The sequence below is a fragment of the Beta vulgaris genome, chromosome 7 (assembly GCF_026745355.1).
Source record: "Beta vulgaris subsp. vulgaris cultivar EL10 chromosome 7, EL10.2, whole genome shotgun sequence".
NCBI classification, from domain to species: Eukaryota; Viridiplantae; Streptophyta; class Magnoliopsida; order Caryophyllales; family Amaranthaceae; genus Beta; species Beta vulgaris.
The window spans coordinates 42239099-42311187 of NC_079208.1; the positions used below are offsets into that span (position 1 = coordinate 42239099).

The window sequence follows — 72089 nt, forward strand, 5'->3', positions numbered from 1 at the left end:
CCTCGCAGACGGATTCTCCTTTGAAGGAATGGATCATCTCATGGATTCTAAAGTTTCGCAAGGAAGATTGATACGACGACTTGCGCATGCCAATCTTCCTTGCTACTCTATGGACAATATGGGAAAGTCGAAACAACAAGGTTTTCCGAGATCGACTTACTATTAACATTATCTATACTTAGGACTATCACCACTTCATCTACATCACCATAATCTATATTCATCTATCAAATTAACATAAATCCAAAACAAGCATCACCTAATACGAAAATATAATACTCAACGCAAACAAATAAAATTTCTAAGGCTCGTTCGATATTTTATCCAAGATCCATACAATTTAACGACGTAACCCAGACAAAGCTATAAATTTCTAAGGGTCAATCAAATCAAAAAAAATTATTTTCTTTATTATATTATTTTTATTGAAGTTATTAACATTTTATTCGTGATTTAGAATATTAACATATTTCTGCGACTGTAAGTATTGCATATTGTACTAACTTCATGCTATATTTTTATTTCTTTTTAATGAACATTATTTTTTTATGTTTGATTGCAATATTTATCACCTTGTATATTATTACTCATTCTGTCCCAGAATAGCTTGAATAATTTCCTTTTATGCTTGTCCCAAATTAGTTTGAGCACTTCTATTTTTGACATGGTCTCACTATTACTATATTATTTGTTTTACCCTCCTTTGGCCCACTCTACCTTCATTAATAAAAAATTACCTAACTTTCTTTCCCCTCCAATAAAAAATACCCCAATAACTACTATTATATCTACTTTTTAGTAAAATAATATTTGATAACCATACTACAACTCATCACTTTAAACTACGTGTCCCAACAAGTGTTCAGATGTTTCTGGGATGACCTAAATAAATGTTCTAACGCTTAAATCAGATAATATGGACAACCTTCTAGGAACCTATTAATCTTGATTGTTTAATAACTTATATTGAAAAAAAGTAGTCTTTTATGGATCAGGAACTGACCTAGACTAATCTTTTTCTAGGGTACTTAGAATAATTATTTGGTTTTTTCCTTTTTCATAATTTTTTTTATGAATCATATTAAGTAGAGGCGAGCAATGGGCGAACATGGTTCATGACCGTATTCATACCCTCACCCCCGAACTCAATTTTTGGTTCCTTGACCATTATTTATGGAGTCATGATGGGGAATTTACATTGGATAAGTCCCAAAAATATGCTTAAGTTTCATAAATATCCAATTAGGTTTATAAAATTTCCTCTAAAGATTTGTTGGTGACTTCTAAAACATTTTTTAATAAAATCCTTCAATGAAGTAGTCAAATACGCACTCACACCGCGTAGGCGAATAAAATCACGCCTACAGACCACGCGGTATTTATGTGATCCTGAAATGCCCCAGGATTGAAAGGAAAATTTTACCTCACAGTAATTAAACCTGCGTTTTTGTATCATACGAAATACTGAGTAGTTAAACATAGTCAAATTCATAAGATGAATGTGGCAGAGATGCTTATATTACATTGGATGTATGGGCATATAAGAAATAAAGGACTGGTAAGGAATGAGATAATCAGGAAGTAGGGATTAGATCTACTGAGAACAAGATGGAAGAGAATCGTCTAAAGGGGTTTGGACATGCTAGAGGGAGGCTAAGTGATGCAACGGTTAGAAGGCTTGAAGAGTGACAAGGTAATGACATTATTAGGGGCGGAGGATGACCTAAGAAAACTTGGATGAGGGTGATTGAGAGTGGTATGAGTCGATGTAAGATACAAAAAAATATGGTATTGGATAGGCCAAATTGGAGGGAGATAATTTATATTGATGACATCACTTGACTATCTGTTTAGTCATTTTGATTCCCTTTACTTTACTCCTTGGGTTCCGCAAACTTTTAAATTCATTTTCCTCTTATGGTTTCTCAAATCTTTTCAATTTTTTTTATCTCTTTACCTCTTTTGTGGAACATTCTCAAGATATATATATTTTTATATCCTCATTTTTTTTTTATCATATAACACTTTATTTGATTTTGGGTTATTTATGCTTTCTATATATTGTCTTACTCCTCTCACTTTCACTATCTTATTTTTCTTTGTTTAGACTCTTCTTCTTTTACTGTTATTGTCATATAATGATTTCTTACAACGATTCATATTTGTCATCCTCAAATCATTCAGGATGACTAAGATTATTATCGTTTTTGTTCTTGTAATAGTTTTTCTACATATGACATAGGGGTATTGATAGGCTGTCGTACACCTGTTTAAAAATAATTCCTGCAAACCTTCTAACAATGTAGTAGGGTAAGTAGGGTTGAATCGACAGAGAAATGGTCATTTCAAATCTAGCTTCTAATGTTTGGAAAAACTAAACAAGACCAAAGATATTTGAATTAAAGTTCTAAAATAATCAAATTACGAAAATCAAACTAAAAAGATCTAGGGTTATGGTTCACCATGTTCATATATATAATTTATCAAAATATTCTCAATAGTTCAACTAATCATATATCTAGAGCACATATTTATCCTACGGTCTGGTCTTAATGCTCTCAAATCAACATATGTAGTACGGTCGCTAACATAATCATATTTGCTAATTGTAGGCAAGCCTATAAAAAGTATTATCTCTCGATTTATGACTCTTTATTAGCAAGATTTAATCAGATAATTGATCGGGATGCAAGATTAACAATATAGACGCTAATCAATTAGAGATATCAATGACTAATCAAACCATGAACAACATCAATCAAGATTCATCACATATAAACATGGATCCTCAAACCCTAGAAATAAAAATTACTCTATCATGAAACAACACAATCTTCCAAAAGACATAACTTCTTGAGAAATAACGCAATCTTCCGAAAGGCATAACTCCTTGACTATAAGTCTACTTGGGACGTGCCACCTATCATTGGAAATATCTTCAAATCTAGTTTTCATATATGATGCAATTATTCGATTTCCAAGAGGAATATAAAACATTATTGTCAAAAGAGTAGGCATAACTCTTTTTTCACATTTCTTCTAATGATTTCCCACTTTGCTTTCGCTCAAAACTCGTACTATGACATATCCAAACGTGCTTATCATTGTAGCTTCCTTTCAAATGCTGATAATCCTCAAATTTAGCTAATCATACTCCAAATACGTTCTCAATAGCTGAAATTAATCAAAAATAAGAAAATATACCGAATAGGAGTAGAAAAGCATAACCTAAGAATACAATGCAATATGAACCTAAATATGAACTAAATGCTCTAAAATGCAACCTAAATACACCTAAAAATTATATATAAATATGATATATCATGCATTTTTTAATGAGTTTGGATAAACTTGATGGATTAACATTTTTCTCGGACAATAGCACAAAATAAAATGCCTTAATTAATTTAGGTTTCTCTTCTTAAGATAACTATTTTTTTCTTAATAATAAGAGCTTATTTTTGTGTGTGTCCCTCTTCTTTTTTTCTCGTTCTCAAGATCCCTATCTTCCTTAATCAATTCAGGGGATACCACCACTTCTTTTTTGAATGAAGTCCTAATGGACATACTTTTATATATATAATTCATATGACATAATAGAAATAATATCTAATAACAATATAAATCTTTTTTTCTCTTTTATCTTACTAGTTTCCAAAATTTTGTTCATAATATAACTATTTTATCTTTATATTTAAGAGTTACTCTACTCATATATTGAGTTTCATCCCTCTCCTTGTGAGAGATTGGACAAACTCTTCTTCTTCTTCTTCTTCTTCTTCTTCTTCTTCTTCTTCTTCTTCTTCTTCTTCTTCTTCTTCTTCTAATTATCCTGCTACAAAATTTATCAACTGATATATTTTTGTTGAATATTGATTTCTATTGTAACTTTCGTATAACTTTAAATTAATGAATTAACTTACTAATTTTAGGAAAATGTGGGCTTAACTTTTTCCATATTCATATGTTTTTCTTAGTTGAGGTTAGTGAAAATCACTCTATAATATTAAGAAGTAATTATTTTTTGATTTAAGGAGAAATTATATAGATCAAATTGAATATACCACACATAATAACACTAATGGTGAAATATAATCCCATAGTGAGTCGGTTAACATTTAATAAGTGTATCATGTTATCAAGCTAAGATATATAGTTAATTTTAGTACAATATCTTTACTATTGTTTTTGTTGCTAAAATATTAGTAACTATTGCGCATAACGATACTGATACTTTGGACTTGTGTGATGCATGAATTTACTATTTATAACATTTTAGATCTATATCATGAGCTTTCAGTTATAAGATTTTGTTCGCATTAGAAATTTAATGCTTGTAAGGTAGCTAGAAAAAATTTCCAAAGAGAGAGAGAGTTAACATTTCTTAGCGGGTGAAACTTGAAAGCGGAAAAAACGTGTTGTGAGTAATGCAGTTCACGAGAGCGAATTTATAAATTTTGGTAGGATACGCTACCTTTGAAGTCTTAGATAGAGACCGTTTTCTTCCTTAACTTTTGTTTTTGTTACTAAAATACTAATTACTATTGCATAAAATAATACCAATATTTTGGACTCATGTGATGCATGAATTTACTATATATTACATTTTAGATCTATATCACGAGCTTTACTTAAAAGAATTTGTTCGCATTATTGTGGATAATGACGTTGAAATTTAATGCTCATAATATAGTAGCCAAACAAAATTTGCAAAGAGAGAGTTACCATTTCATAGCGGGTGTAAGCGCATTAGACATATTGTGAGTGATGGAGTTCACGAGGGTGAAGCTATAAAATTTGGAAATTGTAGGATATATTACCTTTCAACTCTTTTGCCCCATTTTCTTGTAATCCGCGCATTATCTTTTATTCATGCTACCTTTAGAAAAGACACCATTAGGAAATGAACCCATACTATGAGCCAAAAAGTTTATTCAATCAAATATTTATAGATTTTTCTTTGTCTTTTTTGTTTATGAAATAAATATAAGTTATGTGTTTCATATATAAAATATAGGCATGTGTGAAGTAAAGTACCCCCACATTCTAATTCAAACAATTATAGGTGAACCTTGATGCTAACACACTGTTGAGGGAAACAAAATCCAATAATCTTACCAAGTTGGTATCTTGGTACCCGCATCATCAACTATTTTATTGATATAGTATAGTAAATATTTAATTTGGTTCAGACATTTGTTTTGTTCAAAATATTATTTCAGGTAATTACTAACAATAATTTTCTTAAGATATTTCTTTTGATAAAAATATATTTAATTGTTAGTATCAAACAAATCGAGCTACTACTCACATATGTTTAATTAAAGTCAATTTCAATTTCTTTAATCTATTTAGAGTCTAACATCAAATATTTCAAATTGCGTAAGTTATCAAGTCACTCTTGAGTCTTGAGTCTTGAGTCTTGAACTACAATGCATGTTTTCGGAAGAAAAATGTAAAAATACATGTTTTGTTTTCCTAAGAGTTTTTTGCGGGGATATATACTAGGATAATAGGGAATTTTGTGGGGATATAACTCACTAATTTTTTTTTTTTTGGGATATACCAACTTAAATTTAAGTTTTGTTAAAAGGTACCAAAAACATGATATTCGGCGAAAAAGTCAAATTTTCGACCTTTGACTTGGTAGGAACTTGCGAGTGAGCCTTAAGTGACAGTGATGAAGTTGGAGGAAAATGAATGTAATAGGAGTAATTAAATATCACACACTATACAAAGAGTAATGGGAATTTTTGTCAGAAACCACCTTTTAAAAACATTTTTTTGTCACAAACCACCTTTTAAAATTTTTTGGGTAAACAACCACCCTTTTGGAATATTTTTTTGTGAGAAACCACCAGTCGCCGGAATACGATAGTTGACTTAATATTTTTCGGTTGACTAACACGTGCAACTCACGTGTAATATTAAAAACCCAAAATAAACCCTTCCCACCCAATTCTTCAACAACAACAAACCCTCACCTTGGATTGTTCTTCAGCAGCGACTTTCAGCAACAAAATTTCAGCCACTTCAATCAATTTCAGCAGCGAATTTCAGCCACAATCAATCTTCATTCTTTCCCTTCTTTAATTTTTTGTCAGAATTATTAACAACACAAAAAAAAAAATTCCTGCAGCTGTTATTGTACAGGTAACAAAGTGCGAATTTGCCATAACATCAGATGAGAGAACAAGCAGCAAATTGCATGTTCAACAGCAAGTTACTTTCGTCACTAAACCCATAACATCAATTAATAGAGGGGAAATTCACAAATAATTTGCCAACAATAATTTTCATTTCATTCATCAATTTGCCAATAGGCTTTGAAAAGTTTACATATTGCATAGCATATCATTCATTGATTTGCATAGCTTTTACTTTACTCAAAGAACATACATTAGTTAAACAACTAACTTCACTACAATAAGCTAACAATGGCAGATAACATCACAGATCCACCTATTATTAAGCTTAATCCTATGTGCTTAACCTTCCTATTTTGTTGCTGAAACCCACTGCTACAACCCACTTTCTTCTCAACCTTTCTCTTCTCTAGCTCATCAGTTAACACTTTAGCTTCTTCATCATCACACCTGCACAATTGGGGAAAGCAGATTTAAACCCTAATTGTAGAAATTAAAATTTATGTTCGAAGAGGGAATTCGCTGCTCAAGTAGAAGGAATTCGAGGAGGGGAAATTCGCTGCTCAAGAAGGAATTCGAAGGACATGAACGAATTTAAACCATAGTTGAGATGTTATATGAACCTTTGATTGAGTGAATGAGAAACAAGTAGAAGGGGATTTTAGGGATTGATGTGTAGATGATGTGCGAAAATTTGAAGGGAGAAGAGTGAGTGAGAAATTTTCATTGAGTGCGAAAATCAGATAATGCGCAGATGAGGAAGAAGATTAATGTGCAGATTGATTGTGGCAGAAGAATTCGAAGAGGGGAAATTTCGTTGCTCAAATTCGCTGCTGAAGAACAATCGAAGGTGAGGGTTTGTTGTTGTTGAAGAATTGTGTGGGAAGGGTTTATTTTGGGTTTTTAATATTACACGTGAGTTGCACGTGTTAGTCAATCGGAAAATATTAAGTCAACTATCGTATTCCGGGGACTGGTGGTTTCTCACAAAAAACTATTCCAAAAGGGTGGTTGTTTACCCAAAAAATTTTAAAAGGTGGTTTGTGACAAAAAAATATTTTTAAAAGGTGGTTTCCGACAAAATTTCCAAGAGTAATTAAGCAAGTCAAAGGCCAAAAATTTGACTTTCTCGCCGAAAATAATGTTTTTGGTACTTTTTGACAAAACTTAAATTTAAGGCTATGTTCAGTTCACCTTATTTTTGCTTATTTCAGATCTAATCAGATCAGATCAGATCAGAAAAATAAGTTCAGATCAAATCAGTTCAATTCAGATCAGATCATGCTTATATTTAAAAACTCATTACTATTAAATATCTTTCATTACATATTAGTAAAAATTATAATAATTGAATATTAATAAAGTAATCATTGAGATGAATCAAACAAGACCCCACATGACTATATTTTTTCTTATATATTAAAAAAAATCTAAAAGATTCTTTCTAATTGTGAATAGTGTCAAGATTCTAAGTGAGAAAGATAAAAAAATACAAAGGGATTATTATTATTTACTAGTACATTTGTTCAAAAGGATTATTATTGTTGTTGTTGTACTTATTAATTTTTTTTTTTGAGGGGACTTATTAATTATTAATATTGGTAATTATTATTAATCTTGTTGTTATCATTATTTTAAGTTATTTTGTTGTTATAAATAATAGAAAATTAAAAGCCACGTGTTAAGAACATAAGATTGACGCAAAAATAAGAAATATATAAAATATGATAGCTCAAATTCATGACAACGAAACTACTAAGTTCGGATTACATTTCAAAATAAGCTAAGTGCGATATACAAATTATATATTTAGATTCGGTATACCTCTTCCTACCGAATTCCAAATCACTCTAGCTATTTGAAGTTGCACGCTATTTATTTCTTTCTTGCGCAAGTCATAGTTGTTTGTATATCTTATTTTATTTTATATGAAAAAAAAAGTTGAGTCTGCCGACTTCTCAAGTGTGAAACATTTTTTTTAGGGAAAGTGTGAAACATTGTATATATAAGTGCTCTAATAAATTAATGATTTGGGTTAATATGATTATTTTTAGTAATAATTATTATTATGATTATAATTATTGTTGCTGTTCTTATAATAATGATAATAATAATTATTGTTACTAATAATAAAAGTTGTGTAAAAGTTGTAATAAAAATAAATGATAATAATAGTAATATTATAAATAAGATCTTATAATGTATTGCATAATAAAGTAATAATATAATAGTAATAATATATTTTAAAAAATAAGATCTTGTACATCAGATCAGATTAGATAAGAAAAAATAAGTTCAGATCATATCAAATCAAATAAGTTCAGATTAGAAAATTTCAGGTGAACTAAACATAGCCTAAGTTGGTATATCCCACAAAAAAAATTAATAAGGTATATTCCCGCAAAATATCCTATTATTCTGATATATCCCAGCAAAATATCCTATTATTCTGGTATATCCTCGCAAAAAACTCTTTTCCTAGAGTAAGTATTAATCATTGTTAGGAGTGGCAATGATGCGAATCGAGTTCGAGTTTGAGCTAGCTCGACTCGACTCGTTAGCATTTCGAGTCGAGTTTGAGTTGAGTCGAACTTTGACCGAGTCGAGTTTTAACCAAGTCGAGTTTTGACCGAGTAGATTTCGAGTAGCTTGCAAGTGTCTCGTGTTACAAGAAACATAGGATGGAAAAATGTTGAATTTCGGTATTTTGCTATTAATAATTAGGTATTCGAGCTTTTCACGAGTTGCTCAACTCGACTCACCAACATCTCGAGTCGAGCTCGAGTTCGATTTGAGCTCACTCGAGTCGAGCTTTAACCGAGTTTTGACCGAGTCGATCTCGAATAGCTCGCAAGTTGTCTCATCTCATTGCCACCCTTACTCGTTGTAGCGTCACTCTTTTAAAGACCCCCTAAGATTTGATGCACTAAAAAAAAGGTAAACCCATAGCCGCAACTTTTTCCGAGCCTAGTAAATGTCGATCAAAAACACCACCCGAACCTCCTCACACTGAAACTCAAACCCAAACGTCACCATTTTCTCTCTCCTCGCTTTGCAAAAACACCTGTTGCCTGTATATCTCCCTTTCATATATCTTCCTATTATATACAATTCCCAACTTCGTTTTCACTTTTTTTTTTCTTCTGTTTTTCATCAACTCAAAAAGCAAAGCAAAGAAATACTACCACTAGTACATGCTCAAGGAGAGAGAAAAAGAGGGCGAAAAATATCTTAATTTTCTCTCTCCTCTCTCCTTTTTCTTATCATTGATCATCTTTACTTGCTCAATTCAGGATTTCAGGTCAGAGATCTCCTTTTATCTGTATTTGATTTTAGTTCTTCAATTTTCGTAATTTTGTGAATTTTATTTTTTTGGTGGAATTATGCGAGAAAAGTTGTGCTTATGCGGTGCGATTTAGCTTGAACTTGCTGCAATTGTGCTTAGATCTTGTAATTGAGCATTTTTTTTTTGTTTGATAATGCGGTGATTAATTTATGCTTTCAATTGTGAATATAATCGTGTTAATTCTGCAATTTTTTGTTGCGTGCTGAGTAAATTTTTGGTTGAAACAATAAGTGGTCTAGGGAAGGTAGTTCTGAGTATAGAATTGTTTTTCTTTTTTTCAGGTAAGATAAAGATCAGGCGCAGTAAAAATGGCGCAGAGTAATTGGGAAGCTGATAAGATGTAAGTAATGCAAGTTATTGCCTTTTTCAGAGAAGAATTACTTTTTGTTGGTAATTTAATCTTTCATCAGTTATTACTCCGTAATTGCTATTCTATAGTGACTGGAATTTACAGAATTACTCTTTTGAACTAACTTTAGTTAAATTTAGTTGAAGATGCAGTTGAAGATATTGTATTTATTTTTCTGAAGGAAATAAAAGCATGTTACTTTCGAATATTGTGTGAATTTGACTTGTAAGCAGTTTTTTAAACTTACACTATTAGATAGTAGAAGTATTTGATGAGTGGAAATAGAAATCAATTGAATCAGTTGATAATGGCTGTACAAAAAACCATCAGTTTATTCTGACGGCCTTAGCTTCAAACTATAGGCTATTTTCATATAGAGATTTGATGGCCAAAGCTTGTTGCCAATTACCAGTATGGAATTAATACAATATGTATTGTTATGTCAAAGTATTACTTATCGATAGATTTATCTTAAACGATACTTTTGTTAATTATCATTTTGCAATTTTTTGTAATGATATAAGGATATAAATATCTGGTAAAAATTGACCCTAGAAATCAATTGGCATGTATTATAATAAGCGGAGGGAGTACTATTATAGGTAAGTGATATGATAAAGACCTAAAATAGTTACATGATATTGATTCGAGAATGAATAATATATAGAAACTTGCAGCAGATGAGTAGATCTCGTACTTGCTTGTAAGATTGTAAGGTGGATGGAAAAATAGTGTTCGATGAAGTAGGTTTTGTAGTAGCCTTTAAAGGTTCGGGTCAAACTTTGGAAAAACTTTAAAGAATATAACTTTACGGGTAAAGGAAATTTTTGGAGGTAGAAAATAGATTTTTTGTTTGTTTCCTTCATTTAAGAAAAAAACTAATCTAAGTAGTTTATCTAAATACTTATTATTTTGAAAGCTACTTTAAAAGATGATTGTTTGCAGATCATATTATATTTATTGATGAAACTGAAGGAGGGGTAAACATAAGCTGGAATTGTGGGGACAAACTTTGGAGTCTTGTGGGTTTAGATTGAGCATAAATAAGATGTATTATTTGGGTGTAAGTTTCATGGGGTTAGAAGCACCCCAACACGGGCGATTACTTTAGATAGGAAACTTGTCTAAGATTCCACTTCTTTCTCTATCTAGGAGCTATTATCTGGAAGGATTAAAGAGTAGCAAAGTGATATGATTGTAAGGGATAAGTGAAAACCTAAAAAAACTTGGATGAGGATGATTAAGAGTGATATGAGCCTATCTGGGATTGAGATAAATATGGCGTTGGGTAGGGCAAAGTGGAGGGAGGAAATATATGCTGATGACACGACTTGACTCTATTTTTATCCCATTTAATTCATTTTATTTTACTCCTTGTTCTTTGCTTATTTTTCTCCTTGAAACATTTTTATTTATTCTCCTTTTAAGGCTTTCTCAAACCTCTCATTTAGTTTTTCTTAACCTTTGTTTTCCTTTCTTTACCCTTGTTTACAAAATTTTCTGAACTTTTAATTTTATACCCAGATGTTTTGGTTTTTATCTTTACACCCTTTTTTAATTAAACTTTTACAGTTTTTCTATATATCCTCATTCTTTGGATTGCTCTTTACCTTTTTTGAATTTCTGTTCCTTGTGTTTTTTCTCGTTTCACTTTCCTCACTTTCGCTTTCTTATTACGATTTCGTATAGCAGTTCATATTTATCCATCCTAAATCGTTTTGGGACTACGACTTTGTTGTTTGTTTTGAGAGTGGTCTGCTATGGCTCTAACAACTTTTATTGGATGTTTAGTATAAAAAAAAGGCACATCAACAATTGTTTATAAGTTGATTATGATATTGTACCAAAAAATTGACTTCTTGTTGAGAAAGAGTGAACTGATAAGGCTAATAAGTCTGAGAAGATTAAAGGAGGATTTTCAGATAAGTGTCTCTTATATTGTGCTGCTGTTGTAATCAATTAGGGAGACTCTTTCCTACAGAAAACTACCTCAGTGTATACCTATGCAACTAAATACCCTGTATATGACCTGTTTTATATCATGCTAATGCATCATAGTCACTTTGAAGAAAACTTATATGACAGTTTAGCATCTGAAAGCTATTTGCATGGATTACAATGTCCCTGTGAACTATATCTATTTTGCTTTTGATAGAATGCATCTAGCTTATCTTTGCCCCTTAAAAGAAAGGCATGCATAAATATCAAGTCTATAGACTATAGGTGATGATCAAGGGTATCGTGTAGAATGTTAAAGGCTAAGCAGCTTACAGGGTGGCTTGTGTTGTAGTACTGACAACATAGGTTGACACTTGTCAATCAGGCATGAGCTTGACTCCTCCCCTTCCCCATCCATTCACCCTAAAAGGCAGTCGTCCCTCATAATGTAATAGATGTTGAATCTTCTTTTGGCTTTTGCCTTTTCAACTAAGTCACTATGCTCTTTTACTAAGTATTGTTGGGAAAAAAAAACCTCACTGTTATAATTTTTTTTAAGAAAAAGAAACTTGCTGGAAGGAGTCTGCTAGCTATCTGGATCTCAGTCCAATTCAATAGTTATTTTCTTTTTCTTTGTTCTTTATTTTCTTTTGATCTGATATGGCTGCCTGATCAAACAAGCTTTCGATGGCAAATGGTAATTGACAGTATCATATCTTATGCAACTTGGTAGGCTGCAGTATACAGAGCTCTGAAATGAGTTGATCTCTAATTCCTGCCTATGTAATTTGCTTTTCTTTGTAGGCTGGATGTTTACATCCATGATTATTTGTTGAAAAGAAAATTGCTTAATTCTGCCAAAGCATTTATGGCGGAAGGGAAGGTGGCTACCGATCCAGTTGGTAAGTTACTATTTCCTTGCTCCAGCTCCAGGGATTATACCATTAGCCAGTAAGCAGGAGGGCTTATTTTCATCAGCATTTTTATCTTGCATTTTCTCCTTGTAGCTATTGATGCTCCTGGCGGGTTTCTTTTCGAATGGTGGTCTGTCTTCTGGGACATCTTTATTGCTAGAACAAACGAAAAACATTCTGAAGCTGCGGCAGCTTATATTGAGGTACCTTCTAACTCTAAGGTGATTTATGTCATTTGAATTCTTGCCACTCCTGTCATTCCTGAGTAAGTGTTTCTTGAGGTTATGCGGTCAAATTAAGCAGTTGAGTTATTGTATTGGTTGATATAGAATGACAAGTAATGATGCATCTCTAAGTAAGAGATAATATAAACTTCACAATATTATGAGGAATGAGGGGGTAGGGATATATTTGAATAATATAACTTCTCTCAACAGTTTAGTAATGCAAGTGGAGATATTCACTTTTTGTGGCATTTGACTGGTAATGGACTAAAGTAAAAATGGCTCATGATAGAGTTTGAGCTTATATATTACTCCATCCGTCCCAAAATATAGTTCCCATTTTTCTTTTTTCACGGTAATTTATGCAAGTAGAATATAAGAGGGATAGAAAAGATTTTTTGTTTATTTAAATAAATGTTGTATGGGAAAAGATGATTTTAGGGGAGAGAGTGGAGAATAATTTGTGAAAGAGCATTAATTGTAACATTTTGGTTGAATAAATAAAGGAAAAAACAAAATTCAAGAAGCAAATCAATGATGGGACACGGTTTTTCTAGACAAATTACGGAAAAGTGTGGAACTAAATATGGAAATGGGAACTATATTTTGGGACACCCAAAATGGAAATGGGAACTATATTTTGGGACGGAGGGAGTATGAAATAGTAGATGCTTGCTGCATATTGGGTTAAGGGTTAATTGGAACCAACGTGTTTGTCCCGTGTACATTGAACCCCTCTTTTCCACTTAGGATGGGAGCCTCTTTTGAGGCTTCGGGGTAATGTCTAACTCTATAGTGATGTATATTGCCTCGGCCAGAATGGACATAAAATGGGCACATAAATTATTAAATGACATACTTTTGCTTTCTGATGGAATTCAGACACAACAAATGAAGACTAGAGAACAACAACAGCAGCAGCAGCAACAGCACTTGCAAATGCAACAGTTGCAACTCATGCAGCAGCGAAATGCTCAGATGCAGAGAGGTGGTCCTAACCATCCTCCTCTTGGTGGTCCTGTGAATGGTGTGTAGTCTGAATAAATAGTGGGTGAAGCTAAGTTATTTAATCATTGTTCATTACAATAAGTGAAGGTCATATTAAACACCCTTACTCAATAAATTCAGATGCCTCTCCAGGTATTATGGATAACAGGATGGCGCTCTACAAATCAGCAAGCAATCAGCAAGGGTAATTTGTTTTGGCCAACTTATTGTGGGTTCACCTTAAGCCTATTTTTTCCAGTCTGGCTATCCTCGAAATATATCATATTTTTTGTCAATTTTGTTGATTCAGCCAGTTGATCCAAGGTAATTCTGGTAGCATGTCTGCAGCTTTGCAGCAAATCCAGGCACGACCACATATGAACTCTGTAAGTATCTTTTTTTCCTTTCTTATTTCCTTGTTTCTTATGATCAATATTTGTATCCTTTGACTTTGCTGGTAGAAAGATTTTCCCTGCATTGCAATTTGCACTCCTGTTAATTGTGACATTTGGACTATATAGGAAGTCAAGAGTGAGGTTAACATAGGTGGAGCTCAGAAATCCTTGCCCATGGATCCTTCCTCAATTTATGGTCAAGCTATTTTGCAATCAAAATCTGGACTAGGGAGTGCAGGTGAGATAAAAGTTGCCCTTCCCCAAGTTTTTCCTTTCACTTCTCTGTATTAGTATATATCTCATAATAGGGTGATGGATACAGTTGGATAACCTCTAAGTGAGGAGACATGAACTCACTATGTGAGAATAGGAACAGACTAGATCAGCTGGTTTGGCGCTTGTGCAAGTATCCATAGAAATTAGTATGTATGTGATGCATTCATTTTTGTCTTGGTAGCGATGGAGGATGACACAGTCTTTACTCTCTTAAATAAGGGAATGAGATGGTGGGGATGGTTATATTCTTATGTATTACTTTAAATTAAAACTCACTTCTGCTTATATTTTTCGGACGGATTTGCATTTTGAAGAAAAGTCATATCAATGTATTAGACAATCTTTTCAAAATACAATTAGGGCCTTAACAAAATTAAGTAAAAACTTGCATCACAAGTTTTTAAAGTTAACATGTATGTAATATTTTAGTTGTTTCTGCTGTATTTTGTTAAATAGTTAGTACACTGAAGATAGAGAGTAATATACTATATACTCCCTTTGTTTTGCTGTGTTTTTTCACCTTTTTATTTTAGGCTGTTAACATTGACCCCGTTGTTAATAAAAAGAATGGATGAAGGAAAGAGGAATCTTATAGGATCCATAAACTTGGACTTCGAAAGTATAACAAAATGTGTCAAAGGACCAACTCAACTAAAAGGTTAGCTTGACCTGATGGTTCGAGTCCCAGGAATAGTTTTATACTCTATCACGTCCCATGACTCAAGACCCATTGAGGTTGAAATGTGGATGCAGCACATGCCTTTCTCATACCTGACTCTAAATATTCCACTTAGAAAGGAGGGGTGGATGAGATTTGAACCCGTGACCTTTATGTCACGCACTCACGTTGGCTCTGATACCATGTCAAAGGACCAACTTAACCAAAAGCTTAACGTGATTGTTGGAGTTCCAGGAATAGTTTTATACTCTATCAAAATGTATGAATCTTTCCAAGGCAGAATGATCTTTCTCAATGGGCATAATAAGTCATGCCTAATATGACAAAATATGGAAGCTGATTAAAGGTCCTCGGTGACATGCTTGCGATATGCGAGCTCTGTTACTCACAATCGGGTACATGTGTTAGACATGGGTATACGGGATTCAGAGAAGCCATTCCGCAAACCCCGTTATATCTGTAGGAGTTAAAAATCACAACAAACTCCGCGCGAAACCGTTACGCAACGCTGGAACGGCATTCTAGAACCGCTACATTCCCAGAACGACCACATATAAAAGTACAGCGAATAGAAAAATATAATTCAAAAATCGATAGATCTGAATTAAAACTCAATTTTAAATCTTACCTAGGCTTTAGAACTCTAATTCGAGCAAAACCCCTCAATTAAATTTCAAGAAATTGTTTCTGATTAAACCCTAAATTAAACCCTAATTTAAAAAACCATAAGTTGAGTAGGGGACGCAATAGACGGCCGTTTCTTGCCTGTCATAGCTGAGAATGCCGATGAAAATTGTCCGACTGCTCTTGGCCGTGTCGATTCCATAGTCGGCGGCACTCTAGTTAGCTTCTTGCTCTTGTCAATCTTCTTTAACGTAATGTCGATCTTCTCTCTCTTTTCTTTTATTTTTAATACTCCCTCCGTTCCAAAATATAGTTCCCATTTTCATTTTGGGTGTCCCAAAATATAGTTCCCATTTTCATATTTAGTTTCACATTTTTCCGTAATTTGTCTAGAAAAAACTGTGTCCCATCATTTATTTGCTTCTTGAATTTTGTTTTTTCCTTTGTTTATTCAACCAAAATTTTACAATCAATGCTCTTTCATCAATTATTCTCTATTCTCTCTCCTAAAACCATCTTTTTCCATACAACATTTATTTAAATAAACAAAAAATCTTTACTATCCCTCTTACATCTTACTTGCATAATTTACTGTAAAAAAAAGAAAAATGGAAACTATATTTTGGGGTGGAGGGAGTATATGTCAAGTACAACTTGACCCGGCTTTTTTTTTTTTGGAAAACGTGACTGTCTATTTCTAAATCTCTTTTCTTTTTCCTTTTTTAACAGGCCTTAATTGTTTTTTGTGTGGCCTATTTTTCATTAAACATTTGAGTTATTCTAATGTTCCTAAATGACCTCCAATACTTAATAATAATAATAGTAATAATAATAATAATAATAATAATAGTAGTAGTAGTAGTGTAAAAAATAAGTAAAAGGAAAAAAAAGCTTAAATGGACATCGATGTGATTTTTTATTAAAAAATTAACGCCGGAACGGCCGCGAAACGTTATATTTCACCGTTAAGAGTCGTTCCCGCAAAAACGCGACCGTTACCGTGACGGCGACCGCGTTTTTTTCCATGGTCTGACCGGATTTTTATATGAAAATTTCCTACCAAAATGAAATTAAAAATCGTCAATGTTCATGTCGAAGTGCCGAGGATTTGAGGTAAAATGTAGAGTCCGTGTAACATAGCTTTTGAGAGAGTTTCTAATCCCATGATTGTGAAATGTTTACTAAGATAGTGAATTGTTTCAAAATGCAAACTTTGACAACCTTTTAAAATATTTTATTATATCTTAGAAATGGTTGTAAGAGGTGAGTCCTTGAGCATGTGGGTTCATGTACACAGAAAATATTTTAGAATGTTTGAAAGGCATTTGATAGCTACTGGAAAAGGAGTGCCGTGCTATCTTCTCTTATAACCATGCAAGGGCTTTAAAAGCTAATGACCAGCTTATATAGGCTTCTCTTTCCTCTTTTAAACGTAAAATTGTTATAATCTGCTCTTCTGACTGACAGAAATACTGCTTTGGTGGTGAGGAGGTATAATTTGATGATGTATAGGACATGAATTGAGAGTACTTTGCTTCTCGTACTTTCCATGCTTTTTTTAATTTTTTTCCAAGACCGCTTCGTATCTAGACTCTCATTTTCACCCGAGCAGTAACTTATGGTAGCTTCTTTGAACTTTGAACTTTTCACTTTGATTCATTTCACATCCAATTAGACTATTAGAGTGGTACTAGGAGTTTTGAAGATCGTAGTCCAACTAAAGAAATAACTTATAATTATAATCATACAGATGTCAATCAGTGGTTAAAATTTACAGATGAAGAAATATCATCATTTGTTCGATTCATCGTCAAGTTTCTTTGTTTTAACAAGATTTTTTTTTGGGATATGAGACTTTTGTTTGCTTAATGTATGTGACATTTGAGGTGGGTCAATCGACTCCAGAATGGATCAAGATCTGATGTTACTCAGCTCTCTTTGCCTTGTATTATGGTGCTTTTATGGGAGGAAGGTCAATGGTAGGTCGTTGCTTGATGGATTAAGAAAGAAGTTGCTTATTGATTTTGATAGTATTCAAAGCGATAAAGTAAGAGCCTAGAAGGCTGTGTGGTAAGAGTAGCTCTTAAGGTAATCTTGGTTTAGTAAAACATCCTCTTCGATGTGGCCACCTAGCTTTTCCTGACTTTGTGATTTCCTATTTTGACATTAAATTAGTGTCCTTCGTCCCCCACCCCCAACAAAAATGGTTCTGCCGGGTGCAGCTTTCTTTTAATCTCAGCTGATTCCTATGATAGCTGAAATAAGCGGCAGAGGAAGGTGGAGGATAAGTGAACAATATAGGTTGGGATTTTGAAGGCTTGATGAAATATCATTTCTACAAAATGCATTTTGGGATTGATCTTGATCATCCTAATCTTCTATAAGAGCTCAAACAGTCAAAACATCCTTTTTCCCCTTTTATGCCTGAAGTCATTTTTAATAAGGTGTGATGAAAGCATGGAATAAAAACTTAGCCACTCTGTTAGGTAACGCCTTTTATGTAATGGATTTTAAAGTTGTTCCGCGAAACGGTGAAATACAGTACGTAACACGCGGTAAAAATCACGGCCTTCTCTGCACGATGTCTGTTATGTAATGCTAACTCACCGTTTTAGAATGTTTTTCCCCCCTTACGTCCTAACTTGTTACTATTGGACAAAACAAAGAAAGGAAGGGAATACATACGTTCAGCTCGAGAAAACGATGTGCACACGCCAAAGAAGGGAGAAGTACGTGACGTGGGCTTTCAAGTTGGGTAATGTATATGAGTCAGTGTTTGTTTGTATGAATAATAGGAAGTAATTATACATTCGCCATATATATAACATAAACATATAATAGGTTTGGTCATATTATGTTGAAGGAATACTTGTTAAACTTAAAAAGACTTAAAAAAAATTGAAGTTCAGGCTAAAATTTGTTAGTGCAATTTGTTTACAAAAATTCACGCCGTGTTAACCGTGATACGTTCCATTTTTTTGTTGCAAGCCACATCCGCTTCATCACAACTGATATCGTGAACACTACTGCATCCGCAATTTTCTTCCCTGGATGGAAGTGCTGAAGCCCTAAGTAGATGGTTTTAATTCCTTGATTCTTTCTACTCTGAAAACAATTAATTTTGCCTGATATTCTTGATTATTTTTTGAATAAGATCATGAATGCTGTTCTAACTTGACTAGCAGCCTTTCTTGAATTCTGGGTCATATGATAGAACTTGCTTACAGGTTCTTTGTATGATTGAGACTGGTTTGAGCTATGGTCTACCCTAGTTAATTTTTAGGATTGATGGCTTGGCTGTTTTCTTAATAGTTATTGTTTTTACAATTTCTAGAAGCATTTGTATACATTCTTTTCCAATATAGTAGGTGATACAATATGTATGGGTTGTAACGAGGTCTTGTGTCAAAAAGCTCTCTGAGTTTGAATTTCGAGGTAGTTTATTACCTTCAATGTTGTTGACTATAGGGTTCTCAGTTAATATTACTATATCTGTGTGCAGGTTTGAATCCCAGCATCAATAGTCTTCCTTTGAAGGGTTGGCCTCTCACTGTAAGTCTCTTTACTTGAAGGTCAATGGATGTGTATAGAGATTTACGTTAAACCTTGCTTAAAATAATGTCATTTGGTTATAAACAGGGCATTGACAACTTGAGGATGCAGACGCAGAAGCCTCTAATACAAAATCAAATTCTTTTGGCGGCACAACAGCAACAAGTCCTGTCACAGGCTCAGGCACAAAACACCCTTGGAAATTCCCCAAGTTATGGAGATAATGATCCGCGAAGATTTGGTGGATTACCTAAGGGTAGCTTGAACACAAAAGAAGCTCAATCTGCAAGAAATGATGTCTGTTCTCCTATGCAAGCGAGCTCACCGCAGGTTAATTGCTCTTTTCAGTTGCCTGAATTATAGTTTGGTTGACGTTATGTGATGTTCATAATATCTTCTGAGCACTTATATGCCTAGAAGCATAAGTCTGCACAAGTAGAAACTGTGAGCTGCATGTAAAATTCCTGGAAATTTTTGCTCCCCAAGCAGTTTTGCTGAATTTGTTTGCTTTTTGCAAGAAATCAGATCAAAAGGCACCTTTAAGTGGTTTAGAAGCCGAGGTTATTGATTGGTCAGCAAGAAGGTTGTTTGACTGTTTGCTGCTTTTTACAGAATTACTTATTTAATGACACACGCACTTCACTCACCGAAGTCCTGGGGGGTGTTATTTGCACCACTTCACAGTAAACTCCACCAGTCAAATGAATCTAATAGTGGTTTCTTTGCAACTTTTTATAATTCCTGCAAGTCTCTCTCTATCCATGTTGTATCATGCAAGTCATTAATACTATAGGAGCTTTCTCTTGACACAGAATTAGTGAAAGTAACTACGTATTGGTAATACCATTCTCAATCAATTATTATTTTTGCACTGCAGTTTCTTCCCCCTTTAAGTATTAGCCAGTGAGACTATATGTTCCAGCAACATTTTGACTTTCTATATGTGCTTAATAGAGATTAAAAACTTGATCGATTATTTTTTTGCTGTATGTTTATTCACAGATGAAGATGGGTCAGATTCAGCAATCTTCTTCACAGCAACAAGACCAGTTACAGCAGCAGCAACTACAACAGGTTGTCCATTGTCTCATAAGCTAATTTCTAGACTATGTGCAGCCTCTTTTTTCACCCCACCAGCCTTCTGATTGTTCGCTTTAAACCAACACTTGGAATTTTTTTTTCTCCCTCCCTGTATGACGCTAATTGCAACTTATCCTATGTCATTCAGTTTGCCTCACTATACGAGATATAGAGATTATTAAGAATGAGAAACTTTAAATTGGGAAAAACACCTATAAGCTGACATGTGGCCTATATAATGTTAGGATTTTTGGCTCACAAATTGCTGAATCAAACAGTATTATAACATGGAAAAAGTAAGATAGGAAATAACAAGAACTGCAATGAAAAAACACAAGGAGATTTAACCGGGGACCCAAGTTCCTTGAGTAAAACCACCAACTCAGCACTAGGAATTTGTACCATGTATGAGATTATGATACAAGCATCTCAAAATCTCTCAATCTAAGCCTTAATGTGTTTGATCCTATACAACTGTCACAATTTAAACATTTACGTTCTTTCATGGCCAAACAATGTACTTACACTAGGGTTACAAAAGCATTATTAAGTATGTTGTTTTTTGCGCTGTAGTCGACATTGGCAATCCGTTTGACTGGGCACACAGGTAGACGCATGAAGAAGATAGGAATACCTGGCCTTTCGTTTGAGCACTTGAGCAATCTGCCGATTTTCTTTTCTTCTCCTTGCCACTTCTAGCCTTCAGTTATGCAATCTTGTGACCTCTATGTTTAACCATCTCCTCGTAACCACATATAACACTAAATCACCACCTCCATTGCTTTTCTTTTGGCTTTGTTACGGCCAAGAGACAGTTCTATTTATCATGTCGGACTGTTGGAGAATAGAAACAGGAATTTTTTGTAAGATTAGATAATAAGTTACTTAAATTGAAGCGTCACAAAACTAAATGCGCATCTTTTTAGTTGGATGTGTAACCTTTTGATCTAACTAGTGCTTGTACTCTTTTGAACAAATGTGTTTATCATCTCTATTTTTCAAATTTTTTTATATGAAATTCAGCTTAAAAAAAGTACATATCTTCTGTACTTGCTGCACATGATCCTTTTCATTTTAAGCGCTACTCATTGGATCCCTATGTGACAAAATATAACTCTTATCATTAGCTCACCCATTTGCCAATAAAGTAAAGTTCAGATTACTTGGAGTTCTTACAGGATTTTGATGTTGGTCCAAACTCTGGACCATTCATGCCGAGATTTACAAATGATAAGAACTTGTGTTTAACAAAGATGTACAGAATAATAATTTATTTCAAAAGTGTTGCACCTTTTTTAGCTGAAAAAAAAGCTTATTCACTTATAAAAGTACGTTCACGTATCCTGATCACATCCTTTTCTTATTAAGCCCCCTTCCCATTGACCTCTCTCTGCTGCTTGCTCTCTGTCCCTGTGTATATATATATATATATATATAATTATTATATATAATATATATATATATTATATATATATATTATATATATATATATATTACACAAGCACACAAGTTTTTCTGTCACGTGAATGAAATTGACTTACAACATCCTCTAAAAGAAGTTCTCTTACCAGAGGAGCATTCAATTTACTTCCTGCGCTATGTTCTTGCTCTTGAAAGCAAACATCCTTATGGAACAGGTCCTTGGTACATTAATTTTGAACCTTTTACGTTTCATTGCAACAGAATAACAGAAAAAGGAAACAACATTCTTCTTCTGGACCGGCAAACAGTACAGGCACGGGCAACACTGCTGGTCCTTCACCTAACTCTCCTCCATCAACTCATACACCTGGTGATGGAATTGGACCAGCAAACAGTCTGCAGCAGGTTAATAGCATGCCTAAAAGTTTAATGATGTATGGTGCTGAAGGAACTGGTGCACTGGCTTCATCTTCAAATCAGCTGGTATGACACGTGTTTTGATGGTTTTGACCCTAACTGGTAGAGATACAATTTTTTATGAAGCCTTACTGTATCTGATGTAGTGATACTTGTTATAGGATATGTACATATTTTGTCAAATATTCTTGCTTCATCTATACTATCATATTAAAGGCATTGCCTTTCATGTCATGTCAACCACTTTCGTGACTCCTGTTGCCTATTAATGGTTCATCTTCCACGTAGGTTGCCAACCTCAAAGCACACATGATGTTACATAGTTAATTTATTTCCATTTTGAAATATGGTTGAGAGGAGGCTATGTATGCTTGTACCCTCAATCTCCCAGATAGAATATTTGGTTTTTTTTAATGTTTGACCTAACCATTGAGATAGCGTTTTCTAAAATTAAAAAACACGAAACATGATGGGCAAACTATTAGGGGAAAGAGACATCAAAATGGGAAACATATGCAATTCTCTCGAATACGACCCCTCCATCTTGAATTCCCATTTCCATATCACCTCCGTAAGATAATGCTCATCAATCACCATCACTTGCCTTGCTGTTTTTAACCATTTACACCAACTTAGACAACACACCATTATTATCAATGCTCACAAAAGCCACAAATTAGAACTTATTCTATACATGCAGAAGTTAATGAAACATGAATCCGTGCATTGCATGTAACTAGTTGATTACTTAAAAAATGAAAGTACTAGGAATGTATTTCTCCTAATTGTGTTTTTTGTGGATTTTGACGTAGCATTTCTCAAAATTGCAGCTATGGTTGCGATAGTGTAGACGTTCGTGCATCGCATAAGCATTTCTATATTTTGTTGTTGCTTAAGGGTTGTGGTTTTATGCATTATGAATATTTAAATATTAGATAATTTGTACTGTATTAGCCTATATTGGCCATTTTGTCCTTGCATTCTCTCTGTACTGGTAGTATCAACCGCTAGCTGGCGGCCTGGCGTTCCTTTATGACTAGGAAAATATTGGTTCGTCACAGAAAAACCAATACATATATGCTGATACACAGCAACGAACATCACAAAGTGGCATTTACCTATTAGGTAGTTTGATCAAATTGTATTTATATTGTGCAGGATGACATAGAGCAGTTCGGAGATGTTGGCTCTCTTGATGATAATGTGGAGTCATTCCTGTCACATGATGGAGGAGATGGGAAGGATCTCTATGCAACGCTGAAACAAAGTCCTGCTGAGCCAAAAGCAGAGCCCTCCAAGGGTAGTTCCTTATATTATATTACTTTATTGTGCATTCTTGAAATGTTTTTCGACTCTTAGGTTCTCATAGAAGCTGCTGTCATATCAGGCTTTTCATTTGCTGAAGTGGGATGTATACGTACGAGGAATAAAGTGACAAGCTGTCATTTTTCTTCAGATGGGAAGTATTTGGCTAGTGCTGGGCATGACAAGAAGGTACTATGCATTATATACGTCACTTGCCATCAACTGACTAGTATCTCTGGCTATTTGATTTTTTTCTGCACTAGGATGGAGTCTGGACAAATGTCACAGCATCACTAAAGTCTAAACACTAAGACTTACATACCTCTTATACCTTTGTCTAAATGGTTGCGATATATTCTTACGCTCTGTTTTGCTCTAACGTATTTTGCTTATCTCAGAAAATATAGGGTCATATGTATAGTTAAGTTATAGGAGTAATAAGCTACAATAAGTTATTATATAAAATTTCCAGAATAAGTAGTAGTAGTGGTAAAAATAATTAACAAAAACAATATATATATATATATATATATATATATATATATATATATATAATTTTATTATTATTGTTGTTATTATCATTATTATTACCTTCTAAAGTTTATTGTTATAATTAAACTTTAATATTTATTATTTCTAATATTTAATTTATCATTAATTCCTTTTAATTTTAAGTTTCATGATAGTCTCCAATAAGTTTCAACTAGCCTTATATGCACGTAATGCGTGCGAAAGCCTATAAAGTTTTGCATAAAAATACAATACGTAACAATTATTGGAAGGGAGAAGACAAAGAAGATTATGGAAGGGGACAAGGGAAGAACCGATAGTTTGTTTAGGATGTTCTATATTAGTTTTAAAAATTGAAAACTGTAAAGTTGCGTGTAACTGTTAATCATGGACAGGGAATTGTGCCATTAAACTAGGGATTTCTTTTATTAAAAAAATTTAAGTTGCTAAGGTTGATTTTGAGAGTTAATGTTTTCATGTAAAGTAGTCAGTTTGTTTGTGATTTTGTCTTTCTATTATTATTGCTTTTCACTGAAGTTGAGATATTGTTTTTTATGAGGGTTTGGTTTCCCACTCCTCTATCCTTATAGAATAGAGATAAGTTCTAATAATCTAATGAGTTCAGATAAGCTAAGACAAGTTCATTTATGTTCGAATAAGTCAAATAAGTTGCACAGGATGGACCCTTAGATTAGTACTTTCTGAACCTAGTCTACTGTGTAGAATTGAGGGAACAGTCCAATTCTAGCAATTTAAGAAGATAATTCATGGAAATGCTAGTGTGCCTGCTGTATGGATAGGCTTCATTTCTAAGATTGCAAATAAATAAATTTGTATAATACTTCTTCCTTCTGTGATATAGGCTGTCCTCTGGAATATGGATACTATGCAAACAGAGAGTACTCCTGAGGATCATACACTCGTAATTACGGACGTTCGTTTCAGGCCAAATTCAACTCATTTGGCAACAGCTTCATTTGATGGATCTGTGCGACTATGGGATGCATCCAATGTGGGTTTGCCGGTTACATTGACCACCTTTAATTGTGCTTGCTCTTTGCTATCTAACTAACACTTTCAGCTGCCCCTTGCAGCCCAGCTATTGTTTGAATGTCTATCCAGGACGAGGCACCCATGTTATGTCTCTTGATTTCCACCCGAAGAAGAATGATCTTTTCTGTTTTTGTGACAGTAACAATGAAATTCACTACTGGAGCATGAGTCCATTTTCATGTATCCGGATGTCCAAGGTTAGCATTTTAAACTTTGCTTTTAGGTAAAGTAAAAGCAATGGTAATAGTATTGTAAAGGAAACATGAAAACATAAATCTTAAGTTTGGGGTGTCTTTGCATACCCAAGTTTTGGGTTACCCTTCTCAGTCCCAAATTAAAGTTCATCAATTTAGTAGGTAAAAATAAGCCAGTATCATGCTCTAATTGGCCATGGTAACACGGTAGTTGGAGAAGAGAGAAGAATGATAATTTGTACCAAAAAAAAGCATTATTTAGCTTAATGAAACAGGTCTTGGTCATATGGAACCAGTTTAGGAAGGAAACCAAAAATTTGAGGTCTCTTTAAGATTTAAATCAAACCCTGGATTAATATGGGAAGAGGAAGACATCCCAAACTTGGGACCTATGATGACAATTTTTCTTTATTATAATAATAAGCAATCCTGTACTATAGTTGCTTACGAAGTATTAAAGACACTAATCACTGGGCAAAATAGGGTGGTACTGCGCAAGTGAGATTCCAGCCAAGAGTAGGACAGCTCCTTGCAGCTGCATCAGACAAAATTGTTTCCATTTTTGATGTTGAGTCAGACAGACCAACACACTCTTTCCAGGTTAGTTTGAAGATTTGCTATTGATGACTGTTGATGAAGCATATGCCACTTTACAAACTACCGGTATCATTTTTCTTCTAAATTTTTGGCTTTTACAGCATTTTTCAATTAACAATCCACATGCTTTTTGTGTGCAGGCACACTCTGATGTTGTAAACTACATTTGCTGGGACACAAATGGAGAACTTCTGGCATCTGTTAGCCAAGATAGTGTAAAAGTTTGGTCTTTGACCTCAGGAGAATGCATTCATGAACTCTGCGCGAATGGAAATCAGTATCATTCATGTGTTTTTCACCCCAGTTTCTCATCGCTCTTGGTGGTTGGTGGAACTCGGGTAACTCCTATCCCTTGATAGAAGATTTATTTTTCAAGGTGCCTTTTCTGTTTTGGGGTTAGGGGAATGAGATATCTAACAAGCTGAAAAGAACCTCTTGTAACACAGGAAGAGGTTAAGGGGAACTTACCACAGAGCACCCCACCCAAAAGCTAGAAACTCGACTCTTGGCCCAGAAAGCAGACTACAAACCATCAAATTCCTTCCCACTCTAAATTTGTGGTTGATGAGAAACAAAATGCCAACCTAATTTTTGGGAGGTGGGATGTTCACCAATGGGACAAGACATGATTCTTTCTGTTTTTTTTGCTGTCAAAACCAAAGCGTATTGTAGTCGGAGCTTAACCTTGGAAGTCATTTTCTGCAAATTCCAGTTGCTTTATATAACTAGCTAGCTTTGGTACTCCATATCTATGATAGTTTTACTTTTACCTATCTGATTGTTCATTTGCTTGAATATCCTCCACCCGGAGGGTCAATAAGAGCTTATCTTCAGAAAGCTGTGACAGTCTGCTTTTTTTAAGTGCTGTGGATATTTTCTTTCATGTGAAGCTATCATGTCGTTTATATTTGATGAGGAGTCTGTAGCTAACATAGAAAACAAAAGAAACCCTCTTGGCTATGCAGGGATTAACTTAATTTGTTTAATATGGTTACAGTCCTTGGAATTGTGGAACATGGCTGATAACAGGAGTATGACGGTTCCAGCACATGATAACATTGTATCAGCCTTGGCAGCATCTGTGACTGGAATGGTTGCTTCAGCAGGGCATGACTGCTCCGTGAAGCTGTGGAAATAATTATGGCTAAGTTATATCTTCCTATCCTAACTGCTGTACCAAATGTTCATAGAAGACTGGGAAATATATGCTGCGAGCTCCAGGATGAGAAAGTGATCCTTTCTTCATCAGCATTAGTTTCCTTGAGTATTTAAATAGTTGGTCCGAGTACGAGCATTTTATGGAGGAATAGAAGCACATCAGCGAGTCAGCAACTGTGTTTCTGTAAAATTTTACTAGTATCGCCATTTATATTTATGTTTCAACTTCACGCTGCCTTCTGTTTCTACATCTATATGTCGTAGTTTGTAATGGTTAGTTTTCCTTTTTTTTCATTTTCTTCTTCTAGTTTACCCGACCTAGATTTCGTGGTCGGTGGAAATGTTCTTTGCACAACGCTGGCTATGAACTTGTAAAGACCCGGGCCTAGTATTATATTCCATAGGACTGGGATAATGTTTTATAGCCTAAGGCATGTTAAATATGTCCGCACCTGAGATGGGAAACAAGATCAAGCTGTTTTCCTGCAAGTATTGCTTGACAAAACTATATATACTATGATTTTGGAAACTCGAATATGAGATTTGCACGTTCTACGTTCTTTGACATGGTGTTTTTTTTGGACACGATAACCAAAATACAAAATCTATCACAGAAGCCCATTTCTTGCTTTTATAGCAAAAGCTAGCTTCATAGTATGAGGCTGTTGAGGAAAAGAAGGTTTCAAAATTTACGCACTTTTTTCCTACCCCGGCCCGCAATCAATGGTGTAGAGTAGCTTCATAGTATGATGAATTTGTTTTATCTGCGATATTTCATAATAGGATGAAGAAGTATGAGTACTTAACGAGTAGCTTTTTTATGGCTTCAGCAATCTATGCACCAGTAGACGTAGGCCGGTTTCTTTGGAGTGGGTTTAAATCATCAATCAAGGACGCCTTAGTCTTAGATTCAATGGCTAAGGGAAAAGCCTATGTGGTCCCGCATCACTTCTTTCTGTACATGGTGCTTGGTAGGATGACTTGGGACTCTAGAAGGCCAAGCAACATCAAATCTGAGCCATGGGGTAATAAACTTTTGAACTTGTATGAAGCCAAGATCATGGCAATGCTAACAATTGAGTCAAGCCTTATGGTTACAGTGACTTTGCTATCCGATATTCAACATACTTTCATCCCTCGAGAGAGAACGAGGTCTTTGAGTGGCAAGAGCGAGTGAGGACAACAAACTGAAGGCCTTACCTCTTTGTGTTTGTTGGGGGCTTGGGGCCCCTCGCCCCCAAAATGACAGATCCAATTAGAGAGGAGTTGATTAATGTGTGTAAAAATGCTTGGAGCAGCCGTTGCAAATTGCTCGATTGTTTTCATAAAGATTATTTATGCAATAATCCTATTTATATAATCAATATATATAAACTTTTACCCGTTCTCTCGCAAAAATACAAACTTTGGAGTATTTTTAAATAATACAAACTTCACACCAAAATTCCTACAGTAGATCAAGTTGACGGGCGACCTTTAAAACAACTAAATTTTTTTCTAAAAAAACAAAAGTTCTTTCTTTCTCCTCCCCTTCCCCCAACCAACTGAAACCCCTCCCCTACCCTAACCCCACACTCACCCCCATCCCTCCCCACGGAACCACCCTCCCCCTCCCCCATAAAACCACCCCCGCCCCACCACAAAAACCACCCTCCCAGCCACAAAACTTCCTCCTTCCACACTGTCATAAATCACCACACCACCGTCAAAATAACCAAAAAAAAACAAATAGCGATAGATAATCGCCATCTCATATCATATCTCTATTACATAAGGGAAGGGGGGAGCAACGGTGTCCTCTTTTGAACTGACTATTTTACCCCCCTTCCCTTTCTAAATTACAAAAGGAACGGAGATAATAGGAATTAGTTGAAAAGGACTTTTATATAATTAGACTTAAATTTGATTCATCTTCATATAAAATTTTGAAAACAAGATGTGTATGAAATTTGATTAATTTATGACACTGATGAAAAGGTTACAAATTTATTTCTTTTTTTAAAATTCCAATATAAATTTTTGCCCAAAAGTTTTGCAAAATATCCATGTTCAGAAATAAATTTTGAAAAACAAAACAATATCAAACCTTTTTGCGAACAACTTTTGCAAAAATCCATTTTCAGAAAAAAAAATTTACATTAATTTGCGAAATCAGATTGTGTATCAAAAAGTTTAAATTTCATTTCACCTATAATTGAAACTCAAAGTGTTAAAATTTAGAAAAGGAGAAAAATAAAAAATGACCATTTCATGCGAAATCATATTGTGTATGAAAAATTTAAAATTTCATTTGAAATATAATTGAAAGTCAAAGTGTGAACATTTAGGGCCTGTTCTCCCCAGCTTATTTTCAATTCAGTTCAATTCAGTTCAGTTCAGATCAGTTCAGTTTAGATCAGTTCAGTTCAGTTCACATCAGTTCAATTCAGATCAGTTCAGTTCAGCTCTTGACAATACTTTTACTCTCACATATCACTATTCATTTCAGTTCAGTTTAGTTCAATTTAATTCAGTTCAGATCAGTTCAGTTCAGATCAGTTCAGTTCAGTTCAGTTTAGATCAGTTCAGTTCAGATCAGTTCAGTTCAGCTGTTTTATGCCGAAGAGAACAGGCCCTTAGAAAAGGAGAAAAATTAAAATGATGAAAATTTTTAAATATCAATTTGTGAAATCATAATTTAGAAGTTAGACAAGGAAAAATAACTGAAATTGTCATATACTTTTCGGTTACAATTTTGGGATCATAGAGAAATTACTGAAATCCATATCAAAAACTATCATAAATTACAAAAATGAATAAAAGCAAAAAAAAAAAAGGATATTTAGTAAAGAGCATCATACTGATTATAAAAGATTATGCGCATATAAGTCTTGAGAAACAAAAACTATTCAAAATCACAAAAATGAATAACAACAAAAAAAAGAACATGAAAGAATCTTATTCACAAAATGGAGGTGAAATTAAATACTAACTTGCATTTTCAGTTTGTTTACTACTTAGTATTAGGCCTAAAAATATCATCGCACGCATCGCGTGCACAAAAGGCTAGTATGTTAATAAACTATCTCCCCTCAAAAAACAAATATTTCAATAAACTATCATTCGAAATTTGATGCAAGATGAAAAATTAATATTAACTACAAAGTTCAGTAAAAACAAAATTCTACACATTTGTTCGATGCAACAATCAATCAAAGAGACAAAAATTCAGTCTAACATCCAAAAATCAACAGAAATCCATAAAAGAACATGCAAAAAATTTCAGAAACTCGGACCTAAGCAACTAAAATACGCAAATCAGATAACAACAAGTAATCCACAGGTGATCTTCGGAGAAAAAAGAGGGAAAATAAGTAGATAGAAACCGATTTTTGCGAAATCAAAACCACTAGAGCACCACCACCAAATTCGAAACAATCACCACCCCGAGCACCAAACTCGAACAAATCTGGGTTGTGGAGGTTTTGAAATTTGGTGTTAGTTTATAACGGTTGTGGAGGAAAGGAAGAGGAAGAGGAGAGGAGGTGCTGGTCAACCGATTGCACAAGAAAAGAGAGAAGCTTTAATGGCGGAAAAGAGAGAAGAATGAAAAGAAAAAAATGGAGGGAGAAGAACCAGAGCAAACTAAGAAGAAGGGGATATGACGAAAAAAAAGTCACGTCACCAGTTTACCTGCACCAACAAGTGACTAACCGGTCATGACTTATTGGAGGAATTTTGGTCAAAAGTTTGTATTATTAAAAATAATCAAAAATTTGTATTACTGCAAGAGATCGGGCAAAAGTTTGTATTATTCTAGTTAAAAAATCCTTCTGTTTTTATACGGATGGATGAGGTAAAAAAGGGGACCGTCAATGTAGAAGAGTTGCTGTCAAAGTTTTCTGACAATGATGTTTTGGCTATGAGAGAAGAGGTAATAAGCTTATTCCAAGAATCATTTACGCCCAAAATAAGTTGGAAACTACTGAAGATGCATTTGATGTGGCCGTTAAAGAGTTCTCAAGAGGATCAACAATTTGAGGAGAGAAATTCAAGAAGTGGAGTCATATTACTTCCCAGAAGATGGAAAGCATAGTTTATAGTTGGGATTCCTTCTTTTGAAACAAAGAGTACATAAAAGTGTAGGTAGTTAATTTTGAGTTATAAATGTATGTGAATTTCAAAAACTAGCTATGAGTAAGTTGTTGATTTAGTTATAACACTGTAATATTTGATTCCGTGTTTATTTTTCAACTTAACTCAAGTTAATTTCTTTGATCATTTCTTTAGTGAGAAAAACAACATAGCTATTCATCTTGATCCAATTTTCTTTAATCAGTGAGTGAATATAGTTTTTTCCCTTTCCATTTTCTTTAGTTTAAGATATTGTATGTTACTGAAATACTGAATGATGATACAGATATACAATATTGCCCAAGATTTATTACTTTCAGAATTACTGACCCCTATATTGTGTATTCAGACAAGCACATTACAAAAGAAACATCAAATGCATCTGCAAAAGAAACAAAAATCCTACTCATGCTTCTGAAATTTACCAGTCAAATAGTCTCCTAGCATCCTCAATCCTCTCAAGAACTTTCTTCACAGAAACATCAAATGCATCTTCAAAAGTCTCCAAACTTTTACGCGCATATATGATTCTTGGTATCAACTTAATCACCTCTTCTCTCATAGCTGATACATCTTTCTCTGATATCTCTGACAGAACTTTCTCAATACTGATTGTCCCATTTTTAATCCCTTCTTCTGGTATATAAACCGAATATGAGGTGTAAATCCCCGGAAGATGCCACAAGTATTGGGTGTAAGCCGATTTTGGGTGAAAAAAGACAGGGATACAACCAGCCAAGATCGAATCAAAAGTGGACCGTCTAGTGTAAGAGTCCCCTGGAGGCTGCAGACAGAATTCAGACTTCATGAACATCTCAATAATATGAGTAGGAGTGCTACACAAGTCATCATTTTGTGAGCAGTGAACTAGCGTGCAACTGTTGTTTGTCGCATTTTTACACTGACTGATCAGCTCCCCTCTGATTGAATTACTCTGCCAGGGGCGTGGGGCACCAGCAAAGACGAAGAGGAAGCTCCTTTTCGGGGATCTCCTCACTTTCCCCTGCCACTCGAGCACTTCAGTATCGCTCGAGGGATGGAAATAGGTCGGATATGGTACTCCAAATTCGTTGTCATAAGGATTTGATTCTATTGACAGCACTGTCATGTTCCTGCTTTCAGGCAATCTTAAAAGCTTGGTACCCCAATTGTTGTTATTATCACCAGCCCTGTTCAAATCCCAACTAATTCTTCCTACTACAAAGAAGTGATCCCTACCCATCATACGAGCCCACTCGGGCTTTTCCCTTACCCATTTAGTGAAATCTAAGGCACCTGCGTCCCTCACAGTCGTGTTAAACCCGCCCCAAAGAATCGGGCTCACTTGTAGGCTAGGGTAAAACGGAACATAGATTGCTGAGGCTAAGGAAGAGTTGCTAGTTAAGCATTCATATTGCTTCATTCTATTATGAAATATAACTGATAAAGTAAATTGGTTAGTACCATACCAACCTGTTTGGTTGAGTGGACGCCCAAAACCATTATTTTCCATATAAGGGCAGAAATCCCAAAACTGTATAAGAGTATGACAATCTCTTAGCAAGTCTTGGTTGAACCTTGGAGGAAGATCATGTATGTAAACGTAACGACCCGAGCAAAGATCAGGTGTTTCCTTGGTTGCAGTACTAATTCCCTCTTCATCAACCTTACTTGGAGTGACACTTAAAGGTCCAATGATTTTGCTAATTGAGATTTCATAAGATGATATATAGAGTAGGGCAGGTAATGCAAGGAACAATAATAAGCATGTTGCTATCATTGTATGAAATAAGTTCTGGCTATTTATGAATGACATTTTATTTGATCATTAATAATTAGCTTCTTAATGGTTGTTAAGGAGAGAAATGTTGATGTGAATGAAAGTCTTGGCTATAGAAATGATGAAAAGCATTGAGCAAGATTGTTTAGAGATGTTTAATGGAGAAGGCGGGTGTTTGACTAGGAATAATTAAGGCTTACTTTGAAAAACAAATTTCAGCTAAACAAGCAATGCATACGACATACGAGGAAAAATAAATAAATAAATTAATGCAGACATTTATGGAGAGTTATCAAGCTTTTTATATGGTGAATTTTTTTTATTTTAATTGCCAAATGTGTCTTCATGTGGAGAATAAATAACTTGTTTCCATGGGATCAAAATTGAAATAATTCTTACTACATCTTTTGGCAAATTGAGATTATGATAAGTTTAATTGATTAGAGCATCTGTCCTGATTTTAAGAGTAATTAACATTTTAAGATCGATTTCCTTCTTATTTTCATAGTTCTTTATACACTGAAATAATTCTTTTGACAATATTACAACACTTTCGTTAAGAGACTAAGAAATCTAAGCAGCTAAGCTCAATGAATTTTCAAAAACATGATACAGTTTTAAATAACGTATTGCTTTTAGTTTTTTTTTTCCTTTTGGGTGCAAAAGAGAGGGAAAATCTCAAAAAACAAAAATAAAGACAGAAGCAAACTAAGTTTAGGGCCCGTTCCACATTACAATGGTTTTCTTTTTTTGGTTTTTTCATTTTTCAACGTCATATGATATATATCTTATAATGAATAAAAGATTAGTCAAATTTACTGCGAATATGATGATTTTGAAAACTGATAACTAAAAAGTAAAAATCATTTTTTATGATTTCCCGTTTCCCGTTTATGGTTTTTAGTTTTCAAAAAACGGGAAATTGAAAACAAAAAACGATAACGAACGGGCCCTTATCTAATCGTTTTTGGCCAAGCCACACCACTAATTTCAGATATTAAGATAAAGTTTAGCACCGAAGGATTGAAGAGAGAAGAGAGAACTTGGAAGATGAAGAAACAACCAAATTAGTAATTTTTGACAATATTTCCTCCACTTTCTAGTTGCAAGGTTTCTTTATCTTTGATAGCATGTAAATGAACTATTTAACTAAACAACATCTATAATTACATAGAAAATATTGTTAAAGGGTACATGACTCACGAAGTATATGGGGCTCTGCTGCCCGTTCTTGTTCACCAAAAACACCGCTGCCACCGTCTTCTCAGATACCGAGATGTAGAGCTGTAATTTATCTCCCAGATCTGGCCGGGTTATTGTCGGTAGCTTTTTAAAGTGCGCTTTCACTTCCTCGAAAGCCTGCCTCTGCTCATCCCCCCATTCGAACTTCTTGTTTCCTATAAGGATTTTGAAGAACGGTAGGGCCTACTCAGCTGACTTGGATACAAACCTGGTGAGGGCCGCCATTCTTCCTGTCAGTTTTTGAATGTCCCGGATGCTCTTTGGCTCCGGGAGGTCGCTGATGGCCTTAACTTTGTCTGGGTTGGCGTCCAGGGGCGGTTCTAGGCATGTGCGGGGTGGGCGACCGCACCGGGCCTCCAAATAAAAGGGCCTCAAATAGTGTTTTGTATTATATTGTTGATTTATTATACAAAGTAGATTAAATGGACTAGTGGTAATGAAAGGGCCTCATATGCATCAGGTCACAGGTTCTAATCTCCTTAACCTTTTTATTAAGGGTCCAATTTATTATTTTCATTCTTTTAATTCACACGACAACCGAGACTGTCTTTTCTCCTTACTTCAATATTTACCAAGCATCTTTCCGAATTCCACATTCAGTCATTCATTACTATTTTTGTTTTTACAAAATTAAATAGCCCCTTTTCAAGAGAAGTTGAAGGGATGAACTTCAATTCTCAATTCAACGGATTAATCTTCAATTATTTCACTGAATTGATGATTAAGCCGTTAGAAATTGTCCAACTTGAAATTGTTGAGAAGAAGATGATATATAAGATATGTTTGAGGCTTGAATTTTTTAGTAGTTATACCCGACACAAGGTAAGCTTTATACTTTGGCACTTTGCAATTTTTTTTTTTTTTGACTTTTTCTATCCTTTATTTGATATTCTAATTGTGGCTTTTTTGTTATTTATATAGGCTATTGAGATTAGCTTGTTAATTATATCCAACAAATCAACTGAGAAGTCTGAGGGAGTTGAGTTATCTATTTCTGCAACAACATTGAATTTCGGGTGCTATCTTATCTCTCTCTCTTATGAATTTTTACAATAATTGTTTGTGTTTGTTTAATTTGTAATTTTACTTGGTATTTAATATGGTTCGAAAATTTCTCTCGGGACATGAAAAACGGCAAAAGAATAAGAGAGTTGAACAATTGATTCTATCTCAAAGAGGTGCTTTAGATAAGTTTTTTATAAAGGAACCACAAGTAGGTGAACAAACTGGAAATTCTGAAAATTTAGATGGAACTCATGTTGAGGGTGAGAATAATGAACAACAGGAGAATGCGAATTTTTTTGTTAATGATGATGTTACTGTGAATGAAGATGTTAACAGAGAGTTTAACCAATCTGCAGAAAATGTGCCCCAAAATAATGTTCATATTAATAGTACTGTGATTGATGATGTTAACAGAGAGTCCTTTTTATTTGATATATATGATCCCAGAAGATGGGATGGTCTTGATTCAAGTCAGATTGATATACTTGCATTAAATGGTCCTAAAAGAGACTTGACAATAATTAAAGGTCCTAAAGATAAATACTCTCGAAGATTTTCTTCAAGTTTCTATACAAGAACTTTGTCTAATGGTGAAACATGTGATAGAGATTGGCTTGTTTATTCCAAGGAGGTTGACAAAGTGTTCTGTTTTTCTTGTAAATTATTTAAAAAAGGTTTTGGAAAAGGTCAATTAGTAAATGAAGGCTTTAGTGACTGGACACACCTCAGTACTAGACTTAGAGAACATGAAACAAGTGTTGATCATGTTTTGAGCATGGCAACTTGGGGTGACCTTCGACATAGATTGCAACAGAATCAAACAATCGATAGCTTGCTCAAGAGAGATTTAACAAAGAAAAACAATACTGGAAAAATGTAATCTTGAGAATCATTGTTATTGTGAAGTATCTTGGTAAACAAAACCTTGCATTTCGTGGCAAAAAAGAAAAGTTATATCAATCTAGCAATGGAAATTTTCTAGGTCTAATTGAAATGGTGGCTGAATTTGATCCTGTAATGAAAGAGCATATTGAACGTATTAATACAGGCAAGATTCGTCACCATTATTTGAGTCATGATATTCAAAATGAGTTGATATTCTTAATATCTGGTAGAATTAGATCTATGATTATTAAGAAACTAAAAGAAGCAAAATATTTTTCAGTGATGCTAGATTGTACACCCGATGCTAGTCACCAAGAACAAATGACTTTAATTTTAAGGTGTGTTGATGGCTCTTTAAAATCATTTGAAATTAAAGAGTATTTTGTTGAATTTTTACAAGTTGATGATACAACTGGCCAAGGGCTTTTTCAAGTGTTACAAAATGTGTTGAATTCTCATGAACTTGATATTGATAACGTTAGAGGTCAAGGGTATGATAATGGAGCTAACATGAAAGGTAAAAATCAAGGTGTACAAAAAAGACTCTTAGATTTGAATCCTAGAGCGTTTTATACTCCATGTGGTTGTCATAGTTTAAATTTGGTTTTGTGTGATATTGCAAACACTTCATCAAAAGGAGGAGACTTTTTTGGAATAGTCCAACGAATCTATACTTTATTTGCTAATTCTACAAAGAGGTGGTCTATTTTAAAAGAAAACTTGAAAGAGTTTACTCTTAAACCATTGTCAGCCACACGATGGGAAAGTCGAGTTGAAAGCATCAAAGCTATAAGATTTCAAATTGTTGATTTGAGAGAAGCCTTACTTAAAGTAGGTGATGTGGATAATGAACCTAAAATTCAGAGTGAAGCAAAATCTTTAGCCAACAATGAGCTTGGTAGTTTTGAATTCTTACTTGCTACAATCATTTGGCATGAAATTTTAAAAGTTGTGAACTTGGTTAGCAAAGAATTACAATCTAAAGACATGTTGATTGATACTGCTATTGTTAAAATAAAGGGTTTAATATCTTATTTTAAAAGTTACAGGGATGTTGGTTTTGCTAAAGCCATGGATGATGCAAGGAAATTAGCTAATGAAATTGGAATTGAACCTACATTTCCTCACAGGCGTGTAATACGTAGGAAAAGACAATTTGATGAAATTAATAGTGAGGAAACATCTTTATCTCCTGAGGAATCATTTAGAATTCAATACTTTATCTACATTGTAGATCAAGCTATTGAATCTTTGCAAAAAAGGTTTGAACAATATGAATTATATGAGAATATCTTTGGTTTTTTGTTCAATTCTAATAAGCTGCAGTCTATGGATAACATGAAACTCCAATCTTGTTGTAAAAATCTTGAAGATGCACTCAAGAAAGGTGAGGTATCAGATTGTGATGAGAATGATTTATTTGTTGAGTTGAAATTACTTAGAGAAATGTTACCAAAAGAAAATATGGGAGCACTGGATTTATTGAATTTCTTGAAACGATTTACTTGCTTCCCAAATGTAACTACTGTATATCGAATACTTTTGACTATTCCTGTTACCGTTGCTTCTGCAGAACGAAGCTTTTCAAAACTGAAGTTACTCAAGTCATACTTGCGCACAACTATGTCACAAGAAAGATTAAATGGGCTTGCTTTGATGGCGATTGAAAGTGATCTTCTGGGAGAAGTTGATGTTGAAGGTGTTGTAGATGATTTTGTTTCAAAACATGCTATAAGGGGATCACTTTTTAAGTGAATTATTATTGCTTTTGGAAATCCTATAACCTGAAATTATACTTCATCAATGTGATATTTTGGGTTAATAAAATAGATGGTTTTTTTTATATATAAAAAAGTTATGATCGAGGGCCCAATTTTTAGATATTGCACGGGGCCTCGTTAAGTCTAGCTCCGCCCCTGTTGGCGTCAATGCCTCTTTCACTTACCATGAACCCCAGGAACTTGCCAGATCTCACCCCGAACACGCATTTTTTGGGGTTCAACTTCATATGATATTGCCGGAGCGTGGCGAAGGTTTCTTCCAAGTCAACGACGTGCTCTTCCTCTGTCAGGCTTTTCACTATGCTGTCGTCGACGTATACCTCGACATTCCGACCTTTTTGGTGCTCGAAAATCTTGTCCACTAATTTTTGGTACGTGGCACCGGCATTTTTGAGCCCAAAGGGCTTGGCTTTGTATGCATAGACCCCGGCATCCGTGATGAAAGCCGCTTTGTTTCTATCGGACTCTAGCAGGATGATCTGATGGTAACCAGAGAAAGCGTCCATGAAGCTTAGAAAGGCATGGCCGCTAGTAGAGTCCACTAGTTGGTCTATTCTGGGCAATGGGTAGCAGTCCTTGGGACAGGCTTTGTTGAGGTCGTTGAAATCAACACACATCCACCATGTCCCGTTTGCTTTTTTCACCATGACTACATTCGCAAGCCATTCAGGATAATAGTCACAGGGCTCAATGAAGTCTGCTGCCAGCAACTTGTCCACCTCCTCTTTGATGGCTGCATTTTTCTCACTGGAAAAAATTCGCTTCTTTTGTTTTACCGGCCAGACATCTTCATTCACATTCAGTCGGTGCACCATGAATTCCAGGTCGATGCCCGGCATCTCGTCCGCGGAGAAAGAGAAGATGTCGGCGTGACCCCTCAGCAAGGAAATCAGGTTAACTTTAACCTCTTCTGCCAGATCGGCCCCAATCTTCATGGTTCTTTCCGGCCTGTCCTGCTCTAAGCTTACTTCCTCTGTCTCTCCTTCTGGGTTAGGTCTCGGCTGATCTACCGGCCTTCCCTCGAAATTTTCCATTGACAGATCTTTTTTGGCCTTGTTTTCCAGCCTTCGTTTCTTCCGCTCTGACGGCGGTGTATCAGCGGGACGCTTATGGTCAGAGTGCATGAGAGCGATCAAGTAGCATGCCCTTGCCGACTCTTGATTCCCCCTGAGTTTCTCGGGGTTGCCGTCGTTTGAGGTATAAACCATTGTAAGGTGGTAGGTTGATACTACAGCTTAAGCGTCATGAATCAAGGGTCGTCCTATGATGGCGTTGTACGCCACCGGTACATCAACAATAAGGAATTCTACTAGCAGGTCTCTTAAGTGATATCCCTCCTCCAACTTTACAGCCAGCTTGATGGTTCCTTCTCGGATGACAGATGCCCCTGTGAAACCGATAACAGGATATGAGACCGGCTTTAGACATGTAGTGTCGAAGCCCATTTTTTCGAATGTCTCCTTATACAAGATGTTGGCAGAACTTCCCCCATCTACCAACACGCGATGCACCATTGCGGTTGATATCTACAGAGATACTACCAAAGGGTCGTCATGGGGGTAGACGATGCCCTTGGCGTCCTCTGCCGTAAAAGCCATAGATGGCATGGCTGGGGGTGCCGGCCACTTCTTGGCATTGTGATAGTTCACCTGGTGCCTGACTTCCTTCAAGCTTGCTTTAGCACCATGTATGCTTCCCCCTCTTGTCGGTCCACCCGTGATGACATGGATTTCAGTGATCCTGTCTTTGACTGGCCTTCTGTTGCCATTTTCATCTTCTCTAGATGGAGATTTTCGGTCAACCCTCGCTTGGTACTGGGTGAAATATCCTCGTCTAATGAGGTCTTCGATCCCGTCCTTGAGGTCTTTGCAGTCTTGGGTTATGCGACCGTAATCTCTGTGAAATTCGCACCACTTTGATTTATCCCGGCCTTTGTAATACATCTTCCTAGGCCTACACCACTTGTCATCATCTTTGTGCAACTCGTATATCTGGGCCCGTGATGTCGTGGGAGGAGTGTAGTTGTTGTACTTATCAGGTCTGCCTTCATGGTCCTTTTTCACAGAGTTACTTTCCTCTCTTCTATTGGAGGTGTCCGGCTTCTTGTCTTTCCGGTACTTATCATCTTTGCGGTTTTTTTCCTTATCCTTCTCCTCTGCTGCAGGCCTCTTAGCATTTGATGCTTTGTCAAACTCTTCCCTCCCGGATGAAGTCGTTTGCCTTGCCCAACACCTCTGTGAGGCTTGTTAGCTTCTTTCGGCCCAAATAACTCCTGAAGGGAGTTCCTTCCTTTAGTCCTGTCATGAGAGCTAGGACGGCAACATCCTTCTGGAGGGTAGGAATGGTGACAGCTTCTGCATTAAAACGCCCGACATAGTCTCTCAGACTTTCTGTCTCCCCCTGTTTGACCGACATCAGCTCGCCGGTGGTCTTCTCCCTGCGTTTGTTGCTAACAAAGTGCGTAACAAACATTGATGTAAGCTGGCGGAAGTCAAAGACTGTTGCCGGTGGTATGCTTTTGAACCATGTATGTCCCAGTCCAGTCAGTGTAGAGGGGAACACCTTGCACCATACTGAGTCAGTGTCGGTGTATAGCAGCATGTGCCCCTCATAGGCCGATATATGGTCTTCCGGGTCAGTCCTACCGTGATACTTACATGTCGGCATCTTGATTTTCTCCATGGGCTCTTGGAGAATAGCAGTGGAGAATGGCGAATTCCGCAAAGATACCGGTGCTTTTCACCGGTATTCACTTCCCTTCCTTAGATGAGAGGATTGCTGTTGGACCTCTGTGTCTTGCGCTTCCTCCTCCTCTTCTTCTTCTCCCATATGCTCTGTGGGGGTTTTGGAGTTGGTCACCTGATCCTGATCATGTCGGCCTTGCTCTCCTGGCGGCCCGTCCCAGGGAACGAAGTTTTCTCATTGGGTTGTGGGCTCTGCTCAGAGGTCGCTTAGCGGGCGGACCGGTCGGTGGGGTATGGCTTGCCATGGCTTGGAAGACCATCGCAGCACTCCGAAGTTGTTCTGGGGTAAACATGTGCTGCAGGGTATGGAAGATGTTTTCTTGGGGAGTCTCAGGGTTTTTTCTACCTTTGTCAGTGAGCGGCCGACCTTGTCTTGTGGCCGGCAGCGGAGTTGAGAATCCTGGGGGGGTTTTCTCAACGGGAACATTGTTTTAATCTGTTTCCGGCATCCCAAATTGCTGATTAGGATCCATGGGGGTTAACTTGTTTGTAAGAAATGGCTTAGACTACAAGGTATTGTTCGCCCCTCCTTCTAGGGCCAATTGTTCCGGTATGGGACAAGTTTTTAGGGTACAAACCGGGAGGCCTTTAGTCAATCTAGCCGGTTCAAGTTCCTGCAAGAAAGAATACGTAAACTAGCCTCGGGGGTTGATCCGAGGAACGCCCCTCCGATGCCTAAGTCAGTTTTGGGAAACACAGGTAGGTATCAAGTATAGATTTTTGGGATTCGTGAACGTATCTTATGACTCAGATCAACGGGAGGGTACCCGAATAGGCCCGTATACAGATTGGGCCCTGTATTTACGGGGGATATTCTAAGTATATTCCTTCAGGATATACTTTTATCTCATAAGCAACCTTTATCTTTTAGGCCCGTAGGCGCTGGTGAATGAGGCTGAATCAAGCCCAAGCCCTTGGCAGAGGGCCCGGAGATAGATGCCGGCTAATCATCGTAATGGAACCGGCATGACAAAGTGAACAGCTCAGTGATAAGCTTGTGTGACCACAACCATGGACATCGGTCTAGTTAGACCGGTATGGCACTTAATCAGCCCCCATACAAAGTGTTTTCTTGGTTTATTATTATTCCTAAACAAAGTTTACTTACAAGAAGAGAAAAATATCATATATCAATCAAACAAAGTTAAATAAGCTAAAGTAAAACCAGTAATATCATTTATGCTCAGGTTGCATTATTTTAATAAGCTGTCCTCGTTAAGTTAGGGTGTATATTCTACATTAGTTTATACTCTGTGGAGTATGTTAGATTAGTGAAGGCTCTGGAAAATAATTAGTGCTAGTAAATCAAGATACAAAACTATGCTAAATACATTGTTACCTTATTCTTCTCCCTTATTGATTCATACTATCTTCTGTAATATTTGTAATCTTATTCCTCTGATCTCTGTAATCTTGTTAATGTAATCTTTTTCAATTAGTCAATATTTCTCGTAAAGACTATTTGTAGTCACGTAATATGTTAATAATAATCATTAAACATTTATCTAAAGTTCTAAACTATTACAAAATATCTCTATTATATCTCTATTATATAAGAGAAGGGGGAGCTATGTTGTCCTCTTTTGAACTGACTATTTTACCCCCCTTCCCTTTCTAAATTACAAAAGGAATCTCAAAATTAAAATCGGAACTCAAAAAAAACTACCAAAAATTAATTTATAACACTCACTCACAAATCACTCACAAATCACTTAAAAGAAGAAACTTTACAAATCACTCATACAATTAAGAAAATCATGTTATAAAAATCACGCAAATCACTCAAATAATCAGGAATTTATTAAAACTTAAAATTAACATACAAAGTAAAACTAATAACCTAGAACGTCAATACATAAAAAAACTTTACTACAAAAATTTACTTACAAATCACTGTTCTCAAGAACCATTCACAATTACATACTCACAAAAGTTACCTATAAACACAAATTTGAGAAAAGCATAAGCTTTTGACGCCGATATCACACATTCATCCATCGACAATTTGCGAACTTCGAAAAAGGTAAATAATTCTTTTAACCTTCAAAATTATTTTACATTAGTTGAAATAAACAATAGCAAATTAGTTGACTGTTATGTAGTTAAAAAAATGGAGATGACAACAATGAGTTCAAAAGGGCTTTTATACAATCAGACTTAAATTTAATTCATTTTCATATAAAACAAATTTAGTTTTTTCTAAAAAAATGCCAATATTTAAATTTTTGCCCATAACTTTTGCAAAAAGTCCATGTTCAGAAATAAATTTTGAAAAACAAAACAATATCAAACTTTTTGCGAACAATTTTTGCAAAAATCTTTTTGAAAAAAAAACTAAATTAATTTGCGAAAAGTAACGATTTTTGTTTTTCTAAAAAAAATCCAATATCAAATTTATGAAAAAAATCAAAATTTCATTTCAAATATAATTAAGCTCAAAGTGTTAAAATTTAGAAAAGGATTAAAATTGAAATGATGAAAATTTTTAAATATCAATGTGCAAACATAATTTAGAAGTTAGACAAGGAAAAAAAACTGAGGTGTATTTGTAGTGAAATCATAATTTAGAAGTTAGACAAGGAAAAAAAATTATTTACTTTTTCATAGTGTTTCCTATATATAATGAAACTTTTACATATATTTGGACCTATCTCTTTCTATTATATAATAGCGATTAATTATCAAGGTAAAAAGGTTTATTTAAAATCATTCAAGAATTAAAGTACAACATATCTCTATTATATAAGGAGGGGAGGGGCTATGGTGTCCCCGAATGAAGAGACTATTTTACCCTTTTCCTTTCTAAATTACAAATCCAATTACAAACCAAAGGGAGATTCAAATAAAAATACTGAAAATTAAATTATAACAATCACTCACAAGTCAACTTAAATCATAGAATTGCATAATTTACATTATACAAAACACTCAAACAATGAAACTTTACAAAAACCAAAAAATTGACTTACAAACTACAACCAATACACTACGTCAATACATACTCACAAAAATTTGACTTGAAATCCAAGTGTCCATTTCTTCACAATATATGAATAGTGTACTTAATTTAAAAATAACTAAAAAATTATAATATTAGAAATCATAGATAAATTCAATAAAATTTCTATTTTGTTCATAGAAGTTTGACCTTGAAAAAAAGAGACGGGAGAGACTTAAGTGACAGAGACAAACCAATTAAATTTTGCAACTAAAAATAATTATACTTTGTATGTATAATGTTCAAATTTTGACTTTTATATAAGTCGGAAAAAATCGAGTTTCTGTCTTGAAAAGAATTCAAGCACGCATCGCGTGCAAAAAATACTATATTTATATAAACCAAGAGGAGAACTATGGCGTCCCCTCTTGAAAATACTTATATATCCTTAATCTTACAAAAAATAATAAAGAAAAGATTTTCTTAATTCTTTTCTTATTTATAAACTAGTATTTGGGCCCGGGCGTTGCTCCCGGTTGGTATTGTGCTACCGACTTGATATGCATTTTTTCCATTCCCACTAAAATATATTAAGAAAAACTCAACATTTAAAAGGTACAAATATAATAATTTGGAAACTTAAAGCATGATTAAAATTTGGTTAAGATGGTAATTGTGTCATGTATAATAGCAAGAGGTCATAGGTTTAAATCTTGTTGCAAGTCAATTCTACTTTTGTTAATTGACATGACTTATGTACACATTGGACAATTCTAAGGGCTTGTTCTCTTCGGCATAAAACAACTGAACTGAATTGATTGGAGTTGAACTGAACTGAACTGAACTAATTGGAACTGAACTGAACTGAATTGAATTGAATTAAATTGAATGTAATAAATATATAAATAATATTTAAACAATAATAATATGAATATTAAATAATAATTATAATGATAAGTAATAATAATGAATAATAATAATAGTATTTTTGATATTTTTAAATGATAGTTATAAATAAATAATATTAATAATCATAAATTAATGATAATAATTAATGATAATAATGATAATTAATAATAATTAGTTTATATTATTTGTATTAATATATTAATACTTGATGATGATATATAATAACAATAATATCTAAGAAGTAAATTAATATTACTATTTTAATAATTGGATTTAATAATATAATAATATTTAGTAATAAAATAATGATTGGTTTGGACCGCAAAAGTTACATCATAAACCGTCTTGAAGCGATTTGATTGGTTTATGGGCTAAAAACATGGGTTTATTTGTGCTTTAACCTAAACCATGTTCATCCTAATAATAATAGTAATAATAATGAGTAAAGCTATAATAAGCAAAATAATATATAGAAACAACAACAACAACAACAACAACAACAACAACAACAACAACAACAACAACAACAACAACAACAACAACAACAACAACAATAATAATAATAATAATAATAATAATAATAATAATAATAATAATAATAATAATAATAATTAATAGTAATGATATAAAAATAAATAATAATAATAATAATAATAATAATAATAAGAGTAATTAGTAAAATAAATTATACCAACATAATAATAATATTTAACAAATTGGTTATAAAAGAATGAAGCTGAACTGAACTGAACTGAACTGAACTGAACTGATTGGAGCTGAACTGAAGTGATTGGAGCTGAACTGATTGGAGTTGAACTAAGCTGAACTGATTGGAGGTAAACTGAAAATAAGCTGGGGAGAACAGACCCTAATTGAGTAACAGGGGTGTCATGTGGCGTGTATACATTGCCACACACGCCTTTTAATATATTTGTACTAGTCTTCAATGCACGCGATGCGTGCGTCAATTGTTTGGGTCTATTCTTAATAAATTTCATCTAAATATAATTTAAGAAGTAAAATTTATAATTATTGTTTTACTAGAAACTAATGTAAAGTGATTAGAAATTGTAATAATGAACATTTAGATATAAGGTCTTATAGTCAATTTAAATTTGTGATTTTTTTAAATTAAATAACTATTTTTCTAATTATGTCAAGTTACTTTGTTAATGTTTACTTAGTTTAACTTATCATTAGAATTTTGACCCCATCTTTAAATTAGGAAAGTATATAGTGTAGAAGATTTGAATATCCAATTATATATTTAGCTAAGGACAAAAAAGACTTTTAAAGGGAGATACCATAGCTTCCCCTTGACTTATAATATACTAGCTTTTTATGCACGCGATGCGTGCGATGACATTTTAAAGCCTAATTATTACTAAGTAGTAAACAAAAAGCAAATGCAAGTTAGTATTTAAGTTCACTCCATTTTGTGAATAAGATTCTTGAAATACAATCAAATAGTATTTAAAAACACTTTAATAAATAAGTATAAGTATTGAAATTGCATTTGTAACTACTTTTTTGTTGACATTAACTAATTTTCTTGAAAATCCACGCACACTCTATAGCCCAGTCAACTTCAAATATGTAATCAACGGTGTGGAACTGATTAATTCCATGGTGTTACTTGGTGGATGTAAAAACCATGAGTATTCTTTGAAACCGAAAACATTCATAACTTTGTTGAAAACTGTTGCTCTTCCATTAGGCTGCAATTAATAGAGATATTAGTTTTTAGTTGTAAAACGATACGTTAAAAAAGTTTGGAATACTTGACAAACCTGTTGAAGTAGTGATTTGATTTCAGTCGGAGTACACCGCAACATGTGTTGAGTTAGGTCTTCATCAATGTTACTCCCATTTACCACTCTTGTCAGAAATAATGAGTCGAAGCATTAATCTGTCAAGGAAAACACAATTAATAAGATTTGTGAATATTTGTAATATATGTAGATTAATGTTATAAAGTTTATACCTTGGAATAGTTGCAGCATTTGTTAGATTGCACCGTACACATTTATAGACCGTTTGGGTGATGACAATTTTTCATTACATGCTTCGTAAATAATCTCATCAGGTTGTGACTCAATACGCCTCACATGAGCGACTAATCGACAATAATGAACCTATCATAGAAAACAACAAATATTCGTTATTTTGTTTTGTATTGATAATTCCACTAATAAACAAATTGAAAAGGTTTATAGTTATTTACACTCTTATAGTAGGTAATTTAGATATCCGAGTACGAATGGCATTATAAACTGCAATTGATGAATGCATTGCAAATGGACATGAGCGGAAAGCCGCAACCCGTTTCTGTGCCAGTTTCTCGGTGTCATACCTGAATCGGCAGTATGTGAGAATCAATTTATATACATAATAAGGTGCGTATAATTTTTTTTGATTAGTTGATTGGTGTGAAACTGAATGTTGCATACCATGCAGATAATAAACTGGTAAATTTGTTCTCTGTATTTAAGTATATTCTGCTGTAATAGCCGGTCGTAAGATATACCCCTGTTGACATAAATGATTCCAAAAATTAATCTTGGTCACCATATACATATACAAATTTAAAAGCAATATCTTTGTTGTATGAAAAGGGATGTTATTCATACCGTGGTAATTTTTCAGATGAAGCCCACATGCGACAACAATTGAATGTTGTTTCCCATAATCAAATGGTCCATCTCCGAAGACATGAACATAATCATTCCAAACAGTTAATTTGATAATGATCCACCTGGAGAGAATAAAGTTAAAAAAAGCAATGCACTATAATAATAAATTGTGATATTAAATAAAGAATGTGCACGTAGTGTTATCCATTATTGCAACATCTCTTTTAAAGAGTTGTTTCCAACCGTTGAATCGGTGATACATCAAGGAGTATTCCAATGACATCTGAGAAACGTTCACCATGCATTAAATATGTGTTTTCGTAGTGACAACATGTATATGGTTGGAAATAAATAGACTTTACCGAATAATTTGTCACTGCAATAGACACGACGCCATATATGAGATAACGGCACTATTTGCAAAAAAAAGTGGGCATTGCAAGGTCATCTTATCTTCAAGAATGACATAAGATGCATCAGTCAATAACATCTGTCTGGAATCGTCAACAATGTCATTTGTGTAGTCAGCAGGCACTATTACAGAGGAGCACATAGATGTAGCCGTCTTGAAATCCCAAGAAATCTCTCAATATGGGGGACAATACAGTACACTGTATGCCATCACCCTATAAAGCAATAATGATAATAATTATTATGGGTGTAATAATGGAAAGAAATTTCCCAATATAATAAGAGTTATTTATAAATTTACCTCACTATCCACAAAAAGCATTTTCCAAATTTGTTTGCAAGCTCCACGATGTGTGAAGGTGAAGATGTCAAAATTATGAACCAATCGTGCTCCACATCATATTTTCGTACTCCGCAAGGAAATAAATGAGCAAAGGGTGTACAATGATATTCCATCCTAACAATTACCACAATTACATCAAATATATAAAACATCACTTTCAATTGATACTGTTAAATCAAAACATCCGTGCATTAAAACCATGTGTAAACTACATACTATCAAAAGTATAATTCATAACATTTATTAAATTTCATGAAATATGGTAATAAAATATTTGAATGTAAGATACACTATGTAGAAAGTAACAAAACTTCCTTGTACACAATATTTTTTGTGAACACTCCTTTATTTCCTCTAATCTTTCCATTGTCGACCGCAATCTTTGTCGTGTTCTCGGAAATTCCACGCGAAAGTGCAACATACAACTGCCCATGGCTAAATACATGATCAGGAAGATATATCCCAACATGTGGGATGGTTTGCCCTTGAGACTTGTTTATAGTTAAACCAAAACTCAACTTTACAGGGAATTGCTTTCTGACCATCTCAAAAGGTAACCTAATATCTTCAGCAGTTTTCAACGGAATTCTTGGCAAAAAGACCCTGTTTCCCCTTGCATGTCCAGTTAAAATCTCAGCATCGATGAAATGATCCTTTAGCGAATGGCAAAGTAGTCGGTTCCATTACAAAGACCATTTTTAGGATCGATATTCCTGAGAAGCATTAGAGGAACGCCAGGTTTCAGTTTGAGCACATGTGGAGGCAGTCCTGACGCGACAATTGAATTTAGGAACTCTTGCTGATACAGGTTTCTTGTATCATCAGGCACTGAATCAAATGAGTAGTATGTTCGTCCTTCTCCGAGAAATCGTTCGATAACCTTGTCATTGATTCTATCAGCATTTTCGTTCAATGGAGTGATGATTGCTCTTTCAACCATAAAATTTCCATCACCGATGTGTTCATTTAGATTGGGGAAAATTTGATCAATCAACCCATCAATCGAGGTATCAGCAACAGTAGGGATAACCATGTTACTCGGCAATTTTATCATATCAGCAACAACTCATGCTTTCTCTCAATTGCAGAACCGAAATATGGTTCCATAGTGGAGACCTTATCAAGTATGCATCAATCATTTGAGCTCTTGTCCCATTTCTCACAACAGGTAGAACTTGCCTGAAATCCCCACCAAACACAATTATTTTTCCCCCAAATGGCAAGTCATTTCCCATTAAATTCTTAAGTGAACGATCAGCTGCTTCAAACTGATACTTATGTGTCATTGGTGCCTCATCCCATATAATAACTGAAGAATGTTTTAAAAGAATGCCGGTTTTTGAACCCTTTGTAAAGGTGCATGACGATGAGCTATCTGGTTTTAAGGGTAGTTGAAAAGTTAAGTGTGAAGTTCTTCCTTGGTGCAACAATGTGGCAGCAATTCCAGAAGTCGCGGTTGGGATAGCTATCTCACCTCTACCTTTTATAGTAGCTAATATAGCTCGATACAGATATGTTTTTCCAGTATCACCGGGACCATCAACAAAGAAAGCACCACCATTTTTTAAAGTGATAGCATTCATCATTGTGTCATATGCATGTCGTTGATCGGCATTCAACTTACCTATGCACTCGGTATCCTCAGTAGGAACTGGCACTGAGAAATACTCCTCCATCACTTCAGATAACTCGTCAATATTTTCAACAGATTCTGGTAAATTTGGCAATTCATTAGTCTGATATTTTTTCCTGAGCGGTCGTAATAAGCGATCCAAGTCTTTAAGAAGCTTGTAAGTTAGAATTTCATTGTTGTTTGTCGTTGTCGAAGACGGTAATCCTCAACCAAGTGTAAGAACTCATCCACAGTGCACGTAACCCAGATGGTTGACAATATATTAAGATAGTTGCAAATAATCGTCTCAGTGTTCTTACCTGACATTCTTAAGACATTGACGTACTTTCATCATTCTCAATAAGACCTAAGGACTCAGCTGCAGCTCTAAAGGTAGGGTGGGGTATCCCATTGACAGTCCTTAAATGATCATATGATTGGGGCCCTTTGACATGGTTTAGTAACATTCTTAGGTAAAACCTTTCAACATCCAGAGGCGAAGCTACATACAATCGACCAATTACTCTCGCGTGGTTTTCCTTCGGCGCCACTCTGCGTGGAATTAATCCATCTATATTTTTCTGGAAATTCTCTATATAGTAATTTTGGCTTCAGGATCTACTGAATTCATCTTGAAAAACTCAGTCAACATTGTTTTGGAGTTCCTTGGGTCAGCCAAAAGCTTTCGATAGGCTGGTTTCCTTCGAATCTAACTTGGTGTATGTTTGGCAAGTGAACTTGCAGACGGGTTCATCCGAGTCATTGGAAATTTGTAAAATTTCCACATAGCTTCAGGTGCACAAATCCATCTTGCATCAACGAACTGTGCAATCTCATCCCCTTTATGAACTTCCATGGAAACTCTATCAGAACCCTTATGGATGTATTTGTATAAATATTTGACACACTTAATGTGCTGCATATCTCTACATTAATGTGACAATCATACTTATTCAACAACCACGGGTTATACGGAACTACCCACCGATTATCTACAGTTACTCGTGAATTCTCACGTAATGGTACAGGTGGAGCATCTTGACGCCGACGGTAGATGGGATATGAGTCATTTCCTTGCTTTGTACAATTAGAGAATGACTTAGGAAACCCTTCTTACAACTCCCTTGTTTCATGCATGGTGAACGTGGATTCTGGACACCACATGGGTTGTGAATCATGTGTTTAAGAATCCTTTTATGGAGCTCTGGTTCTTGTTGTTGGTCAGGAATTTTGCTCTCCTATTTTATCTAATCATCAGGAGTGGCAAGCTTGTCACTTTGGTCAAGAATTAGTAACATATGAACATGTGGAAGCCCTCGTTTTTGGAATTCAATCACATATACATAAGCAACTACCTTCCCGAGAACATTCCTTTCTAACACATCCTTTTTTAACTCCTCGAGTTTGGCATTGAAATACCCTTGTTAGCAAGTGTGGACGATCATGAGGTTGTTCGCCAGGTAGTAATTCTACTACTATTTCTGACCACGACGGATTGCACATCATAGTAAGGAATATGTTTGGCTTGCCAAATTTGTGCACCAAAGCCATTTTCGTTGATGCATATCTCGCAGACTCCCAACAAATGATGATGGAAGTATAGTTCTTCGTCCAACATTTTCTACATGTAGGTAAGAAAGTGCACAAAATAAGATTCAAATAATATAGGTGTCTATATTAAAGTAGATAATTGTGTCTTGGTTGAGTGCAACCCATCTCAAATTGGATGCTTGCATCACAGTTGTCCACAACAAATTGTTGAGTTAATCAGCCAGCTCTTAAGTCTATAGAATCATAACATTCTCTCATATATTTCAAGTATAAATTGGTGAAGCAGTTAGAATATTCATAATGATTAACATTGAGGATGGAGAATGGTGGTGATATTCTATGTACCTGAAACATATATGAATAAAATTCTCGGCATGTTATCTTCTTGCCAGTTAAAGATCTGGTGTTTAAATCCCAACCGTAAGAGTCTTAAGGAAATAATAGAGGATATCGTAGTGGATCGTAATAGCCTGCAGTCTCTTTGATAGACATAAGTCGTCCAGTGACGGACTCTACCATGACATCCCTTTCTTTCAGGTTGGCAATATCATCACCTCCGACAACAACTGCTGCAACTTGAGAGGCTGAAGGCATTGAATATATTATGTTGGTTAAGAGGTTGCTCTTTTATGACAAACTTGCATTCTTGTATGTCATCTCGTTGAGCGAGATGTCGGAGAGTACAAACAAAAGGATTGTGCTCGTTCAAAATATTTTTTATCCTATCAATGATATCCACTCTTAACGTTGCATTTCCTGCCATTCGGTGCTCATTTTCATGCTCGGTATCATATATGTACATTTGAAGGAATCGAGGACGATCATTTGAGTTCAAAGGTAATATCCACCAATACGATGATAAATTGAACCGTGAGCACGATATGTGTACACACCTTGACGTGCGTCGGCTAATTCATCATCTATAATGACTCCCATTGAAGTAAATGCGAAAACATGATTATACTTTCGAATGTTCAGTCTGAAATGTTCCCCATCCTCTCCTTGATCAGAATAGAGGCCTAGTAGAGCAGATGACAAAGGGAATTCAGGTAATCTGACCTTCCCGCTCAAGCAACATAATTCTGATGATTCACAACTGAAAAGTCGTGCTTGACAGTGTGGACATGTTGTCACTGGAGGTAGACTGAATATGGGAACCCCATTACTCTCTTGGTAATCCCTTGCACAATTGTGATATCCACGTCGCCCGACCTTCCAAATCCTTATTCCAGAAGTTGCCGCTCCTGGCGTGTTATTGACATTGGAAGTGCTACTTTCACCAACACAGTAGTGTCGAGTCGGCATGTTACTTTCAATTGCAATCCCATAATTATTGTTGGCATTAATGTCAAACAATAGTTGCACTGCGTAAGAGATCGTATAAATTAATTGAGTAATGAAATTTTAGGCAAATGTTTATGTCTAGTTTAGATATATACGATTATGTCTTCCATGATCATGTGTGACATGACTTTGGTGATTAGTGATGTCTACCATAGGCATCCTTATATTTGAAGAAGTAGGTACATCACGTTGATTCACAGTCTGACGTTGTCTTTCAGTGGTGGGTGAGTCAAATTGAATGTGCAAAGGTGTTACACTATCATCTTCTCGTCTAGCTCGCCTTCTTGCATTTTCAGAATCTCTTTGTACAGGGGTCATTGAATTTCTTCGTATCCTTTTATTTTCCATCCATCTAATCCTACGTTCTTGAGTAATTTGCAATTCGAAGTCGTCCATTCTAAAATCTATATCATATCTAATGTAATATTTTTAGTATAGTCTAAACATATGAGTAGACATGACGCACTACTTTTTAAAAAAGAGATTAACTTGAACTAATTAGCCATCTTTCATGGCTAGAAGAAAATCACATCCTAGAAAGTAAGCTATTATTACACGTTAACCCATAAATCGAGTTTGAATTCTCTTCAACTATTATCACTTTATCATCCATATTAGAAATTATATAAAAAACCACCCTATATAAAAAATTAAAATATCTCTATTGTCCTTTTCCTTTCACTTAAAATGTCCTTTATCCTAACTTAAAATCTCCATAAAGACACAACCCAAGATTAAAGCCTAACTTCTAATCAACCTCCATCCTCAATAAAATTCAAGCCTTTAAATCTTAACGGACAAAGTCCATAACGAACGTTATCTTTAGGGACTGTTCTCCCCAGCTTATTTTCAGTTCAGCTCTAATCAGTTCAGTTCAGCTCCATTCTTTTATAACCATTTTGTTAAATATTATTATTATGTTGGTATAATTTATTTTACTAATTACTCTTATTATTATTATTAGTATTATTATTATTATTATTGTTTAAATATTATTTATATATCTATTACATTTAATTCAATTCAATTCAATTCAATTCAATTCAGTTCAATTCAATTCAATTCAATTCAATTCAATTCAATTCAATTCAATTCAATTCAATTCACTTCAGTTCAGTTCAGTTCAGTTCAGTTCAGCTCTAAAAAATTCTAGTTTGTTAGAGTTTTAACTTTTTTATTAAGTGGATTTGACTGCTGTTTTTATGAAATGTGTTTGGTAACACTTACCTGTTTGACAAAAGCTGGTAAGTATTTGATGTGTAAAATGACAATTATAGACATGATTTTTATTAGTTTATTTTACTGTTTATTACTACCTCCGTTTCTTTTTAATGGTTACACTTTGACATTTTACACTATTCACAAATTGCACTTTGACCCTCGTTTGTGATTTACACGTGAATAAAAACATTGTCATGTGGGATCTTGTTAGATTCGTATTAGTATGTATTTTATTAATATGTAGTTTTTATATTTTTTACAAATACAAAATTAGAGATATAAAGGCTCAAAGTAGTGCATCGGCATGCGTGAAAAGGGTAAGTGTAACAATTAAAAAGAAACGGAGGTAGTATTATTTTTAATAATTTTTTATTTTATTGTTGGTGTTATTATTATTATTAATTTTGAGGGGAAAATAATTCAACTTAATTGTTATTATTATTATTATTATTATTATTATTATTATTATTATTATTATTATTATTATTATTATTATTATTATTACTATTATTATTATTGAATTAAGTACAGTAGAATTTTTGAATTAAGTACTACTAACTATTATATACTACTAATTTTATATACAGTAGAATTAAAGTTTATATAATAAGATTCTTATATAATAGAGATATTAAAAGTTAGTAGTATATAAAATTAGAGAATTTTGAAATATAAGAACCTTTTTACCCCTTTCCCTTATGTATGCACACAATCTAATTCTTATTCATTTAGATAATACTCGATGCGTGCACAAATTATTAAGTTTATTATACTTCTACTAATCTACTTCTAGTGTTTCTACTGCCCCTTTCTAACCCCACCCCCTTCAGGCCTTCTCTCTCCTCCTCCCTCACTTCCATCTTATTTCTTTTCTTCTCGCTCACCATCTTCAAGCATCGTTATCATCATCATCAAGCTTGTTTTTAATCCCCTCAAAATCTCATCATCATCATCATCAACCTTTCTTTGTTATCCTCTTCATCAAGATCTAATCATCTGATTTCATCTTTTTATTCCTAAAATTAATGGATCTCACCATCATAAAGCGTCGTTTTTTGAAGGAACCCCCTTACCCAGTTCATTTTGTCTCTCCTCTCACTGTATAATTCCACTACTTTTTCTAACTATTAATTCTCTTTCTCCTCTCACTACAAATCTACAACCCATATTTTGAAGGAACCCACTACCCGGTTCATCAAACTATGCCTTATACAATAACAAAATCAACCATTTCAAGTATTAAGCATGCGCAGCAGTAGATCTAATTCATCAAAAAGAAACTTCTGAAGGAACACAGTTCATGAGAAATCCATCAGCCGTTTGAACCCACTTTTGAAGGAAGCAAACCAACTTCAGTTTTTTCTTGGGTCGATTTTATAACAAAGAAAGGTAATTCGCAAATTAATGTAATTTTTGTTTTAATCCGAAAAGTATAAATCAATCTTTCCAAAATTTAATCCGAAAAGTATGCATCAATTTCAGTTTTTTTTTTCCCTTGCCTAACATTTAAATTATGATTTCACAAACTTATATTTAAAATTATTTGAAATTTTCTGTCAGAGTTTGATATTGGAATCTTTTTGAAATAACAAAAATCGTTACTTTTATCTTATTTTCTGATTTAACATGAAAATGAATTAAAGTTAAATTGTATAAAAGCCCTTTTTTTCGATTTCAAAATTTTACAGTTGTCTTGGTGCTTAATTTCACTGTTTGTTTTCACAAGATAATCTTTTTTTTCTGAAAATGGTTTTAGCAAATTAATGTAATTTTTTAGCCGAAAATTGATTTTTGCAAAAGACGTTGGCGAAAAGTTTGATTTTATTTTTTTCAAAAAGTATTTCTGAAAATGAAGTTTTTGCAAAAGTTATGAGCAGAAATTTTAATATTGGAATTTTAAAAAAAAAAATTAAATTTGTTACTTTTATCTTGTTCTCTAATTTCATGTGAAAATAAAGAGTTAAATTTAAGTCTAATTGTATAAAAGCGCTTTTCAACTAATTGCTATTATCTCCCCTTTTTTCTGTTACTCGACTACATAAAAATAGTTATTGTTTTTTCAACTAATTTGAAATAAATTGCAAGATTCAAAGAATTGTGTACCTTTTTGGAAGTTTGCAAATCGTCGATGGACAAATGTGTGATATCCCCGTCGAAATTTTACGTTTTTTTTACAGATTGTTATGCATATCGTGTATATGTAAAGAATGATTTGCAAGCGAATTTTGTGAGTTTTTGAGAACAATGATTTGTAAGTGAATTTTGTGAATGTTTTTTTTATGTATTGACTCCCTACTATAAGTGATTTGTGAGTTAATTTTGTGTGTTTTTTAGAACAATGGTTTGTAATTTAATTTTTAGTTTTTTTTTTTGTAAAGTTTAGTGATTGTGTGATTTCTTCAACGTGATTTTCTCAATTCGTTTCCTGATATAAGTGATTTGTGAGTGATATAAGTGATTTGTGTAATATTTGTAAAGTTTCCTGATAATATTTGCGAGTGAGTGATTTTCTCAATGTCTAATTTATGTGGCTTTGTTTGATAAGAGATATATTTGTAATTTGGAAAGGGGAAGGGGGGCAAAATAGTCAGTTCAAAAAAGGACACCATAGGTACCCCCTTCCCTTATGTAATACTAGCAATTTACGCACGCGATGCGTGCCTCATTTAAAAAAAAAAACAAATTCTACCTTTTTTGGACATTAGCATGGGTTAAATTTGATCCATGATCCCAAAATTGTAACCGGAAAGTATAAACTAATTTCAGTTTTTTTTTTCCTTGTCTAACTTCTAAATTCTGTTTTCACACATTAAAATTTAAAATTTTCATCATTTTAAATCTTGTCCTTTTCTAAATTTTAACACTTTGAGCTTCAATTATATTTGAAATGAAATTTTAAATTTTTCATACACAATTTGATATTGTAATTTTTTTTAGAAAAACAAAAATCGTTACTTTTCAGAAATTAATGTAGTTTTTTTTTCTGAAAATGGATTTTTGCAAAAGTTCGATATTGTTTTTTATTTTTCAAAATTTATTTCTGAACATGGATTTTTTGCGGGCAAAAATTTTAATATTGGCATTTTTTAAGAAAAAAATAAATTTATTTTATATGAAAATGAATTAAATTTAAGTCTGATTGTATAAAACCCCTTTTGAACTCATTGCTATCATCTCCATTTTTTAACTACATAACAGTCGACTAAGTTGCTATTGTTTATTTCATTAATGTAAAATAATTTTGAAGGTTAAAAGAGTTATGTACCTTTTTGAAAGTTCGCAAATTGCCGATGGATGAATGTGTGATATCGCCGTCAAAATCTTATGTTCTTCTCAGTTTTGTGTTTATAGGTAACTTTTGTGAGTATGTAATTGTGAATGGTTCTTGAGAACAGTGATTTGTAAGAAAATTTTTGTAAATGTTTTTGTATGTATTGACATTTTAGGTTATTAGTTTTAGTTTATATGCTAATTTTAAGTTTTAATAAAGTTTCCTGATAATTTGAGTGATTTGTGCGATTTTTATAACGTGATTTTCTCAATTGTATGAGTGATTTGTAAAGTTTCTTCTTTTAAGTAATTTGTGAGTGAGTGTTGTAAATTAATTTTCGTTAGTTTTCTTTAAGTGCCGATTTTGATTTTAACATTCCTTTTGTAACTTAGAAAGGGAAGGGGGGCAAAATAGGCGTTTCAAAAGAGGACACCATTGCTCCTCCCTTCCCTTATATAATAGAGATAGATTTATATAATAAAAACGTTTTACATTACCAAAAAATATATATATATATATATATATATATATAAATGTGTGTAAAGAGGAAACTCACAATTGAAAATATAAATTGATGCCTAAATCAATTTTCAAACAATTATAAAAACAAAGATTCACAAGATTCTTACTATCTAAACTCTCAATTGCAATAACAATTTCAAATAACATGTACTACTACTAACAAACCATAAAAGAATCAAGAAACTTAACAAGAGAATATTCATTTTTTTAATTTTTTTCGAGCACACTTTGTGATAATAAATAATTAAAGATATAAACATACATCACCAGATAATATCAATTTATAATTTCTTTTATTGAAGCACTACTCACCATAGTATGCCTAAAAACCTATATTACCTAATGAAAATTAAATTGAACTACGACTCATAAAATATATGTATTTTTAAATAAATAAATAAATAACATAACTTAAATTATTGTCTAAAAAGAGAGTTGTTGAATATTCTTCCCAATACACGACAATATATCTTACCTCGACTTAGTTCTTTCTGGAAAAAATACTCTTTACACTAGCAATACAGATAAAAAATCATAACGCTCATCAAATATTCACCATAAATATTACACTCTTAAGTTAGTTTTTTAATATTTTTTGATGTTACTATTAATATTAATATACTATTGCACGCATCGCATGTATATATTACTAGTCTCTCTTATATAAGGGAATGGGGTAGCTATATCGTCCTTTAATAAATTTACTTAATTGCCCCTTATTAAATCAACCACTCTACTTAAAAAAAATGAAAGAGAATCCAACTCAAATATAGCTTTAAAAAGTTAACAATGAAAATTATATCAATCAAATATTTGATCAATCAATACACAATCAAGTAGTAAATCAAAAAGGGAAATACAATCAATTAACAAAGTGAAATGATTTAATTAAAACAAAATACTTTGTTGATAAAAATATAAGAAATCCTTAGTAAATCTGCGTAACATTTTTTTATCACTCATCAGTTTGAATTTTATAAATCTTAAAGAAATTATAAATAAAATAAATAATAAAAGACGGGTTTGGTTAAGTGATATAGGTTTAATCAACAACATTAGCTAGCCCAAAAAAATATGTCTAATATTCAAATTTTACCTTTATTTATGCCCAAAAAACTTATAAATTATGTTCTCAAAAGTGAGGCACGCATCGTGTGCATAAATTGCTAGTAGAGATATATTTTAGGGAGTTCCCTATAGATAGCGTTTTATCTTTGTTAAGTTTTCTAATTCTTGTATCATATATATTGTGATGATGATTAATGAGAAACCAAACTTTATCCTAATTTCACATTCTACATTGTATCGGAGCCTACATAAATTTTTTTTCTCTAACCCTTGGTAGTGATGAGGAACGAACAACCAAAACCTCATAATGAAACATTTGCTCCCCAGCTAAGATGACTATAGTTGAGGCTTTTCTTACTATTGTTGCCTCTAAAAATTGGGAGTTTCACCAGATGGACGTCCACAGTGTCTTTCTTCATAGTGATCTTAAGAAGCTTATATGAAGCTTTTCCCCGGCTTTGAATGTTTGAATCCTAAGTTGGTGTATATACTTTTCAAGTTTATCTATTGCCTCAAACAAACTCCTTTTGTTAGTTTGCCAAGCCGGTTTCTACTTTGAAAGAGCATGGTTTCCTGCAATCTTATTCACTTTCACTCATGGTTCCACTTAGATTAAAGTGTTGGTCTATGTTGATGATCTAATTATCTCTAGGAACGACGATTCTGTTGCTCTCACTACTTTCAAAGCCTATTTGAATGATTGTTTCAAAAATGAAGGATCTTGGTCCTCTAAAATATGTCCTTGGTATTGAGGTTGCTCGTAATTCCGCTGGTCTTTTTTTAGGCAAAAGGAAATATACTCTTGGCATTATATCTGAGGTTGGTATGTTGGGTGCTAAGCCCTGTGGTTTCCCGATCGAACAAAATCACCACTTGTTCACGCGCCACAATCTATTGTCGTCTTGTGGGGAACTTGATTTCCTTCGTCGTTATGTACATGCCCTAATTTTCCCCACCCCGTTCCTGTCTTATTTAAGTGTACCCATGATCCTCTTGAAGAACATTGGAAGGCTACTTTTGCGAGTGGTACGATATTTGGTCAAAGGCTCGTTGAGTCAAGGTCTCTTGTTACATGTCGATATATAGTGAGCTTTCTCTACAAGGTTAGTGTGACTCTAATTGGGCGGCTTGTCATGTTACTCATCGTTATCTGATGGGTTATTGTTTTCTTGGGTCATTCTCTAATTTCTTGGAAGTTCATTTGCGGAAGTAGAATATCGTTATATGGCTGCTATCACTTGTGAGTTGAAATGGCTGAAGGGTTTCTTACTCAATTCGAGAGTTCACCACCCGAAATCCACTCTCTTATTTTGTGATAATCATTCTATGCTTCCGACCTTTCATAAACGCAAAAAACATATTGAAGTTGATTGTCATTTAGTGTGTGGTGCCATTATTGATTGTCTTATTGAACCTTCTTATGTTCCCACAAAGTCTCAATTAGTTGACATTTTTACTAAAACTCTTTGCAAGTTACAATTTGAATTTTTTCTTGTCCAGTTGGCCATTTTTGAGTCCTCCCATGCTCCAACCTAATGGAGGATGTAGAGATATATTTTAAGAAGTTGTTTAAAGATAGTGTTTTATCTTTGTTATATTGCCTAATTTTTGTATCATATATATTGTGATATTGATTAATGAGAAGCCAAGTTTTACCCTAATTTCACATTCTACTCAAAATAATGTATAGAAAAGATCTAAATTTACTATGCAAATTGTCTACCTTTGGAGTAATACACGACAACTTAAGAATTACTTCCTCCGTTTCATGATACTCGCTACACTCTCCATTTTGGGAAGTTTCACATTACTTGCTCACTTCCTCTTTGGGCAATAAACTCTATCTATCTCTTTCCTCTCACATGAATCCCTTTTCTTTTTACTCTCTACCTCTTTCTTCTCCAAAAATTGCCTAGGAATTCGTGAATTGAGAAGTGTAACGAGTAATATGAAACGGAGGAAGTACTAATGTACTAAGCTTGTCACATTTAAGCAGTAGAACTACCAAGTACTAAGCTTCTCACGTTTAATTTGTGCGAGATACGTGTACGTTTCTCTAGTTTTGAATTTCTAGGATATTCATTGAAGATAGATTGAGACGTTTTAGATATAATCAATATAATGTAATCAATAGTTCAGACAAAATAATCGACTTTAAAAAAGCAATTAAATTCCAACAAGGTGATGTATGAATTATGATGTATGTATTTGTATTATATTAAAATTGCCGGAGAGAAAATTTGATATTGATTATGGTAGTTTAAATGGAACACTATAAGAGAGGTGAATAGTAGCTGTAACTTGTATGGAATTAAATTGATACTTTTTTGTGGACTTAAGTTAGAAAGAATAAAGGGTCGAGAATGCTATGTTTACGTGGAAACTTCTTGTCTCAATGCAAGAAGGAAAACCACGACCTCCTCTAGATTTAAATTCTTCACTGTAATAGAGAACACCTCTTTACAGCCTATTACATACGCAAATTCCACCCAAAATTTCACTCTCTCAAGTTCAACTTTGAACTCCAACTCTCTCGCAAGTTCCACTCAGAACTCCAACTCTTCCCTACTATGATTCCCTCGATCCCAATGCTACTTGTTTCTGTCTAGAAATTAATGATGATGATAAGTGCTAAACAAGAGTGAGCCCCAACAGTGTTGTCTGAGCTGGGTGTCCGTACACCGGAATCCTGCAAAATAACGTTAGACTGCCCCGGGGGTTATTCCGGAATCGCCTCTCCGACGCTCAAGTTAGTTGATGATCAAGGTAGAGAGAGAAAGTCTAGAGAGAGATGTTCTAGTTTGTTAGGTGAGAATTCAATACCTTTTCGTTGATGAAGTTGGGGGTATTGATAGTGTTGGGATCCCTAGACAGGGAGCTTTTTGATTCGATGAGTTTTCTTGGTTTTTTTCAGCCTTTGAATCCTGTTGGCCCTTTGGTGGATCCCCAAACCTTTGGTTAGGTCAACTGGGGTGGGACCCACTAGCGCCACGTGCCAGACGCCATTTGCTGGATCCTAATTGGGCTGCTAACCAAGTGAGCCCAAATAATTAGCCTTACGCCAGGGATCGGGATTAGGCTGTCCGACCGGATAATGCCCATTCGTGGCGGAAAGATGTCGTCGATCGAGTTTCTCCTAGTGAATAAGATGAGGAGGCCGACCGGGTCCCTTGAAATTAGGGGGAGGAACCATAGTCCGAGTGGTACTCCTTGGGGTCCGAGTCTAGTGCAAAAATAATGATTTGCGTCGGACCTAGGACCACCATTTGCGTCGGACATCGGTTTGACGGCACATGTCTCCACGCAAATGATAGAGACACGATCTACGTCGGGTTAGGATACGATGCAGATATAGTCTATTTGCGTTGGACACTAAGCAACGTCCGACACACATGATCCTGCAAGCAGCACCCATCTGCGTCGGATGCTTGGCAAAGTGCGACGCAGATGCAGAGCATTTGCGTCGCACATGACCAAGCATGCGACGCAAATACTGATTTGTGAAAACAAAAAAGAAACAGTACCAAAGCATGAATGCTTTAGTACTGCATTCGAGGAAAAACAAAAGCGCCCTCAAAAAGCGATTACAAATCAGCATCATGAAGCGATTAAAAAACGATTCTCGAATCAGTAGAATTATAATCTACAAACCTAACAACAAACTTAAGTTCAATTTCTTTGCTACTATCCAAAATTCCATAATTTACATCTCGAACACAAACAATAAACCAACAAAATTCCTAAATAGTCTTGAAATATAAAACAACAACGAAAGGGGGAATTCACAGCGCAAAATGAAAAAACGCAATGAACATCGAATAAAAAGAAAGCACCTAACTTCAATTTCCTCCAAATCAACACAAAAATCATAAAACCTAAATAAATAAAAGATCCTGAAAACCAGGAAGAAGCGAAACCGATGAAGAAGAGTCATTAATTTTCTGCTTCTTCGCAGGAGCACGACCACCATTGATGGAATACCTAAGGAATTCGTCGTTGCTAAAGAGGAGCAAAAAAGCGAAGAGACGAATCGCCATTGTGCAAAGTAGAAAAGATGGATATGAAGATCTAGAGGAGAGAGACATGTGCGAAGTCGCCTGAGAAGCGTGAAGTCCGCCTGAGAAGCGTGAAGTCCGCCTGAGACGTGCGAAGTCAAGCTGAGAAGCATGAAGTCGCCGGTTAATCTGAAGATCTAGAGGAGAGAGAGTGTGCTTGAGGCTTTGGGAGAAAACAGAGGAGAGAGAGTATGCTTGGAGGCGTTGGGAGAAAACCCTAGCGGCGCGCAGGATGAGAGGAGAGAGAGTATGCTTGGAGGCATTGGGAGTAAACCCTATCCGCGCGCAGGATGAGAGGAGAGAGAGTGTGCTTGGAGACGTTGGGAGAAAGTAAAATGAAAGGTGTTATTTTATATGGGAAATGATTTGCATCGGATCTCATATAAGGTGCGTCGCAAATTTATAAAAAATTCAACTCTTATTGTAACTATTCTCTGCGTCGCACATTAGTGAAGGTCCAACGCACATCTTATCTGTGTCGCACTTTAGGGCCAATTCGACGCATTGTCGGATCCAAAAACAAACACCTCAATCATCTACGTCGGATGAGCATTAATGTGCGACGCAAATCGTCTGATCCTAACTACTTGCGTCACTTCTTCATGCACGCGACTCAAATAGGCAAACGCAAATCGTTAATTTTGTACTAGTCGCGCCTCTCTGGGTCCAAGCGACTTCCACGAACGCCAAGTGACTTAGAGGAAGAAGATTGGTGGGATGACGGGTCGGACCGATCAAGGAGCTGCCCGGATGGAGGGTCTGGATGCAACTCGGACGAGGGGCTAATGAGTCCCGAGCTGTTAGAGGGGGTGTTTCTTGAGGATGGACGCTGCTTGAACGAGGGCAAATGAGCCCCAAGCTGCCCGAGCAGGTGCCTCATAGTGCTTAGCCAAGTTTGGCTAAGTATAGGGCTGAGATGGGTGTTGCTCGGATTAGGAGCTTATGAGTGCCAAACTATCCGAGCAGGTACCTTATGTGGTGGACGCTGCTCGGACGAGGGGCTAACGAGCCTTGAACTGTCCGAACAGTGGCCTCCTAGTACTTAGTCGAATACGGCTTAGTTAGGACTGAGATGGACGTTGCTCGGATGGGGGCTTCTGAGTTCCAAACTACCCGAGTAGGTACCTTGTAGGGCGGACGCTGCTCGGATGAGGGGTTAATGAGCCCGAAGCTATCCGAGTAGGTGCCTCCTAGTACTTAGACATATTTGGCTAAGTATAGGATTGAGATGGACGTTGCTCGAACAAGGGGCTAATGAGCCCCAAGCTATCCGACCAGGTACTTCATAGTACTCAGACATATTTGGCTAAGTATAGGATTGAGTTGGATGGTACTCGGACAAGAGGCTAATGAGCCCCAACTGTCCGAGCGGGTATCTTCTGGAGTGGACACTGCTCAGATAAGGGGATATTGAGCCCCAAGCTATCCGACCAGGTACCTCCTAGTACTTAGACATATTTGGCTAAGTATAGGCTTGAGAGGTGACGGTTATCCTGTCCGAGTGGGTATACCGACTCCAGATGCCACATGTCAAGCATGCATGCTTGTGAGTTGAGCCAGCTGGGGCCTATTGGGGAGTCGTGACGTTTCAACTTCTCTGGATTGATGCTTCTGGACCAATGTAACACCCCAAAAAAAACATATCTTAATATAGAACTCCTTAAGAAACTTGTGAGTATTACCGCCACGTGATAACGTTAAAGGCTTTTAATACTAACTAATAACTCAACTTTAACTAATGTAATGGAATAACTTAACTAAATTATCTTTATTGAAATAACTTTATTGTACAACTATATAACAATGGATTAAAGAAAAATAAAATAACAACTCCTTGACTAACTATGATTCCTCACTAGCTCTCCCATATGAAGTATGTATCATATCAACCTATAAAATTTGCTCACCAAAATAGGGTCATCACAGGGAGAAAGCCAAAAAACAAAACAAATAAAAGTGTGTCAGTAAAAATACTAATTACATGAATATGCGGAATATTAAACACTTTATTTAATTAAAAATTTGAAATATTTAATTTCGAAAAACTTTTATGGATACTTGATAATACTTGTATAATATAAAGTATATGACCTTGATAAAAGTCCTTTGTCCTTGCCTAGGTACCTTTCCTAAAGTATACACACCCCCCACGTTTAGTATTCCTTACTGATGCAGTTCATAATAAAATATGTAAATATTCAAACATGTTCATATAAAACTGATGCAGTTCATAATAAAACTCATAAAAACATGTATTTAATTCAATCCAAAACATTTTCCTAAAAACATGATACTACACTTGCAAAACAATTATCAAAGATCTACAAATACACGCACCATAAAAATTAATAACTACTAAGGGAAAAGAGAGAGAAATGGTAAGCTAAGAGAGAGAGTATGTGTTTAAACTTGAGAAAAGACATTTATTTCTCAAATTTGGTGTGAAGAATATGATGGTTGGAGACCCCTATTTATACTAGTTGGATAGGTAGAATCGGAATAAGACTAGGAAATTAAAAGATGAATTTAGGGAAAAGGATAAACTAATCTAGCTAAGATATAGCTAATATTTATGATTATCCAAATAAGATTTGAAAAAGATATAAATTATCCCATAATACATAATTATATAAGGTAAAATAATTAAAAAGATAAGTTAAAAGGAAAAGGTTACAAAAGTTTGATAAACATCTAACTCTCTGGCGTGAGTTTGCCGCCGAATTTTTTTTCTTCTTTTTTTGTTTTCTAAACCATTTTAGATTTCTTTTAAACTTTTTTAAAATTTGTTACCAAAGTACTTGGATTTTAAAACTAGCAAACTTAGGCCCAACATCTAGCTATATGGGCTATAATTTATTTTTAAATACTCAAAATCTTTTATAAAAGCCTATTTTGAAAAGTCTTTTTTTAGTAAATAACAAGTCTTTTTAATAACCATAAAATTTCTTAAAGTATAAACATTAACTTACCAAAAATACGGAGTATTACAGACTACCTCCCTTGAAAGAAGTTTCGTCCTTGAAACTTGAAGCAAGTAAGTAAGAAATATAGCAATTAATTTACATATACCAAATTCTTGCTATTAAAGTAGGTTGGCTCACTTAATAACTCATAAAATAAGTCAAAATAAGGTCAAAAATAGTGTTTTAAGTTAAAAGCGCGAAACTCTATCGCATTCTACCCCCTTAAAAGGAGTTACGCCCTCGTACTCGCTAAGGCTTAAAACATGACTTAAAATTACTTACCAACTTTGTAATACAACAATATAAGAATCGTTGCTGGAAATGTGATAATAAAATCACTAGAGAGATAATAACACTTTCAAAAATAACTTTATAAAGCTGTTAAAAAAAACCTCTATTTCAAGGTATTAATAATAAAAATAATTACCTTCAATAATAGATAAACATAATAAAGAAGGTATTTGAATAAGTACAAAAGGGTATAGTTTATGACAAATTGAAAATTTTCTAAAATTTGAGTAGGAATATTTTCCAAATTCTAGAATAATAAAGAATTACAAATTGATACTAAAGGTAGGAGTAGCAGGAAGAAAAGACTTGAGGAAAATTGCAATATATTATGAAAATGCTATAATATAGTGAGAATAAATAATTTTATAAAAGTTTTCGTAAGCTTTACTCGAAATACAATATTCAAACAACTTTTTTCCTTTTGTTTGTAAAATACGTTTGATTTCTCCTCAAAATTTAATCAGCTTCATATAACTCATGAAGGTATCACAATGAATATCATAAAAAAATTACCCTTGAATGAACTATCCTACTTTATTACAAATAAAAAACAAATCAATTCATCATTATTTACAAGCAAAACTTATTAGTATATATAATAACACAACATATACTTGAAGAAAAATAGACATCCTTACTTAGGTCCTCAAAACTAAAACTCCTCGAAATTCATCTTTAATTTTTCTCTTAAAGTACATAATTAATATTCTCTCAATATAGACAGTAGTCAACTAGGACTTGAGATAGTAAATAAATAATCTTTTCCTGAAAATTCATACAATCTTCGTTTCAATAAAATTAACTCCTTCACATAATATAAACTCAATGGTTAAATCCATAATATAAAAATGCGACTATTCTTTCCAAAATCAATTACCTTGATTGACTAGTTAATTCCCTTTTCTCCTTTATTGGACTTCCGATTTTATTTTTTTTCAAAAGTATATTTCTTCCATCATTAGATTCACTTAGCACTTTCAATACTTGATATACCCAATCTTTTATAACTCATTTTAAGAAACATCTCTTAGAATCAACAATTATTGTGAATACTTTATCGCTTCAGCAATAGTTTAAGCTTACTCCCAAAAATAATACTCCATTTGACAGTCAGTAATCCCCAAAATCAACTTATCATACATTTAGAGAGTTCTAGTATCTTACTTTAACTTGTTAAAACAAAAACGATCTAGAGAAACCTACTAAAATTCAAATATTGTCTTACTTCGTACTTTCTTTGCTTAACTATAACAACGATAACCCTGACCTTTTAAAATATTTGCGATTCAGCACAGGGTAAAATTCTTTAATTAAATCCAGCTTCTATTCAGCATAGAAGCTGCTTTGGTGTTTGAAGAATAGTGACCTACTTTTCCTATTCTATCTTGAGGATATGATGTTTGTTAAGGGAGGAAGGAATATAATAGGAGGTTCTAAGAAGGAGAATGTTACTTGTAGAATTCTATTAAGCAAGTTGTTGAAATTCTATTAGCTATACAACTTTTGGTGAGAAAAATGATTAATCTTTTCCTTAGGAAACTCTACACGGTGGCCCTCAATTATGGAAAATTATATATGGTGGAAAGAAAAAAAGTGGAATCTACAAGGTGATCATGTAATATTGTTTTACAAAAAAGTGACGTTAATAACTTTTTCGATCCAATTTTATAGTTAATCAATTTTTAAAACACTTAAATCTAATTAATAAATACTTAAATTTTTTTTGAAAACTTAATTTTAACCACACACAACCCTACCCCTCCATCTCCCTTGCTGCCACCCTAGCCCTGCCTCCCTCCCTTGCTAGCTACTACGACCCCACCCCGGAAACTACCCTCAGTCACTGCCACCCCTTCCCCTCCCCTCCCCTCCCGACCCCCGAAACCATCCTATCAACCATTGCCACCACTTCCCCCTCTTCCCCCCACCCCGAAGCCAACCCCCAGCCACTGTCAACCCCTCCCTTTCCTCCCCTACCCCCTTAATTCAAATTAACCATCAATTAACACCATATGCACCACAACACAACAACAATTGAACAAGAAGAGAACAAACACAACATCCATGAACACCGGTAGCGATGAAAGGACGATAGCGACAATGCCGACGAAATAAGATCGGGTAAAACTGGACAGCAGTATCAACGAATGAAGAGAGAGAACAATGGCGGGTGGAGTCCTTACCAGAGATTTTATATCTTGGTTGCGTCTGCTACACTAGAGTCCTTGCCGGAAATCCCGCCCCCTCGAATTCTCTCATATAGTGCCAAATGAGGGGTAGGGCGGGGGCTGTAATAGGGAGAATGGAGGCTATCGATTTTTAGAAAAGGGAACGTGAGGAAGATTAAAGGATGAATTTGTGTTTAGAACAAATTTAACAGAATATTGGATGGAATATACTCATTAATGTCACTTTTGTTTGTAAAACAATAACAGAGGGTCACGTGAGAGAATACAAATTCTTTCTCTCCACCGCGTAGAAAATTCCAAAACTTAGAGCACTCTTAATGATGAAAAAAAAATGGTTCATGAGGATGAACCATTAATTTTTCTCTTAATGATGAAAATAAAAAAGGTTCACACATGAATCAATACTCAACCATTCAGAAATCCGAATTGGTTCATGAAATAAGTTTGCAAGCCACGCTGGAAGTGGAAAGAGAAGAAACGCTTAAAAAAAATGAAATCGCCACATGTCACGCCATCAATGGAGGAAAGCAGAAAAAAAAAACTGACGTGCTGCAGGAGATTCTGACGCACGTCGATCTCCTGCCTCCCATTCAGATCATGCCAAGTGGCAGCTTCCTATTGCCTCTATTAATATTAACGTTACAATTTTTGTAACGTTAATAATTCAAAAAATACAATTTGAAAAAAAAATAATACCAAAATTCATAATTTTTTTTTTCTCTATAAATAGACACCAATTTTGCTATACTTTATTTACAATTTCAGTTTTCTCTTTTTTTTCCTATTATCATTTTTTTCATCACATTATTTTGCTTTAACTTACAATCTTTCATAAAAAAAAATTAGTTTTTATAAATTAATAATTATAAGAGTTAATTACAATTAATTAGCGTAAAGTTGTTTTTACATTAATTAATAAAACTTTATAGAATTATTTAAAGAGAGAGAAAATGTGGTGGGGTAGGAAAAAAGAATGAGAAATAGGGATGAACCATTATTTTTGGGTTCATGGTTAAAAGTAAAATTGTAAATGGTTTGTGAGAATGATGTGGAGGAGAGAGAAAAGAGGAGAGAGAAGGATGAACCATTTTTTTTCATTGTTAAGAATGCTCTTAAGACCACCACGTAGAAATTCCTTTTTCCTTTTCCTTATATTTTCTCAGCTAAGTCCTATAAATTGCTACTTGTAATCACATATATTATCATTCATTCAAAAGTATAATAAACACTCTTCTTTCTTCCTGATTAATTTCTCTTTCTCTCTATCTTTTCAATTCTCTATTATGTTTCTTGTCAATTGGAAAATCCGTTGAACTGATCTTGAGTTTTAGTAAGCTAATTTGGGCTTACTGCTACAAACAAAGCATATATAACTAACTCGATCAAAATGAACTTAAAAAAGCATCTGGTACTTGTTCACCCAATCTACTGCTTAAGCGCTTTCGTAGTGTCCTTGAGGGCTTGCTAAACAGCAGACTTATTATAATATCTCAGAATGGATAATGAACTCAGAACAGTTTTTGCATACATAATAAGGCCTCGTTCTTTTGGACTGAACTGTAATAATGATGATGATAGTACTAAACTAATAATAATGAATAATAACAATAAATAATAATAATAATAATAATAATAATAATAATAATAATAATAATTCCAAAAGAACAGAGTCTAAGTCCAATAAAATCTGAGTCCCATTTGCGTTTATACTTCTACTGCTTCCGCTTTTCGCACCCTTCAACTTGAATAGTTGAATAAGATTAATGCTAAGCCAAAGATAATTCAAGTAAGCACCATATGTTGATTCAAGAACACTGACAAGTATTCTCCAACGCTAAAACCCCAAACTCTTCTTAGTGTGCGAAAATAAGCATTCTTTCGGGACTCATGATCAAGGTTCATAGCTATTGTGAAATTGAACGAATCTTTATCAAGTTCTAACCTGTGAATGTGAGAAAAGACTGTTTGAAAGGAGCCCAAGGCTGGGATAGGATGAAGGGAGGTGTAGGGTAGATTGTCAGGCTCAACGGATCTTTATTTAGATCGGGGCCTAGCCCCCCCTCATATCTTGGCCCAAACCAAAAATATCAAGCAATTTTCTTATATTGCAAAAATATTATTTTGGTAGCAGAGGAGGAGTTGAGAGAGAATGAAAATAAAACTGTAAAAGGAGGGAGAAAGAGTTAAAAAAAAAAAGCAGGTTAAGGGTATTTTATTGGTACAAGCATTCATGTTAGTAGGTGATTACTGTACTGCTTATTGGTACATGAGAATATTTATTATAATACTTCATATGTATTTTAAATTTTTGAGTGGTACATGAGAGTATTTTAGTGTTTGATAGGTTTAATATTTTTTGAGTAGTATGTGAGAGTACTTTAAAATAGTTTTATGTACTTTAAATTTATTGCACGATACTATTACCCAGTTTTTAGTACTCCCTCCGTCCCATAATTAGTATAGTGTTGACTTCTAATTTTTCACAAAGATTAAGGAAAATGAAAGGAGTTTTAAGCTTTCACAAAAACATATATTTAAGTAAATGTTTATTGGGTACTTTTGTCTTGGAACTAGTTTTCTTCTTTATCCTTTAAAATAAAATGAAAGAACAATAAATGTTCCTTGGAATGGTGTAAAATAATAAATAGGGACACATATTTTAAAAGAAAAGGTACGTGTATTTTGGAAAGTTTTATGTAGATATGAAGGATAATTCAGTCCAAACAAATTGATGAAAATAGGCACAATATTTTAGAACACCAAAATGCAAGTACTATATTATGGGACGGAGGGAAGTTCACCAAAAAAAAAAGTTCACCAAAAAAAATGGGACAGAGGGAATAACATTTAACATATTTTGATTAATTTTTTATTTTATAAAGTATTTTTTGACGAATAAACTTTTCAAAAGGTTACAACGTTACCTTTATAGATTAGAAAAAAATTATTTTTAATAAGTTAACATTTGTACGTTCTTCTTAAAATAAATCAACCTTTCAATTAATTATGAATAAGTTAACTCGTATCTACTTTTGCTATAAATGAGTTAAGTCACAATGTCATCCTATTAAAATATGACACGTATCATAGTCTCAACGTCATTAACTCGTTTACACCATAAGTAGATACATCAAGGTTAACTTATTCTAAGATAATCAAAGATTGACTTATTTTGAAAAGATCAACCAAAGATTGACTTATTAAATACAATTTCCCTATAGATTATGAGTGATTATGAAGAGATGATTCCTCTTAAAGAGAAAAAATAAATACATTATACCGCAGTAACTTTCAGTTATTTTGAGGTAATTTTACATTCGTCTTACCATATACTCCCTCCGTCCTCTATTAGTTTACCCCTTTCTTTTGCACAGAGTTTTAGGAAAAATAATGTTGTGGGTCATAGAAATAAAGATAAACTATTATTTTATATTAAAGTTGAATGTATGTGTGATGAAAAGTTTGTGGTCCCATTTCAAAAACAGCAAAAAAAAAAAGGGGGCAAACTAATATGGGGCACCTTTAAAAGGAATACAGGTAAACTAATAGAGGACAGAGGGAGTATATTGTACACTGGTGTTAATTAAGAATTTGTGCAGCTATATATTCATTAAATAGAATGTCAATTAAACTATATTAGTCCCTCCGTTCCAAAAAGATCAAAACACTTGTTGGGACACGCAATTTTATGTGATAAGTTGTAATACGGTTATCAAATATTATTTTGTTAAATAGAAATAGGTAAAATGGGTGTTAGAAAAGTAATATAATAATAGTAGGGATCGTGATGCCAAAACGGAACTGTTCAAACTGATTTTAACAGAAAAAATAGTGTTTATACTATTCTATGACGGAGGAATAATGCTTTTTAAAACTATTGCTCATAATACTATTTAGTATGTCACATGGTAATTTGTACCAAGTAGTACTTGATCTAGTGGTAAGGAGAGCACCCTTCCAACCTCAAGGTTGGGGGGTTCAATCCCCACTAGGGGCACTTTACGGAGTATTTAAATTTTCTATATGCATCAGTTTGAATTTTATAAAATATGAATTCATATATTAATTCAGGC

General features: G+C 34.3%; 3 protein-coding genes, 1 long non-coding RNA gene and 1 pseudogene across 5 annotated transcripts; 2 read left to right on the plus strand and 3 right to left on the minus strand.

Annotated features, from left to right (window-relative positions):
- Positions 1-9261: 9261 nt before the first annotated feature.
- LOC104899499 (transcriptional corepressor LEUNIG_HOMOLOG) lies at positions 9262-27701 on the plus strand. Of its 2 annotated transcripts, XM_019250903.3 has the most exons (19): positions 9262-9447; positions 9774-9832; positions 12584-12681; positions 12787-12896; positions 13800-13944; positions 14058-14109; positions 14215-14290; positions 14426-14537; positions 19381-19430; positions 19518-19760; positions 20433-20504; positions 22194-22415; positions 23508-23649; positions 23737-23843; positions 25027-25176; positions 25259-25414; positions 25895-26011; positions 26149-26346; positions 27006-27701. In XM_019250903.3, the coding sequence occupies exons 2-19, from the start codon at positions 9801-9803 to the stop codon at positions 27144-27146; spliced, it is 2223 nt and encodes a 740-aa protein (XP_019106448.1). In that variant the 5' UTR covers positions 9262-9447; positions 9774-9800; the 3' UTR covers positions 27147-27701. The 2 variants fall into 2 exon arrangements, with proteins under 2 accessions (XP_019106448.1, XP_048489698.1); XM_048633741.1 differs by lacking the exons at positions 9262-9447; positions 9774-9832; positions 12584-12681; positions 12787-12896 and having other exon boundaries at positions 13943-13964.
- A 3879-nt stretch (positions 27702-31580) lies between these two features.
- Positions 31581-33290, minus strand: LOC104899559 (xyloglucan galactosyltransferase KATAMARI1 homolog). The gene has a single exon (XM_048648450.2). The coding sequence runs from the start codon at positions 33072-33074 to the stop codon at positions 31701-31703; it is 1374 nt and encodes a 457-aa protein (XP_048504407.1). The 5' UTR covers positions 33075-33290; the 3' UTR covers positions 31581-31700.
- A 1607-nt stretch (positions 33291-34897) lies between these two features.
- Positions 34898-37925, plus strand: LOC125491976 (uncharacterized; annotated as a pseudogene).
- A 1552-nt stretch (positions 37926-39477) lies between these two features.
- On the minus strand, positions 39478-40618 carry LOC125491977 (uncharacterized). Its single transcript, XM_048634058.1, has 2 exons — positions 40222-40618; positions 39478-40109 (listed from the first exon to the last, which is right to left on the minus strand). Exons 1-2 carry the CDS (start codon positions 40616-40618, stop codon positions 39478-39480), a joined length of 1029 nt encoding a protein of 342 aa, XP_048490015.1.
- A 23704-nt stretch (positions 40619-64322) lies between these two features.
- Positions 64323-68726, minus strand: LOC125491613 (uncharacterized). Its single transcript, XR_007268345.2, has 2 exons — positions 68011-68726; positions 64323-64463 (listed from the first exon to the last, which is right to left on the minus strand). It is a non-coding gene; the product is annotated as an uncharacterized LOC125491613 (long non-coding RNA).
- Positions 68727-72089: the final 3363 nt, after the last annotated feature.

Coding starts and splice junctions, on each gene's coding strand:
- LOC104899559 (XM_048648450.2), bottom strand. CDS start 33,074: ATGTCATTCATAAATAGCCAGAACTTATTTCATACAATGATAGCAACA.
- LOC125491977 (XM_048634058.1), bottom strand. CDS start 40,618: ATGCCGACATGTAAGTATCACGGTAGGACTGACCCGGAAGACCATATA. Junction 40,110..40,221: donor GGAAGGAACTCCCTTCAGGA/GTTATTTGGGCC, acceptor AGAGGCCTGCAG/CAGAGGAGAAGGATAAGGAA.
- LOC104899499 (XM_019250903.3), top strand. CDS start 9,801: ATGGCGCAGAGTAATTGGGAAGCTGATAAGAT. Junction 12,897..13,799: donor CTGCGGCAGCTTATATTGAG/GTACCTTCTAAC, acceptor GATGGAATTCAG/ACACAACAAATGAAGACTAG. Junction 14,291..14,425: donor CACGACCACATATGAACTCT/GTAAGTATCTTT, acceptor TGGACTATATAG/GAAGTCAAGAGTGAGGTTAA.